This window comes from Lithobates pipiens, unplaced genomic scaffold (genome assembly GCF_037356315.1).
Source record: "Lithobates pipiens isolate NorthernLeopardFrog02 unplaced genomic scaffold, aLitPip1_a1.2 Scaffold_1, whole genome shotgun sequence".
Taxonomy (NCBI): domain Eukaryota; kingdom Metazoa; phylum Chordata; class Amphibia; order Anura; family Ranidae; genus Lithobates; species Lithobates pipiens.
The window spans coordinates 63,775,928-63,848,016 of record NW_027507685.1 but is presented as its reverse complement, the minus strand read 5'-3'; positions in this window follow the sequence as shown (position 1 = coordinate 63,848,016).

Sequence of the window (72,089 nt, the reverse complement as noted above, 5' to 3'; positions counted from 1 at the left end):
TTTTTCACAGGTGAATGGGTAGGGGTACATTGTACCCCATACTCATTCACATAGGGTGGGGGGCCAGTATCCGGGGGCCCCCTTATTAAAGGGGGCTTCTGGATTCCGATAAGCCCCCCGCCCGCAGACCCCGACAACCAACGGCCAGGGTTGTCGGGAATAGGCCCTTGTCCTTATCAACATGGGGACAAGTTGCTTTGGGGTGGGGGGCTGCGCGGCCCCCCCTTCCCCAAGGCACCCCCCCATGTTGAGGGCACGCGACCTGGCACGGCTAAGGAGGGGGGCGCTCGCTCGTTGTTGGTGTCAGCAACAAGAATGATGCCCCATTGTTTGTGTCAGTGGATGGAATAGTGCTTTAAGGGCTGGATGAAAGCAAGCAAAGGGCCACACCTGGCCCCAGAGGTACAGTTTGGAAACCCATGATGTAGAGCTTTGATAGTAGGACAAATTCAGACACTTATGTAAAGAAAAAAAAGACTGATTAACCACTTGTTGACCGGCTCAAGTATTTATAGTGCGGCACGTTGGCAGCGATGTGCGATTTGCCGTACCTGTAAGGCGGCTCTCTCAGGCGCAGTTGGGGATAGGCACGCACTACTGATGGCACGCTCTTGTTCCCGCTGCATGCTGCAGGATCGTGTCCGCGGGTCGGGTGGACTTGATATCTGCCGGCAACCCGCAATCACCTAGTACAGAGGCAGAACGGGGATCTGCCAGTGTAGACAAGCGGATCCCTGTTCTGACAGGGGACATGTTAGAGATCTTCTGTTCTCAGTAATCGGGAACAGTGATCTCTGTCATGTCCCAGTGAGCCCATCCCCCTTACAGTTAGAACTCTAGAATCTAGGTAACACACTTAACCCCTTGATCACTTTCTAGTGTTAGCCCCTTCCCTGCCAGTGTCAATGTAATAATGTTACTGGTCCCCAAAAAGTGTAATTTGGGGTCAGATTTGTCCGCCGCAATTTCGCCGTCCCGCTAAAAATCATAGATCGCCACTATTACTAGTAAAAACAATAAAAAATAAAAAATTCCCTAAATCTATCCCATAGTTTGTAGACACAATAACATTTGCCCAAACCAACCAATATATGCCTATTGTGTTTTTTTTTTGTTTTTTTTACCAAAAATATGTAGAAGAATATATATATCGGTCTAAACTGATGAATAAATGTTTTTTTTATAAATGTTTTTGGATATGTATTATAGTAAAAAGTAAAAAAAAAAGTTTTTTTTTTAAAATTATATATACAAAAATATGCAGCACTACCCCACTTCCTCAAAAATCCAAAATAATAATAAAACAATGACCCTGATGCAAAAAAATGTGAGAATCAACAAACAATAAATTGACTATGAAGAGTGATAAATACAATAAAATTCAAAGTGCATAATGAAAAATTAAAAATGTAAATATAAAATCAGAGTGCAGTGTAATCCATAAAGTCCACACAGATGATTAGTGCGATACAGTGTCCAAACAGCAGCAATAATCATAAAAGTGCAAAATGTGCGAATGGTACAAAGACCATACAAGAAATCAGTGCAATAAAAATTCCAAAAAGCTGTGATTATATAATCAATCCATGCGGTGAAAAGAAAAGCTGTTCCAAACAAACTGCTCAAACAGAACATGACAGTCCACCAATCCTTCAGTGCTTAAGCTCGTGCACCATCTATTTCCCCCAGCCTCTCACCTCCAATGGAGACCATTAATGGTCAAATCCAGCGTAATGTATGTGTCCCACTGGCTGCTTTATCCTCTCCTCGTAGTATCAGCCCATCAATGTATATGTCCACCAGACATAAACCGGGTAATAGAGAACACAAGTAGGGGGGCTCCCATGTGTAGAACGTTTTTAAAACACTTCATTAAAAATTATATCCACCCTTACAGTTAAGTTGAACAGCTAACAAAATGGTAAACACAGGAACTTCCGGTCTCAGCCGCGGATGGAAGTGACGATCGGGACACCTGACACCTGGCTCATCCCTGACGCGTTGCGTCACGGACACGTGACTTTTTCAAAGGGTCTTTTTTTTTTTAAATTGTCGCTCTTTGTTTATAGCGCAAAAAATAAAAACTGCAGAGGTGATCAAATACCACCAAAAGAAAGCTCTATTTGAGGGAAATAAAGGATGTCAATTTTGTTTGGGTACAGCGTCGCATGACTGCACAATTGTCAGTTAAAGTGATGCAGTGCTGTATCGCAGAAAATTGCAAATCCTTTTGGTCCTTAAGAGATAAATGTACAGTATATAAGTAAAATAAAGGATAGTTTTATAGTTACATGTTCACTGTGTATATCAAAATGATAGGGGTTAAATCTTTTACTGCATGTTTTGGAAAGAAAATGCAAGTGGGGGTAAGTTTGGTAAAATACATGCAAGTAAAAAAAAAATGCTAATTGATTAGTATTTAAAAAGAATGTGACTTGGCAGAACCCCTAATGGCAAACCTCCATCCCTGTTATGTGATATAGAGAAGGAAGGGAAAATGGGATTTTAAATGAAGCTTGTCATTACAAATGATGATACAAGAGATTATAATTGCTATAAGAAATTGTAATTTATTATCACGCTCTTTTGGAGAATACCAAAATCTTAAAAAACATTTATATCAATTTAATCAATCATGATGGATTGTAGTCAATAAGACTTACACATAACATATAATGCTTATACAATCATGTAGGAATAATCCCTGAGCATGATTGGTAGTAGAATGCAGAACACATATAATTGTTTAGTGTTCTTTTCTAACGCTGTAACAATTCATTGTTTTGTTATCTGTAATATGTCTGCCAAATGTGTTTTAGTCCATAAATGTATCTTTGTTTTGAGGAAGTAAGCAATAGTTGAAGAAATTGTGGAAAGGAAACAATGTGTTTCAAAAACTATCAGGAGATATGATCTTTTCATTGTGGTCTATGTACATAAATGTGACATTTTCTTCTAATATTAAAACGTTTTTCTGTATAATAGATCCCCCCACATTGTTGTGAGCTGGAAATTCTGTTTCTCTGCCTTCTAAGTAAATTCTTTTTGAGGACCCATTAAGGCAGGGATCCCCAATTTTTCAGTATGAGGGCCAGGTCACATATCTTAAAAATATTCATGGGCAAAAAAAAATCCCCATCATAGTCCCCCCTAACACCAGGGTCTACATCGGAGTTCTCTTTATATCATGGCCCCCATCAGAGTCCCCCTAAGAATCCCTCCTTACATCGGGTCCCCATTAGAGCCCCTTTACATCAGAGTCTGCATCAAAGTCCCCCGTACATCAAAGTTCCCATCAGAGTCCCCGGTTAAATCATGGTCCCCATCAGCATTCCCCTTAGAGCTCCTTTCCATGAAGGTTCCAATCAAAGTCCCCCTTAGAGCTACAGAATTACAATGTACAGTATACCTCCAGTATGAGCTTGAAGCAGGCGCAAAAAACATGTATTGCACTTGGGTGTAGACACTAGGGGATAATCTGACCCAGAGTATCCGAGCCACTGTTGTCGCTATAGTAGGGCCCCAGTAAGCACGTGTTCACATCTCTTGCCTGGTGCCCCAGGTGTCCAGGTTGCTGCTGCATCCATCATTTGCAGCGTTCCCTGGGTTATCTTCTATTTGTTACTGATACCAGTTCCTGATTGACCCGGCTTGTTCCTGATTCCTCCTGCTATCTGCCTGAACCCAACCCTGGCTTGTCTTTGACTTTGCACCTGCCTGCTCCTTCTATTACCTTGCTGAAAGCCCACTACCGACTTAACTTGCACCTGGACTCCGCTCTAGCCTCCGGATCAGTTCCTGATCTGCCCACCAGTATATGACCCTGCCTGCCTGTACCTGTCTGTGTTCCAGTCCTCATGGAGCATCTATTCCTCCAGCTGATATATCTGCTTCTCAGTCCGTGGCATCAAAGTACCAGCTTGTTCCAGCCTCCAGCCTGCCTGCTGTTCTTGGTCCTACTGCTGTGTCTGTGTTCCTCCACTACTCTACCAGAAGTTTTGGTCCAGCACTGCTGCTAGCAACTCTACCAGCCACTCATGCGACTCCGTACTCCTGTACCTCCTGTCTGCTCTATCAGGGGCCTTGAGTTAGAGGTGTAAGAGAGGCTGTCATCTGAATATCAGGCTCTACCACCAGGTACATGACAGGTGAGCTATGGACAGAGTGGGGGGAGTGCAAAGGTGAGCTGTAAAAGTGGGGAGAGCCTGTTGATGTGGGTGCAGACATGAGCTGGAGAGGGAGTGATGAGTGCACAAATTTTGGTAGTTCTGAAACCATAGAAATGCCTTATGGGCATAATAGATCCTAAACTCCATTCTCCTTTTTTTTGAAGATTCATCATTGGTCAGTCTTGGATTAGAGGTTATTGCAGTTTCAGTTTGATATGAGCAAACCTTACCTGCTTCATCTTTATGACTATACAGAATGTAAACATTGAAACTTAAGCATAGTACTACACACGGGCCGAATGTCAGGCGGCATCGACCTGTTCAATAGAAAATGCCAGATGCCAGCCAGCATTCGGCCCATGTGTATGACAGCCAGCTTGAAAGAAAAGTCGCCAATTCAGCTGGCTTCTGTTGAAAGGTCATGACTGATAAAGGTCTGCCAACAGGCTCCCTTTCAGCTTTTTCAGCCACTGGCTTCGAGCACTGACCGGAGTGTTCTGGTGGTGTGGGGCAGTCAGAACATAATAGCACAGCAGGGGAGATCGTTGTATTAACATCGGATTGTTAGTACAGTGGCTCCGACCTGAGCTGTCAGCTAGTAGTGTGTACAAGGCTTTAGGTGAACTAAGAAACTAAGGTGAACAGTATAAAAAAACAAGACATTCCACCTGCCATAGCCTCTTCTATTGTTTTGAATGCTCCAGTTGATGGAGATAAAGATGCCAATTGTCAGTCCCCTATTCACAAAAAAACCCCACCTTCATAACATATGCTGTGGTTTTAAAGTAGAACTATAGGCAAAACGTTTTTTTTTTCCATTTTGGATAGCGCAAGGAAGGGCTATAACCCCTGTCACATTTTTTTTCACCATCTGTGTCCTGTTGCTGAGGTTTTCCTTCACTGCCTGTCCCATAGCCAAACAGGAAGTGATTGGAAATCCCTGCAAATTAAGGGAATTCCTTGGGGTCACTAGAACTAGTGTCCCCATTGGAATATGTCTCCTCTATTACTTTTCTGGGGACAACGCAAAGTTTTGGATTTTCTTTTACTTTCACTTTCAATGAAAATCGTAAACAGGACAAATAAAGAGGCTTAATCTCTTAAACAGGGATACAGATGGCAAGAAAGAGTGACAAACACTCTAATCCCTCTCCGCTCTATCCAAAACTAAAAGAAAAGGTTTTGCCTTTACTTATACTTTAAGCTGGCCATACATGGTTCAATTTTCTTTTCTTCAGTCAGCGGGTTCAACGGAAAAAAAAAAAAACTGAACCAATTCAGATATCTGCATATCTTTTAAAATGGGTTGTTAAGGGTTGGTGGTTGTCCAAATATGACTAGCTTTGGAGAGCAAGAACAGAATCCTCTTTTGGCAGCCTTCATGTTGCCACCTCAGACCTTCCTCTACATTTTACTTTTCTCCCCGCCTACCTGTTATGCAGGGTTTTCTTTAGAAAACATGCTCACCTAACCAGCAAATCCAGCATTTTCTTGCTGCAATCTATAGCTCCACTGCCACAGGCTTGGTCCAGCACTTCCGTCTTCCTTCCCAAGTCATTCTTGGGTCTGCCCCTCCAAAAGGTGTGCCGGAGTAAAAGATGTAAATAAATGGAAGAAAATATGTTTTTATAATTGGGAGGGGGTATGCATAGTGGAAAGTCTATTTTAGGAGTCAAGGTTTGCTTTAATTGTTTACTGTTATGCTGCCACTCTGTGGGCGCTGTTTTTTACTGTTCTAGTTTTAATGTGTATCCACCACTTTGTATCATGCAATTTCCTCCTTCCCCATCATAACATCCTGCTTTGTTTTCTACAAGACACACATTGAGGTTAGGAAAGAAATGTGACCACTTGATATCAACATCTTTCATATATTGTTTGGCTGAACACTTCTCCATCTAAAAAAATATATTCATGGATGCAAAGTATTTGGTGACTTTAGGTATCTGATGAAAATTGTGACAGTGGTTGTATTCCATTCAAGCCAGGCATAGAGGTCTCAGGAAGGAAGAATTCGCCATTACAATATTTGGAGTCAGAAGAATACTGGTAACCAGTACCATAAGAATATCAACATTCTCTGAGGGTACAGAATTCCACTGAAAGGGTGAATGAAAATCTTTGTGGGGAATAACTCCAAAAGGTAAGTTCCCATTGGAAAAGGAACAAGGGGTTCCCAGGTGTGAGCAATCCAGGGAGACATGTTTAGATACATAGCTATATGCAGTAGCCCTGGAGATAAAATGAAAGGTTATGGGCTAAAAGTGGTAGCCTGATTATCAAAATGCTCAATACCTGGAAACCCATCAAGATGTACAGACAGCCCCCCACTTGAAAAAGTGCAGGCACAACTTTATACAGAAGGTTTAACAGAGATATGAAATGTCATCTGACTTCAAGCCAAATGGGCTGAGTGGGATTTAGATTTGGAAGACTAGCAAAATATAGACTTTTTTTCAGCAGAGCTGCAGCAATGGACACTCACACAAAAACGAGTGCAATCTGGGTAGAGAAGGGATTATACAGGGCTGTCTTACAACATTTCACGTTTATAAGGAATTCTTGGGTCAACTGAGTTTTTACATTTTTGAAAGGTACATCAAACAGTACTATAAACACTGCATAAATAACTTAAAATTAGTTTTTAAATGTAAAAGCCTTGAGATTGGCTACTAGAAATGGAGTAAATCAGATGTACTAAAGCCATACTGTCTATTTTCTTAAGAGTTGCTGCAAATAAGACATCAGCCAAAGGTTTTCAAAATGAAATCCAGGAACACCCCATTTACCATGGCCAGTTTTGCCTTGCCCACAAGATCACACCCACAGTTGTAGCCACAGCTACAACATCACAACTAGGGATGAGACGAACACCCCCAGGTTCGGTTTGCACCAGAACCTGAAAACGGACCGAAAATTTGTGCGAACTTTAGAACCCCGTTAAAGTCTAAGGGACTTGAACATTCAAAATCAAAAGTACTCATTTTAAAGGCTATTATGCAAGTTATTGTCCTAAAGAGGGTTTGGGGACCCGGGTCCTGCCCTAGGGAACATGTATCAATGCAAAAAAAAGTTTTAAAAACAGCCGTTTTTTCGGGAGCAGTGATTTCAATGATGCTTAAATTGAAAAAAAAGTGAAAATATTCCTTTAAATGTCATACCTGGGGGGTATCAACAGTATGCCCGTAAAGTGACGCGTGTTTCCTGTGCTTAGAACAGTCCCTGCACTAAAATTACATTTTTAAAGGAATAAAAGTCATTCAAAACTGTTTGCGGCTTTAATGTAATGTCTGGTCCCGGCAATATGGATGAAAATAAGTGAGACAAACAGCATGGGTACCCCCCCAGTCCATTACCAGGCCCTTTTTGTCTTGTATGGCATATTAAGGGGAACCCCATATCCAAATTAAAAAAAGGAAAGGCGTGGGGCCCCCAGGCCCTATATACTCAGAACAGCAGTATACAGCCGGTGCAAACAAGACAGGGACTGTAGGTTTGTTGTTAAGTAGAATCTGTTTGTAATTTTGAACTGGAACATTTTTAAAGTGTAGCTCCAGTCAAAAAATCTATTTTTAAGCTTTTTGGAAAACATAGGGAAGGGTTATCACCCCTGTGACATTTTTTTTGGTGTCTGTGCACCTCTTCAGAAGATTTCACCTCATTTTCTGCACAAATGACAAATGTTTTTTGAAAATGTGGGGTTTTTAGTGAAACAAGGATTGGTGATAAAGCATCAGTGGAGAGGGGACCCATTTTTCCCATATCAACTCTTACAGGAGAGAATTTCCCTTCCTAGGGGTAGATTTCATCTCACAGTTACTCTTGGTGGGTTCTGGAATGCCCTGCTGGGAACTATTATATAAAGAATTGTAATTATATGCCATTGTTGAACATTGGTAGAAAAATTGGGCCTTTGGTGGTGGTGCTGGTGCCACAACACTGTAAGTCCTCACAGTTACTCTTGTGCCGCGTACACAGGATCAGACTGTCCAGCGGACTTAGCCTGGCAGACAAACCGCCGGACTTTGAAACGGAGGTCCACCGGACTTTCCGAACGAGCGGACCTGCCCACACACAACTGGACTTTTCCGGCGGACTAGGTCCGCTGGACTATGACGGGAGTCCGCCGTACTTTTGAAATGAACGGACTTGCCCACACACGGAGGAAAATCCGTTCATTTTGAACGTGGCTCCAGGTAGCCGGGACTAGCAAAGGAAGTCAATGTCGCCACCTTCCCCATGACGTATGGGTGACCCCGCCCCCCTCTGATGTAACAGAAACCTGCATTACATCAGAGGGGGGCGGGGTCACCCATACGTCATGGGGGAAGCCCTGGATTCCATCACTAGCGTCAGAGGGGGCGGGGTCAGGTGACGGGTGGCCCCGCCCTCCTAATATAAGAAACGTCAGTGCTGGGATCCCACAGTGTCTCCGACAGTGGAGACAGAAGATGGATGCATAAATGGACTGCTCTAGACTGAAAATCACCCATTGCCGGATCAGATCAGCCATCGCTGGACCCCGGAGAGATGATCATCTGTCGCTGGATAGCAAGAGTGGATTATCACCGCTGGAATCTTTTTTTTATTTTTTTTTATTTTTAATAAAGGAATTTTTCAAAAGTGTGTTTGTCTTATTTAACAATTTTTTACACTTTCTTTGTGACATGGTAGGGGTACTTTTGTACCCCCTTACCATTTCAAACAGGGGGGGGCAGGATCTGGGGGTCCTCTTGTTAAAGGGGGCTTTCAGATTCTGATAAGCCCCCCACCCGCAGACCCCCACAACCACCGGCCAGGGTTGTGGGGATGAGGCTCTTGTCCCCATCAACATGGGGACATGGTGCTTTGAGGGGTCGCAGATCCCCAAAGCATCCTCCCAATGTTGAGGGCCTGTGGCCTGGTATGGTTCAGGGGGGGGGCTCTCTCACCCCCCCCCCTCTTTTCCTGCGGCTTGCCAGGTTGCGTGCTCAAATAAAGGGTCTGGTATGGATTTTTAGGGGGTCCCCACGTCAATTTTTTTTTTAATTTGACGCGGGGTTCCCCTTAATATCCATACCAGACCTGAAGGGCCTGGTAATTGAATTTGGGGGAACCCCATGCTTTTTTTTTTATGAATGACTTTCAATGAGTGTTCTCTGTATTACGGGAGCCGACAATTCATTAGCCGCGAGTGATTTTAAAAGACTTTTTTTCCTGCATAAATGACACTTTGTGCAGGGACAGTTCTAAGCATGGGAAACATGCACCCCTTCATCATTAAAATCACTGCTCCTGAAAAAACAGCCGTTTTTTTGCATTGATCCATGTCCCCTGGGGCAGGACCCAGGTCCCCAAACACTTTTTAGGACAATAACTTGCATATTAGCCTTTAAAATGAGCACTTTAGATTTCTCCCATAGACTTGTACAGGGTGTTCCCGGCTTTTCGAATTCGCCGCGAACACCCCAAATTGTTCACTGTTCGCTGAACAGGCGAACAGACAATGTTCGAGTCGAACATGAGTTCGACTCGAACTCGAAGCTCATCCCTATTCAGGAGTCTGGTTATTTCTGCAAACATAGGGGGAAAATTGGCTTGATAAAGAGAAGAATACAAGGGGGTGAGATGAATGCCTAGGTATTTTAGGGTAAACGAGCATGATCAATATATAAAACTGCCTTGAAAGGAGCTGAGCAAGTCTGGGGTGATGTTGATAGGTAGCGCTTCCGTTTTGGACTGGTTCATTTTAAAACCTGACAGAGAGCCAAAGGTGGATAAAGTGTTGTGTAGAAAAGGCAAAGAGATGTCTGGGTGGGTGAGAGTCAGTAAGATGTCATCAGCAAAAAGTGACAGTTTATAGTCCTTTTGTCGCAGCGGGACCCCCGGATATCGGCGTGAGCTCTAATGGCCAATGCAAGAGGTTCGAGACTCAATATAAACAACAGGTGTGACAAAAGACACCCCTGTCTGGTGCCATTACTAAGGGTGAACTGCTGCAACATATAGGAGGACATCTCAACCTGACAGGTGGAGGGGGAAAACAGGGCTTGAAGGGCTTGTAAGAAGGGGCCAGAGAATGCATATCTAGCAAGGACAGCGAACATAAATGGCCAGCTTAAACGGCCGAAAGCTTTTTGTGCATCTAAGCACTTGTTTAGTTTCGTTTTAGTCAATGAGTCTATCAGGTCTATGGATCTTCTCGTGTTGTCCCCTGCATGTCTTGTTGGGACAAAATCCACTTGGTCTTTATGGATCAAAGTTGTCAGAAGGGTTGAGAGTCTATTAGCTAGTATTTTAGTAAAGATCTTATAGTTCGAATTTAATAAAGCAATGGGGCAGTAATTGTCTGGTAGTGCGGGACCTTTACCCAGATTAGGGATGACTGTTATATGTGCATGTAAAAATGTGTGTGGGATAGAACCCTTAAGGAGAGAGGAATATAGGAACTGTATGTAAGGGGTTAGAGTCGGGAGAAGCTTTTGTAATAGATGTAAGGGAGACCATCTGGACCTGGGGATTTGTGAGCCAGCAAATTTTTGATTACCTTAGGTATCTCCTCCGTGGTGATTGGAGCGTTAAGCGTAAAAATTTATTCAGTGGACAATTTGGGTAGTATTAGAGAGGACATGAAATCATCAAACTTCGACTGTGAGAATTCGGAATTTGAGTCAAAGCTTAAGCAATTATATAGCTGTTTATAGAAGTCACCAAATACCTTAGACATATCTTTAGGACAATATGTAGGGATACCATCTATCTGCATCAAGTGGTCAGGACAGGAAGGGACGCGATTTTAGAATAATGACTAGCATCCTATGTAGGTTATTTGCAAATTCGTAACATTTTTGTCTGGCCTACAACATAGATTTGGAAATTTCATTCATATCAGATGATTTAATATGATTATGGATTGAGGTAACATTTCTGCAGTCTGCAATTGAGAAAAAAGGTACATTTTTAATTTGGCAGAATGTTGTTTCAGGCGAGAGCCTGCAGATATGCACTTGTCTCTGAAAAAAGCCTTATGGGCTTTCCGCAACTGACCCATCATTTAACTGAAAGAATTTGGTCAACTTCTGTTGCAAGTGAGCTTGGGATACCGGATTTTTGATCAGAGACTCGTTAAGATGCCAGTGGCACATCTTGGGGTTTGGAGCCATCAAAATATTGTTGAGTTCAATGGGTGCATGGTCCGACCAAGTGATGGGATTTATCTCCTAGGAGACTACATAAGGGAGAAGAGGGGCTGTAACTAAAAAATTACCTAATTTAGAATATAGCTTATGGGGGGGGGGGGAGTAAAATATATAACTCTTCTGAGTGGGATGTCTCACTCTTCAGGTGTCAAAAAGGGCATGTGATCTGGTTAATTTACCAAAAGAGGCAGATAGTTTCTGGGTAGCAATCCATGGGGTATCTTGGAACAAGCCTCGTCTGTCCTTAGTCAGGGACATGCACACATTGATGTCGCCTCCCAAAAAAAGAGTGCAACTTCTCAAAAACAGTTGTAAGGAAACTGATTTGTCCTACATTTGGAGCATATATGTTAGCCAAAGTGAAATTGGTGTTCAGGTGACTACAATTCGGGAGTATGAACCGACCATGGGGGTCTTGGTATAATGAAAGAACCCGAAAAACTCGGGCAGGATCGTTTGATGAGGATTGCCACATCTGCCTTTCCAGATGGGTCTGAGGCCATATAGGCTATAGGGAAGTGTTTGGAAGCAAACCTGAATGATCCACTGGGTTTGAAGTGAGTCTCCTGAATAATAATCACCTCTGCGTTGGAGAACCTAAACTCCTTCAGAGCTTGCCATTGCTTCCCGATGGAATTCAGGCCTTTTACATTACATGAGTATATTTTAAGAACCATATCTAAGTAGGTGTAAGTGTTGCTAGCATACTATAAACTTTAAATAAGTGTATGAACATCCATGAGGTAAAACACATAGAGGCACATAAACATAGAAGTTGAAATGGTGTCATAAAGTTAGCATTGATAACCATATAACTGTCAAAAAAGAGACCTGTAAAATGAAACATCAAAAAATAATAAAAAAAATGTTAAAAAAATTTGAAAAAAATATATATATTTTTTGAAAAACCTGAAGGTGAAAAAAACTTCAGGATACCCAGGCAGGAGCCAGGGGTTGTGGTGAGGAGCATAGTAGCCTATAGGAATCGAGGGAGGGCTCCCTTCTAAAGTAACAGTCTAAAGTTATCAGTGTTAAGACGCTATTTGAACAAAAGGGGAAAAAGTCAGCTTCTAGAAAAATATGGGTGATGAGTTTCATCAAAGCAAGGAATGTGTCTCTATTAAGGATGAGCCGAACACCCCCCGGAAACTGTAACGGAAATCTGCATTACATCAGAGGGGTCATTGGGAAAGCCAGGCTTCCCCACTTGCGTCAGAGGGGGGCGGGGGTCTGGTGACGCGTGGCCCTGCCCTCCTCATATAAGAAATGTCAGGCTGCCGGGATCCCCGCAGTGTCTCCGCCGTGGAGACAGAGGATAGATGGACTGCGCTGCTCTGGATCGCCCGTCGCTAGATCAGATCAGCCGTAGCTGGACCCCGGAGAGATGATCATCCGTCGCTGGATAGCAAGAGTGGATTACCACCGCTGGAATCTTTTTTTTATTTTTATTTTTTTTAATAAAGAACTTTTTCAACGGTGTGTGTGTCTTTTTTTAACATTCTTTTACACTTTCTTTGTGAAATCGAATCGAGATTGCAGATTCTGATAAGCCCTCCGCCCGCAGACCCCCAAAACCACCGGCCAGGGTTGTGGGGATGAGGCCCTTGTCCTCATCAACATGGGGACATGGTGCTTTGAAGGGTCACAGACCCCCAAAGCATCCTCCCAATGTTGAGGACATGTGGCCTGGTACGGTTCAGGGGGGGCACTCTCTCGCCCCCCCCCTCTTTTCTTGCGGCCTGCCAGGTTTGCGGGTTTTGTGCAAATAAAGGCACATTGAGGAAAATTTCTGCCAGATCCATGCATCAGATCAAGAGAGCAGATGCTAAAACACCATTACATAGCAGCAAATAGATATTTGAAGCTGCTGGTGCCTCTGGAGTCCCACGGACATCAAGGTGTAGAGTCCTCCAGAGTCTTGCAACTGTGCATAAACCTTCCATTCAGCCACCACTAACCAATGCTCACAAGCAGAAACGCCTGCATTGGGCAGAAAAATACACGAAGACTAATTTTCAAACAGTCCTGTTCGCTGATGAGTGCCGTGCAACCCTGGTTGGTCCAGATGGATGGAGTAGTGGATGGTTGATGGACGGCCACCATGTTCCAACAAGGCTGCGATGTCAGCAAGGTGGTGGTGGAGTCATGTTTTGGGTCGGAATCATGGGAAGAGAGCTAGTTGGCCCCTTTAGGGTTCCCAAAAGTGTAAAGATGACCTCTGCAAAGTATGTGGAGTTCCTGACTGACCACTTCCTTCCCTGGTACAGAAGGAAGAACTATGCTTTCCGTAATAAAATCAACTTCATGCATGACAATGCACCATCTCATGCTGCAAAGACTACTTCTGCATCAATAGAAAGTCATGGTGTGGCCTCCATCCTCCCGTGACCTCAATTCTATTGAGAACCTTTGGAGCATCCTCAAGCAAAAGATCTATGAGGGTGGGAGGCAGTTTACATCCAAACAGCAGCTCTGGGAGGCTATTCTGACATCTTGCAAACAAATTCAAGCAGAAACTGTCCAAAAATTCACAAGTTTAATGTTGCTAAGTTGCTATCAAATAAGAGGTCCTATGTTAAAATGTAACGTGATCTGTTAAAATGTTTAAAAAGTTAAAATATTGTTAATAAGTTTGATTGAAATAGCTTTTGATTTCAGTAAATATGCTGCAAACACAACAAATTACAATTCTCAGTTATTTACAACCTATAAAGTGTTTTGAAACTTACTGTCCGTAATAATTTGGAACAGTGCATTTTAAGTTTTTTTTATTTAGAAAAAAAAACCTGTAATCATTAGGAAGTTTGTTCAATAAAATTCGAATTGTATTCTTAATAGTTGATAATATGAAAATTATGCTGACTGTTGTTTACATCAATTATTTAGGTAAATGAGAAAAATATAATTGGCATAATAATTTGGAACAGGGTGTAAAGAAAGATTGAGGGAGGGTCTCTTCAGGTGGGGAGTCTGTGGGGAGTCTGTGAGGGTTAGCCCACTGTGGGGTGGAAAAGGCCTTCTGTGATGTTCATTGAACCGGGGTCCAGATCTTGGCCGGGGTCGTGAGCAGCTTGGGATTTGGAACCTGCAGCTGGAGTTCTTCCTCAGGGAGACCTAAGTTTCAGACAAAGGCTTCGCTTTCATAGAGATCTCTTAGCGAGTATTTGACTCCATGTTTGGAAGTGGATAAGTGGAAGGGGAACCCCCAGTGGTAAGGCACTTATTGGTTTTGTAGATGTGTGGTAACAGGGCGGAAGCTGCGTCTTTTTGCTAAAGTAATTGGGGATAGATCACTGAAGATCTGGATCTTGGTTTGTTTAAAGTCAATGCGTGATTTGTTGCAGGTTGCAACTGTGAGGGCTTCTTTGCTCTCATAATAGTGGAAACGGACGATAACGTCTTGAGGGTTAGCGCTAGGGGGGGGTTTTGGAGCCAGAGATCTGTGGGCCCGGTCAAGGTGCCAGTCTATGCCTGGGATGGTAAGGACGTAGGTAAGGACGTAGTTCTTTGTCACTGACCATTTCAGGGATCCCTCGGATTCTTAGATTCTGGCGTCTTTCCTGATTCCCCAATTTTTCCTGCTGGAGCTGTAGCCGGAAGACTGTATGTTTCATGGTGCCATTGTCTTCCACGAGAGCATGTACATACTGAGTTAGTTCATCAAATTTATTCTCCAATGTGTCAATGTACTCTCCCAATTGATTTATCTCCCCCTGCAGCTCGTGTGCTATTTTACCCACCTTTTTTGCAAAATTGTGGGTCAGGTCCTGGAGTAGTGATTGTAGCTTGAGATCCAGTACAGCCACAGTCACTACATCTGTGGCATCTGATGGTTGGGAATGCTGGGACCTGTGTTTCACCAAAGTTCATTTTTGGTTGTTTGACGGTGTTTGGCAGTGTTTTTCAGATCCTCAGAGAGCTCTTTGCCATGAGGTGCCATGTTGAACTTCCAGTGAACAGTATGAGAGAGTGAGAGCGATAACCCCAAATTTAACACACATGCTCCCCATTCACACCTGAGACCTTGTAACACTAATGAGTCACATGACACTGGGAGGGAAAATGGCTAATTGGGTCCAATTTGGACATTTTCACTTAGGGGTGTGCTCACTTTTGTTGCCAGCGGTTTAAACATTAATGGCTGTGTGTTGAGTTATTTTGAGGGGCAGCAAATTAACACTGTGATACAAGCTGTACACTCACTACTTTACATTGTAGCAAAGTGTCTTTTCTTCAATGTCGTCACATGAAAAGTTATAATAAAAAATTTACAAAAATGGGAGGGGTGTACTCACCTTTGTGAGATACTATATATACACAAGAGAAAAAAAGGCGTGTTTATGTCTATGCCACAGTAAAACTCAATAAATGTATAATGGCAATACCATTAAAAGATGATGAATGGATGGTACACACAAATTAAGGGAAAACAGTGAAAATGAATCAAAAACATGTGACTTCAGGTGCTGAATACCACAAAACAAAGATTATATATAGATGAAAAAGAAATAAGAAGAAAAAAGTTAAAGTGTTACTAAACCCAGTAATATGAAAATAGTTCATCCCGCCCCCCCCCCCCCCCCAAGTGCCGCAGCTTATAAATCTTCTTTTTACATTAAATTACTGCCACTATATACCTTTTTGGCAGATCTGTATACCACGGTCACATGATAAACTACAGGGTCTGCTTGAGTATTGAGTGTTCAGGTAGGAGGAGATTTCCAATATAGCCTGTGTCCTCAGCAACGCTACCCTCACTGTGTCTTATCTGGCCTTGCCAAGAGAGTGCCTGTGGGGGGGGGGGGGGGGGGGGATTTGGTGGGAATCTGTCTATACAGGATCAAAGACCTTTTTTTACACGATGCAGGGGATAACCCCTTAAGCTTCACAGTGAGTATAACGAGCGTGCTATGCTGCACATACAGACAGATTTTACTGTTGTGGGTTTAGTAGCACTTTAAATAGTACAAAAACAGAGCAAAAAACTAAAAATCTATTCCATATAGACAACTTTTAAGACTCCAGCAGAATTGCTAGAAGAATAGTGATTTTTTTTTTCTTCACGCTGGGCTGATCTGTTGTGTCAGCATTTGCTGGCAAGAAGCTATGGCCACAAATGCTTCAAGTGGGCTTTCCGCAAAGCTAAGGCATTCTCCAGAAATGAGCTGCTATATGGAGTGAAATCAAAGAATACCAAACAAAAACTAGGATCTTTCAGATATATTTGACACACAAAAGTGAGGAACATATTCCTCCTCATTTGGCACCTCCTCAATACTGACCCTGCGGTGGGGAGACTCATTCCAGATAAACCATTTATCACATATTGTCTAGCCTCTTTTAATAAAAATAAATTGGTGCAGAGCTATTACCAGGGGCCTAATAGAAAGGATCCATGCAAAACTGTTTGCACTTTCCATTGTGGTCACTGCAATTATTGTGAATTTGTGAAGACAGAAATGATAGTTTATGCAATGGTGATGAATATGATCGACTACACGTTGTCAATTGTTGCACAGAGGGCTTCGTTTATTTGTTATTTTGTAATTGTGGAAATTTTTATGTGGGAAAAACTAAGAGGCAGTGGTGGAAAAGGATCACGTCTATGCCATGAAAAATGGAAATTTATATCTCCCACTGGGCGGGCATGCAGCCCCGATCCACTGCTACCACTTCGCACATATTTTCCTGATTACTCTAGACCAGGGGTGTCCAACCTGCAGCCCAAGACAGCTGTGAATGGAGCCCAACACAAAATGGTATACTTACTAAAAAAAATTTAATTTTTGTGTGATTTTTTGGGAAAATGCATTGACATTTAGGGAAAATATGCAGCCCAAGACAAATTTGATAGAGTCTCTTTACTGGACTTTTAGTTTTATCTTCCCAAAGAAAAAATTCCCCACTTTTCACACTCATGCCTTATTCATGTCATCAGCAGCACCTCCACCTATATTTGTGAACACATAAAGGGCAAAATTAGAACTAAAATATCTGCTGAAAACCTTGAGAATTCATTAATTGCTACTACATCCATCAAACCAGATGTTATTACTTTATCAAAAATAGCATCAAATAGTGCACCAGTTTTATGTTGCTCTCTTTTAATTTTATCATACAAAATATTACAAAAAATTAAGTTATATTACTCAGATAGGTACAATATATATATTAGTGATCATTAACTTATCAGATCTCCCTAAGAAAGGCCCATTACCCTGTGTCTACACGTGTAGGGGAGGGGCTAGAACGGTGCATGCACTTGGGCTCTAAAGAGTTTTTAGCAGCTGATCGGGGATATTGTATGTGTGGCTTTATGTTACACAGTTACAGCCTTATGTTTGATACAGTGTGGTGCGCTTGAAGTACCCATATCATGTGAGTACCCTGCACGCTTTAATAAGCTATCTTCAAGTTTTAAACAATTCAAGCACTATTGGAGTCTTTTTCGCTGCATATACTCTGTTGCTGCTTTACTGAGGAGGATGCTACAGGAGAAGTATGGGAGCCAGCTGATTTGGATTATCTCATTGAGTCCTGGGGTGGATCACATGCGTTTTTGACCCAAATTAGCCGGGGGGATCGCACTCCTAGAGGTGAGCCTATACCCATCGGGGGGGGGGGGGGGGCATGAGTGAGGTGACTTGGTGGTGGTTGGACATGTTGGACGTGCTCATTCCATATGTGTGATCAAGATGTTCATCAATTAGTTGTGGGAGATTTTGTTTGCACATTTACATGGACTTTGTTGCACTTTTATTGATGTATGCACGTCTTATGTGTTATTGGTTTTCAATGATTATGTTTTATTAGATGCATTTTTATATATGACACAGCACTACCCTTTATAAGATAACACTATATTTGTATACGGGGATGTGATCAGTGTTAGCAGCTGGTCTGGTTGATTTATGTATTATACACAATCTTACACAGATTTCATTTGGTGAATGTTAGGTAGCTCACAGGATATTTCTTTTATTATTAACTTGTGATCTACCCGATTTTTTCTGCTCATCAGCTATTCTTATTGTTAGTGTATTTTATTTGTGGCCCAAGACAATGCCTCTTCTTCCAGTGTGGCCCAGGAAGGTCAAAAGGTTTGACACGGCTGCTTTAGACCATATTCATCCTGATCCCCATGGGGGAGACTGGGGCAAGGCACTACAGCAAAGGGATTTTCCCTGGATTCAAAAAAGTAAAGCTAATGAAGCCCTTGGATTAAATGAGGCTGTGAGTAATTTCATTTTTTTTTCAGTTTTTTTTTCTTCTATTTTATACATTTTTGTTTTGTGGTATTTCAGTGGCCTAAGGATCTCTGTGTGTGCAAGTGGTTTCTCATAATTCTTGGAGGCTGTTTTTCCAAAATTTGTGTGTACCATCCATTAATCAAATTTGTAAGCGGTATTGCCATTATAATTGTATTGAGTATTGGTGTGGCACTGATATAAACACGTTAATTTTGTATATATACTATATATTTCATTAAACCCTTTATTTTTAATATGAAGGTCCAACGTATTTTCCCTGATGAAGAGCAAGTATTAAAACACGTTGGGCACATGGGCACTATATGTATTATGCATGGGATGAATATGATGCCACCCGGTCGATCCATGGTTTCGACAGTTAGGGATCCCCTTTGAGAGAGTGGGCAAATAGCTTGATTGCCTACTAAAAGAAATGATCTCCAAAATGCCCTCTTTCATTCAGGACACCAGGGAAGTACTAATTAAGATCAAGGATTTGGTCATTCCTGATTGCGCCCTACTCATGGGGATTGATGTGGAGTCACTTTATACCTCCATACCAAGTAGGGCCTAAAAGATCTTGCCTTTTTTCTACTAATGCGTTATCTGAATTTGGATGCTCAGAATGAGTTACTGATAGAACTACTTCTGATGAAAAACTATTTCCAGTTCTCAAGGTTTTATTATCAGCAAATTAGGGGCACCAGCATATGTGTGTCTGCACTTGGGACTCTGAGAAGAAGAGTTGGTTGTCTCTTGCCCATGCGTTGGCATGGGTAAGATACATTGATGATGTGTTAATGTTGTGGAAAGGCTCCATTGAACAATTAAACAAATGAATGACTGAATTGGGCAGTAACGATGGGAATATCAGACTCACCTATAATTACCATCATAGTGAGACTCTGTTCCTGGACCAGTATATTTCAATGGAGGGGGCCACCTAAGTACATGGAATTTTAGAAAGGACCCAGAAACAGGGAATCTGTGTGTGGGTAAGTTCCTCCTATTAGGAGGAACTGCTCCCAGGTTGATCAATTTAAAAGGGAAGCGACTTTGATGTATGAGAGATTTAGGTAACATGGCTATTCTCACAGGGTGTTAAAGAAGGCATGCAAAAAAGCTATAGATGCCGAACATGATAGTCTTCTACAGGTTCGAACAGATAGCCAGAAAGCTGAGTAGGGAAAACAGGAACCCATCAGGTTTATTACCAAGTATGGGTGTCAATGGCGAGAGGTTAGATGCATTTTGGATAAACATTGGCATGTCCTTACTTCTAATCCCCAGATTGCTAGAATAGTGGGAACTAGACCACAATTGGTGGTATGCAATGCTAATAATTTAGATGATACAGTTCACTCTGAATACACAAGAAGTGCACCAGTTGTCTGGCTACCAAAGACTATGGGTATATACCCATGCAGGCATTTCTTCTTCTTTTGTCCATTGTACAAAGGAGAAACAGGGAGAAAATATTAACCCTGTGGTTACCCATTTTGAGAGAGATGCACTAAGGACAATGGGGTCTCTGTATGAAGTGTTTTTATGCCCTGAGTTTGTCACAGCATAGAGGGGACTTTCAGCAAAATGACAAAAGATGGATTTTCAACTTGAGCACCAAGCTGTTCCCAACAGGCCCAAATACTACGCTGAATTTGTGAGTTTTTCTTGAAGATTTAGTATACCTTCCCTTTTCTACTAATGAATCTCCTGTGGCTGTGAGTGACTCTGTGTAGTTCTCTAATTTTGTATACCAATTATATGACTATAACTGCATTTTGTCAATGTTATAATTTGGTTTAAATTGGAGGGCGCCACCTATTATTAAAAAGGTCCCATTATGGGACAAATCTATAAATTAATGTGAGGGAGAGCACCCCCTGCTGGTCCTGAGGAAGCCTGCAGTCAAACCAAGCAGGCAAAATTCATTGGCGGTAGCTTCCATGCTACAGAGCTCTGACCTTACAGACTAACAGCTTGTCAGTCGTTTTAATGCAATGGCAGGCAGATTCAGGATGTGAGTGGGGATGCCATCATGAGATGATGGCTGAAGCATTGGCTGAAGCAAACTAACATCAGCGGCTCACTCTGAAGTGCAAGTGAACAACAGTTTAATAGGGTGCAAGTGTTAAGTATCTTGGCTTTTCAGCTATAACTTGCATGCATGCTACAATGCTGTGAAGGTGGGCACTACAATCTGAATACATAAGCCAACATTGGACTATGATGTATGTTTGGATCAGCTGTATTCAATATATCTGATTGCACTGTGCTTTTTCCCATGGCGCTGTTGTGTCGCTATCCTAAACCTAGTTTGGATGGATAGATGGCAGAGTGATAGCCAGATACAAACTGCTTCTCCTCTGCTTGTGGATACCTCCTAATCCCTTTAATTATCCTGGTAATAGGAGTTGGTGATATGTGTCACTGTATTTGGTATCCCTACTTTGAGAAGCTGGATGACTCTTCCTGTACCATCTATGGGTTAAGAGAAAATGTCAAGCTTCATTGAGATTGAATTGCTAAAACCCGAGTGTGAGTGAGTCGGATTTTCCACATAGACTCACAAGCTGTACAGCTTTAGTGTTAATTCTGAACTATTAACTATCCAAGGTAATTTGACAAAGTTATGCCTCAATGCATGCCTGCTGCTTTTTGTATAAATGAATAGACTGCCATGTATGTGCTTGCATACAAGTTACAATATTGCCTTCTAACCAGATTGGTGGACAGTACTAGTTCTGGTTTGAAATTGAGGTTGGAATTATACGTCCACATGTATTGTGGCATGGGCAACTATCATTGTTTTCTCCTCTCCTCTCCAATTTTTGTACAATGACTTTGCTTCCTTTGCTATCCCTAATTATACTTAGAGAGACCCAAATGTAAGAAATCAAGCTGAGTTCTGATTTGTCTGTGTTATTACATCCAGACTCAGTTTTTTTAATTAATTATAACATTGTCACTTTTTTTAATATTGTGGTGGGTGGAGGTACTAATTACCAATCTTTTTTGTACTGCCAGATGTCCATTAACCACTTGCTTACTGAGCACCTAAACCCCCCTCCTGCCCAGGCCAATTTTCAGCTGTCACTCTTTAAACGACAATTGCGTGGTCATACAACACTGTACTCAAATTTATTTTTATCATTTTCCCCTCACAAATAGAGCTTTCTTTTGGTTGTATTTGATCACCTCTGGGCTTTTTATTTTTTGTTAATAAAATTTAAAAACTCTGAATTTTTAAAAAGAAAATACAAAAAGTTTTATATTTTGTTAGTAAATTTTGCAGACAGGTAATTTTTCTCCTTCATTGATGTATGCTGATCACTGATAGGCTGCACTGATGGGCACTGATAAGGTGGCACTGATGGACATGAATAGGTGGCACTGGTGGACAGTGATGAGGTAGCACTGGTGGGCACTGATAGGTGGCATTGGTGGGCACTGATGGGTGGCACTGATGGGTGGCATTAAGGGGTGGGACTGAAGGGCATTGATATTTGGCACTGAAAGGCACTAATAGGTGACACTGATAGCTGGCACTGATAGCTGGCAGTGATGGGCACTGATGGGTGACACTGATAGGCAGCACTGCTAGGTGGCACTGATAAGGCACTGATTGGCACCACTAGTGGGCACTGATAGGTGACACTGATTACTGTGGGCACTGATTGGGGGCACTGTGGTCACTGATTTGTGGCACTGGCAGGTGGCACTGGCAGGCGGTACTTGTGGGCACATATGAGGCAGCTTCGCCTCTTCCTCATCGGGACCGATGTTCCTTCAAACAGTGTGAAAAAAAAAGAGTACTGATCCTCTGTTTACATCACGTGATCAGCTGTCATTGGCTGACAGCTGATCACGTGGTAAGGGGCCGGGATCAGCCCTGTGATCTGTGATCATCCAAGTCTCATTGTCTCGGGTGACCACAGAGCGCGCTCTGCATCCCTTTCGGGGGGGGGGGGGGGGGGTGGCCAGCTATGAAAGGGAAGGACGTCAATAGACGTACTCCCGGAAAAACAGATCCGCGCTGTAGCCATCATTCGGCTATAGTGCGGATCTTAACAAGTTAAAGTTAAGGTTTAGCATTTTTACTTATTAGTATTCATACTAATAGCATTAAAGAAAATAATAAAAAAGGACTTTTGTGGACCTAATAGTAATAGCTAGTGATTAAACTGACTGTCCCTGCTCCACACAGCGTCCTGTCCCTACACTGACAAAAGACAGAATGTAAAATGGCCGAAAGATCAGGCAGGCCTATTTATAAGGTAGGGGGTATGTTCAATTGTCCATGTGCTGAAATGTCTCAATTGGCTGTCCTTTACACCATGATTGATGTGTCATGGGTCAAAGTTCTTCACAATGTAAACAAATATGGCCGCCGCAAACCGCAACAGAATCGCAAACAAGCAAAATTTGCCGCAAACCAACCGCCGGGTGAACCGCAAGGCCATCTCTAGTCAGCACGCGGCTAAGCCCAAACCCTTGTGAGGGGGTCCCTGGCAGAATACTGGCTGGCCCTTAGATTCCACTCCCTGGGGAATCCAGTGTCACCAGCTCACCTGTGAGCTCACAGAAGTAGTACTGTGACAGTTTGCTCCTCAGAGAGTCGGCCACTGAGGGAGGATCAAATGCAACATCTAGTTCAGAGGATTAACTCCCAGCAAGCAAATCAAGGGCAAATAATGCTGGTTCTACAGGATCTTGGATCTCGTCTGGATCGTCTGCAACTCTCTGCAACTTCAGCTCCTCCTGTTCCTGCTTCTGCTTCAGCTGCTCCCATGTTACCTGCTACACCTGGCAATCCCTGCTTGCATCTGCCACCACCACCTCATTTTTCTGGTGACCCTAAGGCTTGTCGGGCTTAATTAATCAGTGTTCTATCCACTTTGAAATTTCCAGCCACCATTTTCCAACTGATCACACCAAAGTCGCATATATCATCTCTCTCCTTTCTGGTGATGCGCTAACTTGGGCCTCCACACTCTGGGAATCACACGATTCTATCACCTCTGATCTCCAGGCCTTTTTGGACGCATTCCTGAAAACTTTTGATGAGCCTGGCAGAGTGTCTTCTGCTGCGGGGGCCCTCCTTTGTCTTCGTCAGCAAGGAATGACGGTCGGCCAATACGCAGTTCAATTCCGTACACTGCCCACTGAACTCAAACGGAATAATGAGGCTCTTACTGCTACCTTCTGGCAAGGCCTATCTGAGCATGTAAAGGATGAACTCGCTGGACGCACCATTCCTACCACATTGGATGATTTAATCGCATTGAGCATTCAAATAGACATTCACTTCCAGGAGCGGGTTCTGGAGAGATCCAGATCCAGTCACCCCCCTGCTAGCCGTCCAGCACAGGTAGTCCAAAGATCTGTGGAATCCTCTCTGTCTTCAACCTCTCACACATTGGAAGAAACTATGCAGCTTGGGCGAACTCACCTCACTCCAAAGGAACGTGCCCTGCTAATAGAATTGAGCTTGTGCCTTTATTGTGGCGATAAAGGACATATTTTAAACTCCTGTCCAGTCTGTCCGGGAAACTCCAGGGTCTAGGTCACTAGGAGGGAGGTGATCTAGACCAATCATTTAATTTTGTTCGCTTCTCTCGTTTCACCCTTCCTGTGGCTATCCACTGGGCTCAAAATGCCTATCAACTCTCTGCATACGTGGACTCTGGAGCTGCCAGGAATTTCATTGAACAATCTTTGGCTTCTGAGTTGAGCATTTCCTTTGTTGCCTTGGCTATACCCCTCTCTGTGACTGCTGTAGATGGCTCCTTCTTGCCAATGAGCCCCATCTGGTTTAAACCCCCTCCTATTATGTTACGCATTGGGGTTTTGCATGGTGAGGAAATCTCTTTCCTAATTCTGCCTAAATCCTCCAGTCCCATCATCCTGGGCCTTTCGTGGTTGCAGAAACACTCCCTGCATCTTGATTGGAACTCTGGACAAGTATTCTCTTGGGTTCCTCAGTGTCAGCAACAATGTATTGTAAGGAACGATAGCAAGATAGACTCCATTTTGTATTAGATTTTATGTGTTACATGACAACTCTTGAATTCAGATATGAAACTCACACATGTTTCTAAGTGTTATCTATGGAAATGTTCTCGAGGTCGTTCTGATATATATATTAAGACTGTGGAGTTTGATTTAGCTCAGGCTTACGTTTGTTTTAGATAAGATAACGACCTCTGTTCAAGAATACATATATTTTGTAGTAAAGATGATGTAAAAATTTGGCTCATGGCATCAGCTAATAAGTAAAATATTGACTGAAGCTATTTCTTCTATATACGTGTAACACTTCAGAAACTCCTCCCTTGTTATCCCTAGACAACATATAAGCCGGCATCTGGTATTGAATAAACAGGTATTACAAGTGAACATAGCAAACCAGTTTCCTGTTTCACTTATTGATATCTCCGGGCCTGGGGGTCTACGGAAGTCTTTCTGCATTACCTGAACCTAGCTGGGTGGTCCTAGAAGCTGAATTTCCCTACAACTGGGGGCTTGTTGTCCGGGATTAGAAAACATTAAGCAAACATCAGCTTAAGGGTAAGTTTTTAATTTGTCTTTATTGACAAAATATTCCTTACCCCAGCTCTGATTTAATGTTTTTCTAGACCCGTAAATTAGTAGGGGATAGGATCACACCAGAGGTTAATATTGGAGGGTTTTTGGGAAATCCACAAAGATAAGCAGTACTGCATACACATATATAGATACATTTCTTTTGGGAAGAAATATGAGAAGGTTAATGAGGAAATAGACTCCGGTGACCCCAAAATCTTTTGCTTATTCTTTCTATTGCTTAAAAACTATAAGATTATCTGTTGTGTGGGTCAGAAGGCTGCGTGGTAAAACAGTCGGCTCCCACTGTCAATATGGGTCAGAAACAAGGTAAAGAAGATCCTCCCCCTCTTCCCAACCCAGGAGAAACATGTAAAGATTTTGTAGCCAGAGTTTGTGGTACTAATTATGAATTTATAGTCCCATGGGTTTCAAATTTAGCGGGATGGACCGAAACCATGCACAGTGTAGACCCCTTTTCCCGGAATGGTAACAATGATAATTTTCATATGGATATGATTAAAGGATTGTGTTTAGGAGATAAGAGAACTTTCCCTTGGTACCCTGGGGATCCCCAATGGGATATGGATTATATGGAAAAGGGAGGGGAGAACTGGTTAAAATACGCCCCATATTGGTTTGAGAGGGAAAATAAGAAACAGAAAAAGCCCACCAAATGTCTAAGTAAGGAAGATTATGACCAGAAACATAGAGAAGAAGCCGATAAAAAGAGAGTTTTCCCTGACCCAACAGCCCCATCTCTGCCAACAGTCAGTCATCCTCCACCCGCATATGTACATGTCTATCCAAGTTTAGCAAAGGAAGATATTGATCTTCTGGCTGGACATTATGCAACCAGACAACGGCAAGTCCCTCCCGCTCCACAACCACAACAGCAGATCGTTCCTGCTCCACAACAAGATAGACAGCACCCACAGAGGAGAGAAGCGGGAGCCCAAGTCCAGGTAACTGAACCAGAAGATCAGGGAGCTATAGGAGAGGTAGTTTCACCACCTGGCCAAGAGCAGGAGGAAGAACAGGAAAACGCTGATAGGGATAAAATATTCAGTCCCCCTAAAACAAAGAGTGGAGCTGTATATTGTAACCCTAATCTCCAAGCGCCTTTCATGACCATTGGAAATGAAATATTGAAAAAGGCAATAGACATTGAGGACATTGACAGGATAGTAAAACATTGCCCCAAACCCACCGCCTCTGCAGGAGGTACTTTAACTTACTTAAAAAAGGCCTGTAAGGGTAGAAATTATACACAGGAAGATATGCGTCTTATCATTGATGGCATCATAGGACACACCAGTTCCTGGAACTGGGCAAATGTTGCAACTATAAACACTATTGACACTAGAAATGCGGGAACATATGGGTTAAACACAGTACCAGGTAGGAACACCATGTGGACGGAATTAGAGACTGAAATGATGAGAGTATTTAAAAATAAAAGTTCCCTCCCTACTGCCATAGCATGCAAACAAAAGTCAGGAGAGACTGTAGTTGAGTTCTGGAAAAGGTTTCATGAAAATTGGACAACAGAAGCTGGATTAGCTACAACTACTGATGTGGGCGCTTTGTTTATTCAAACTTATATGAATAATCTAAAACCCCAGTTCGCCTTGGTGGTCAAACAGATGATATCGGAATGGACCACACAGACGATTGACCAATTTCAGGAAACTTTAATACAGAAAGAAGCAGCAGGGTGTTTCGATGTAATAAAAGAGAAAGCAGTGAGTACCCATTATCAGGGTGGAGTGCAAGCCCAGCCTCCCCAAGTTAATGGTGGACAATGGGACAGTGGAAATAGAGGTAGAGGCAGAGGAAGAGGAAAAATAAGAGGGAAAGGGCATGGTTTTTCCAAACCCCCCCAGCAGTCACGCACATGTTGTTTTAACTGTGGGCAGGAGGGGCACTGGAGAAATCAATGTCCTTATGAATGGAATGACCCGAATACTCAAGATCAAGATCAGATGCATACACAGAGACCCCAATCTAGCCAACAGAATCATGTTGCCCCAAAACAACAGGGTCCCCGATTCCCTATACAGTGGAATCAACAACAACTGAAATGAAGCTGCCCAGAAGGTAGTATCCCAGCATTTCCCTTGATCTCACACTCTTACAATGAGCAACCAATTGTGACCTTATATGTTAAATATAGGCCTGTTCCGTTTTTAACCGATTCAGGAGCGACTCGGAGCACCCTCAGTGAGGACTACTACAGAGGTGAGACCAAAATTGCTGAACCTTCTATGGGAATTAATGGGATACTTACCAAAACATACAAAACACCGCCTTTACCAGTAAGTGATGTTGAAAGGGAAGGTGCAACTGTCTTGCATCATTGTTTCAGGATTATACCAAAATGTCCCGTGAACCTCTTGGGAAGAGATTTGATGGGAAGATTGGGTATAACACTGAAAATGACCACTGAAGGAGGGGTCTTCGTACACTCCAAGGTAATACCAATATATTACACTGAGGATAGTGATCTCCCTCCACCAGATGATCCGGTATGGTCTAAAAGCTCCTTGGATGTAGGTCTTATTTCTTGTACCCCATACAAGGCAACTTTAAAATCGTGGGCACAGCCGGTTTATCACAAACAATACCCCATTTCAAAAGAAAAAGAGGAAGGAGTTGCTCCAATGGTAGAAAGGTTCCTGCAGCAAGGAATTCTTAAAGAGATACTCTCACCCTACAACACCCCCATTAACCCAGTAAAGAAGCCGGATGGCTCTTACAGGTTTGTACAAGACCTCAGAGCTATAAACAACCTAGTGGTACCCATTGCTCCCATAGTGCCTGACGTGCCATCACTCCTAACCTCCATACCATCCGATGCAGAGTATTTTTCGGTCATTGACCTTTGTAATGCATTTTTTTCAGTTTCTGTTGACGAAGAGACACAACCTATTTTCTCGTTCAGTTTCAGAAAAAGGCAAATGACGTGGTGTCGAATGCCCATGGGATATGTAGACTCCCCTGTAGTATATACAGTGGCCCTCCAAGCAACCCTGCGGTCCTGGGCACCCCGCCATGGTTCCGTCCTACTTCAATATGTTGATGATTTGTTGTTGTGTAGTCCAAGCCAGAAAGCATGTAAAAATGATGGTTTAGATCTGTTAAATTGGTTAGCAGACAATGGTCACAAGGTTTCTAAGAAAAAGCTACAATGGTGTCAGGAAACTGTTGAATACCTTGGTTTTGTACTCTCCAAAGGAGAAAGGAAAATCAGTCACAAGAGAGCTGAGGCTCTCGTGGGTCTGCCCCGCCCACTTACTAAGAAGGACATGCTATCCTTTCTTGGTATGATTGGTTACTGCCGCCAATGGATATCTGATTGCTCCTACTATGATAATCTCCTGAGGCAAGCCACAGGTACTGACATGCCAGATTGTGTGAAATGGAATGATGAAATGTACAATGCTTTTGTGTATCTTAAAACTGCAATGGTCACAGCTCCTGGACTTGGACTACCTGAATATGGGAAAATGTTTCACTTGTTTGCAAGGGACAATTGTAAAACTATGGCGGGGGTCCTGGCCCAGGAGCATGGGGGCAAACTCCGCCCTATTGCGTTTTTTTCAAAGGTTGTGCCTATGCCGGTACAGGGCATGCCCGCATGTCTCAGAGCTCTTGCGTCGTGTGCGATGGTCGTGGAATTGGCTACATCATTCACTCTAGGACATGCCACCACACTGCATACCACTCACAATGTATCCATCCTACTAAAAAACATCCATACCCAGCACATGTCAGCCCAGAGGCTGAGCGGTTATGAAGTCATTTTACTTTCTAACCCAAAACTTGAGATAAAATATGCCTCTCCCACTTCTGGCCCAGTTCCAATCCTAAATGCCTTGCTAGGCTTGAAAGGTGAAGAAGATGAGGTAGTGCCTCAACATGAATGCATGGACCTCATCCACCAAGACACATCCCCGAGACCAGACATGTCTTCCACTGCTCTCCTTGGAGCACAGAATGTCTTCGTGGATGGGTCTTGTTCAAGACCAAATGATAATACATACCATGCAGGGTATGCTGTTGTTCAGCTGCCTGATAAAATACTGGAAGCAAACCCTGTCCCATTCCAATCAGCACAAGCTGCAGAACTTATAGCTCTTACTAGAGCTTGTCAGCTTTTTGAAGGGCAGGATGTCAACATTTACACAGACTCCAAGTACGCTTACGGCGTTGCACACGATTTTGGAGTTATATGGAAAAGGCGGGGCTACATAGCAGCAGATGGTAAATCCATCTCACACTCCACGCTTGTCACAAGTTTGCTAGAAGCTATACAATTGCCAAGGTCCATAGCTATATTACACTGTAGGGCACATACAGGGCAACAGGATGACATAGCCAAAGGCAACGCCTTAGCTGACAAAGCAGCAAGAGAAGCAGCATTCACACAGCCTGCAAACACACAAATGCCATTACTCTCACCAGAAATTCCTCTTTTGGATCAAACATTGCGTGACCTCCAAGCATATGCCACAGACCAAGACATCCAGCAATGGAACTCAGCAGGTGTGCAGACAAGCCCAGAAACTGACCTTGTCTGCCAAGAGGGGAGACCATGTATCCCTGTAGCCAGCGCACCCATTTTTATTTCACAATACCATGGGATAGGTCACAGAGGGTGGAAAGTCACATGTGAACTTTTGGATAAGGATTTTTACATTCCAGGTCTTCCCTCTCTTGTAAAGGCATATGTTTCCAGATGCATCACATGCATTCGGAATAACCCTAGGAACCCTCACAAAGTAAAACATGAACATCTGATATATCCATCTACACCATTCACTCACCTGCAGATAGATTTTACACACATGCCCAAACTAGGTAAAAGACAAGAATTCTTGCTCGTAATTTTGGACGTATTTTCGAGATGGTTGGAGATATTTGTAACTACAAAGGAAGATGCACAAACAGTAGTGAGGATTCTGATACAAGAAATTATTCCAAGGTGGGGTTGCCCACTACAGATCAATTCTGACAATGGTCCTGCATTTGTGGCCAAAGTTTGTCAAGACCTGGTAAAAACACTGAAAATAGAATGGAAATTTCATATTCCTTATCACCCCCAGAGTTCAGGTATAGTGGAAAGGATGAACAGAACCATTAAGGATAAGATCAGGAAGGCCACTGGAGGTACGTATGCAAATTGGAAGAAGGTCCTCCCAGCTGTACTAGCCGAGATAAGAATGACACCCTCTAAAAAGACAGGATACTCTCCTTTTGAAGTCTTAATGGGTAGGCCATTCCCCACCCCATGGGCCAGACAGCCACTTATGATAGAAAGAGGGGACCTAGATCTTATTCAGGAAGAATATGTAAAAAAACTTATTGAAACTTTGGATCAAGTTGAAAGGAACGTTGCTCGCACCTCTCCTTCTTCTTCACAGGAACCTACACACCCTTTTTCAGGTGGGTGACACCGTGGTGGTCCAGCAATTGAAACGCACCAAGAAACAGGAGTATCCCTTTGGACCCCCAACCACAGTGATCGCAGTTACCCGCACAGCTATTCTGGTAGAGGGACAACAGGCCTGGATTCATGCAAGTCGTGTAAAGAAGGTCAACCAGGAACCTAAGAAGCAAGGCAAAGACAAAGATAAAGCACAGAGAAGTGAAGCAGATAGTCAAGACTCTGAACAAGATGACTTTGCTTATTTCACCACGGACTTCTGGGAAGGCCTTGTGCCTCTTATGCTGGGCTGCCCTGATTGTGTTCCTGCCAACTTTGCTGATAACTAACTGTATTTATCATCCTGAAGATTTGGGACCCATAAAGAGTATTTGTGGAGCCTCTAACACTCTACAACAGAATAATATGAATAACACACATGACAGACACAAGAGAAATGAATACTCAGAAAGTTTTACCGATAAAATGTTATTATTGAAGTTTAAATATAGCTACGCCCAGAAGTCTGGATTTGAAAAATGTTGGATATGTAGTAAACTCCATCCTAGCACGGCTAGGATCCCCTTAATGGCCGTACCTCTAAACTTCACCCCTCTCCTTAATGGCACTCCTCCTGTCGTTCTTACAACTGTCACAAGAATGCTTTCAAATAATACCCTTACTTTCCAGATTATTGGTAGAAGTCATTTCCCAGACTGGTGTTTTAGGTTGGGAAACTCCACAAACGGAGCTGAAGTTTGCCAACAAGCTAACATTAACTTTTCAATGACATCAATTGAAAGTCCTTTCTTTCACACTTCAGAATCTGACCTAAACACCACTCTGATAAACTTTCTTAGCTCCAGTTCCGGTTCCACAGTAGGACAATTATTGTCGAGTTTAACCTTTTCCAGTCTTTCTGATGAAATGATGACGATATTCAACAAACGATCTTTAGCTCTAGGAAACAGTATTTATATTTGTTGTGGAAAAATCTGTCACCCTTGGATCCCCACTGAACCCCAAGGATGGTGTTATCTCGCAGCCCTAGTCCCCATCATGGGTGTAGTAGGAGATAGCAAGGGAAGACACCTCCTTGAAGCTAGTATGCATCCCAGGTACCCCCTCAAACACCGCAATAAAAGGGAGTTATTTCTTGAAAAAGATATGGCATGGGCTTGGTTCCCCTCATGGACTGGGTGGGGAATAGACTTCATGAAAAGGTTGAATAGATACACTGGAATCATTGATGAAGTAATGGAAAAGAATTCTGAGGATATTACTAATTTAAATATAGAAACTAGGGCAATTAGAAAACAATTAGAACTACACGAGTTAGCCATAGAAAGCATGAGTGCTGCTTTAACAGGGATATGTGAAAACACAGAAGATTATGAGTGTTGTACCTGGTTTCATAACACAAGTATTGAGGTACCGGATTACTACGATATAATTGCACAACACCGGAAAGAAGTAAGCAAATTACAAGATGAAGCTAGAAACATTGCTAAGACATGGGATCCTTTTGCAAACCTAAGTTCTGGAATAGGAATACTTACATGGTTAAAAAGTGCTGCCATAACTATAACTATGATTATTCTTTTTGTTTTGTTCCTATATGCCTGTTATAAGCTTATAATGTGCATAATTGTTAAGGCATCCCGAACCCCTGATCCTGCTGCTGCAAATAGAGTTTATCTTAGTATGTATTATGATAGAAGAAAGATTACATAACTGTGAAAGGTAGTGAGTCATATAAATGTCTCAAAGAGGGGAACTGTAAGGAACGATAGCAAGATAGACTCCATTTTGTATTAGATTTTATGTGTTACATGACAACTCTTGAATTCAGATATGAAACTCACACATGTTTCTAAGTGTTATCTATGGAAATGTTCTCGAGGTCGTTCTGATATATATATTAAGACTGTGGAGTTTGATTTAGCTCAGGCTTACGTTTGTTTTAGATAAGATAACGACATCTGTTCAAGAATACATATATTTTGTAGTAAAGATGATGTAAAAATTTGGCTCATGGCATCAGCTAATAAGTAAAATATTGACTGAAGCTATTTCTTCTATATACGTGTAACACTTCAGAAACTCCTCCCTTGTTATCCCTAGACAACATATAAGCCGGCATCTGGTATTGAATAAACAGGTATTACAAGTGAACATAGCAAACCAGTTTCCTGTTTCACTTATTGATATCTCCGGGCCTGGGGGTCTACGGAAGTCTTCCGGCATTACCTGAACCTAGCTGGGTGGTCCTAGAAGCTGAATTTCCCTACATGTATTTCCAAGGTACTACCACCTCCTTTCATTCCTCTGGCCGAAACCTCCACTACGCCCATGTTGCCTTCCCAGATGTTTTCTACAAAAAGCCCACTGATCGCCTTCTTCCTCACAGAGACTATGACTGCTCCATTCATCTGTCTCCAGGGACATCTCCTCCTCGAGGCCGAGTTTACCCTCTATCTATCCCAGAGACACAAGCCATGTCTGAATACATTCAGGAAAACCTGCAAAAGGGTTTCATTAGGAATCCAACTCACCTGCCGAAGCCGGGTTTTTTCTTTGTAGGGAAAAAAAATGGTTCACTCTCTATTTATGCATCGACTACAGAGGCCTTAACGCCATCACCATAAAGAACTGATAACCCCTTCCTTTAATTTCCAAACTATTTGACAGACTGCAGGGTTCCTAGTGTTTTTACCAAATTGGATCTTAGAGGGGCCTACAATTTAATAAGAATGAAGGAATGAAGAATCAAGAAGGAAATGAGTGGAAGACCGGCTTTATGTCAGGGCTGGCTTCTCTGGGCTGGCTGCTCAGCTGTCGGCTAATTGCCAGCTCTCATCTCTTTCCACAGTTACCAGCTGTTCCTGATATTGCTCGTCTGACCTGCCTACTTAAAGCTGTCCAGCTCACTTCCCCTCTGCCTTCGCCTTGGTCACATCACAAGAAACCATCTCCTGCGGTTCAGATTAAAGACTGGATTGCTGACATCCCTTCTGGCTCCTTACCCTGCTTGCTGTTGCTCTACTTGAATCCCTGACTTCTGGCCTGGCTGACTATTCGATCCGGTTACTGGACTCTGGCTATGCTTTGACTATGTTTTTTCTATTTACTTTTTTATTTTTATTTAATAAACAAGTGTGATTTAATTGTACTTCTGTCTCTGTCTGATTCATGGTTTCTGACACTTTAACACCAGGGATGGACATTATGAATATCTTGTGATGCCCTTTGGCTTTTGCCCTAGCTGTCTTCCAAAACTTGGTTAATGAGATCGTCCGCGACCTTCTGTATGTCTGTGTTATTGTATATCTGGATAATATTCTTATTTTCTCACCAGACTTACTCACTCATCGTCTTCGTGTCTATGGGACAATTGTCTATTTGCTAATTGGAGAAGTGTCTATTTGAACAAACACAAGTTCCATTCCTGGGCTACATAATCTTGTATCCGGTTGTCATGAAAAGGTTGGTGGCGCTGTTGGTCTCTTGGATTGCAGTACCAGTGTCCACCAGCGGGTGTCTTCTAACACCCAGAGCCTGTAATAAGAGGACCTACCTCCTGGTGGGACTGTTGGATCTTTGGGCTGTAGTACCAGTGCCCACCAGCGGGTGTACTCCGGCAGTGTGGAGCAGACAGCACCTTCTGCGCTCAGCTGTTACGTGAGGTTAATCATTGGTAGTCTTATAAATACCTGGCAAGCCCTCGCATGCTTGCCTTGGTATCGCTCTCTCCATGTGCCCTGACCTTGTTGCCTGCCTTCCAGTTCAGCGTGCCAGGCTTCCAGTCCTGCTGCCTGCCTTTCAGTCCAATGTGCCAGCCTTCCAGTCTGATGTCCTGCTGCCTGCCTTCCAGTCCAACGTGCCAGCCCTCCAGTCTGATGTCCTGCTGCCTGCCTTCCCGTCCAACGTGCCAGCCCTCCAGTCTGATGTCCTGCTGCCTGCCTTCCAGTCCAACGTGCCAGCCCTCCAGTCTGATATCCTGCTGCCTGCCTTCCAGTCTGATGTTTTGCCTTCCCAGTCTGCTGTACCAGCTTCCCAGCCTGATGTGCCAGATTTCCAGATTGATGTCTCTGCTTCCCAGTTTGATGTTCCGGCTTCCCAGTCTGATGTTCTGGCTTCCCAGTCTGATGTTCCGGCTTTCCAGCCTGATGTGCCGGCTTCCCAGCCTGATGTGTCGGCTTCCCAGTCTGATGTGCCAGCCTTCCAGTTCGATGTCTCTGCCTCCCAGCTTGATGTGCCGTATTTCCAGGCTGATGTGCCAGCTTCCCAGCCTGATGTTTGGATATTGGTGTTCCAGTCTGAAGTGCCCGTGTCTCAGCCTGAAGTTTCGGTGCACGTTACCCAGTCTGTGGAGTCGGTGCCCGTTACCCAGTCTGAGGAGTCGTGCCCGTTACCCAGTCTGCGGAGTCGGTGCCTGCTACCCAGTCTTCTGAACCAGTGTCTTGGCCTGTTTAGCTTGCGTCCATTATTCGGCTTGCCGGACCAGTGCCTGGTGTCCAGCTCGCTGAGCCAGGGCCCGTCACCCAGCCCGCTGGGCCGGGGCCCGTTACTCAGCTTGCTGAGCCAGTGCCTGTGATCCAGCTTGCCCTTACAGTACTTGCTGTTCGGCCTAAGGACCTGGAGATTGCTGCCCAGCTCGACGACCTGGAGCCCGCTGTCTGCCCTGATGTGCCCGCTGTCTGCCCTGATGTGCCCGCTGTCCGGTTTGAAGTATCCGCTGCCCAGCTTGACATGCCCTCATCCGTTGTGCGGTTTGAGGCCATTAACTTTGGACAATTACACCTAGTTGGAGCGTCCAGAGGCCGCTCCTTTGAGGGGGGGTCCACCCGTTGGTGGTGCTGTTGGTCTCTTGGATTGCAATACCAGTGTCCACCAGTGGGTGTCTTCTAACACCCAGGGCCTGTAATAAGAGGACCTACCTTCTGGTTGCACTGTTGGATCCTTGGGCTGTAGTACCGGCCAGCGGGTGTACTCCTGCAGTGTGGAGCAGACAGCACCTTCTGCACTCAGCTGTTACTTGAGATTAATCATTGGTAGTCTTATAAATACCCGGAAAGCCCTCACATGCTTGCCTTGGTATCGCTCTCTCCATGTGCCCTGACCTTGTTGCCTGAACTTGGACCTTGAGCCTGTATCTACCTGACCTGATCCCTCCTGATCCTGAGCCCATCCTAAACCTGTCCCTCTTGTCTCCTGTTACCTAGATCCCTGCTCTGCAGCCCATCTGTCATGGATGTCCCGGTAATTCAGCAGTATATGGAAGACCTGCTCGCAGAATCCCTATACTAAGAACTAACCGGTATACAAGGGTACGCGATGATACGAACAGGCACACGCGGGTGCGCGATGACACAAATGGGCGCACGGACACACGCGGGTGCGCGCAGACGCGCCGTGCAACTGTTTTTGGCTATTTAAGGGAATCTGTCACTGTGCCTCCTTGCTGTCCAGTCTACAGCGTTTCCTGTGATCCTGCTACCTGTTACCAGTTAACTTGATTCCTGTCTACCCGGCCTGTTCCTGACGACGTCTGTTTACCGCTTGCCTCCGACCCGCCAGACTACGATTCTGCCTCTTCCTTTGGATTGATTGCTGCCCGTCTGTTATCGACCCGGCCTGTACCCCGACTACGCTTCTGCCTCTGTGTGGTACCTGCTCTGCCCGCTAGTATTGATCCGGCCTGTCTGACCCTGCCTGTGTTCCTGCCTGACTTCCGAGTACCTTCCTGCTACCTGCTGTTCCAGCCTTCTGCCGTACTACAGAACACCTCCTCGCTGTCAGCTGTTCCAGTGTTCCTGCCAAGTTTCTGTGCACCACTTGCTGCCTGCTGATCCTGCACTCCTGCTGCACTACTGCTACTCCAGAGGTCTGGACCAGTCCTACACCTGCCATCTATCTGGCACTTGTGCCCTCTGAACTCTTGAGCCCCTGTCTCCTCTACCAGGGGTTCTCGAGCCAGAGGCTTACGAGAGGCTGCTCCCTGCATTCTGGGCTCCTATACCAGGTACGTGACACCATCCATCCGTCCTCATCCATCCGTCCTCTCCCTCTCCTGCTGGTTCCCCTTCCTTACCCATCTACAGCATTCCCTGTGTAACCTGCAATTAGCTACCTGACTTCTGTTCCTGTTGTGACCCGGCTTGCTTCCTGACGTTCCTGTTTGCTGCCTGCATCCGACCCGGCTTGTCCCCCGCTCCACACCTGCCTGCTCCTTCTGCCACTCCGCTGTCAGGCTGTTGACGACCCGGCCTGTAATCTGATTCTGCTTCTGCTTCAGCCCCTGTTCCTGACGTGCCTGTTGTGTATGACCCAGCCTGCCTGTACTTGCCTTCTCTTCAGCCTTGAGGGTGCCACCATCCCTTCTGCTGCATCTGCACTCCTGCCTGTGGGGACCAGTTGTCTACTTGTTCCAGCTACCTGCCTACCACTGCTCTGGGATTTCTACAGACACCTCTACAGCCCGGCCGAGTGCTCCGAGCCAGCTCCAGGTTCAGCGATCCCGCCAGGCACTCGTGCGACTCTGCATCTCGGTGCTTCCTGTCAGCTCTATCAGGGGCTCCAAGTCAGAGTTGTAAGAGAGGCCGTCCTCTGCATATCAGGCTCCATCACCAGATAAGTGACACCGGGCCTCCTCATGGACCCAGCCAAACTTCGAGCCATCTCTGAGTGGCCCCAGCCCTCTGGTCTTAAAGCCACTCAATGTTTTTTGGGCTTCATCAATTACTATCGCTAATTCATTCATAATTACTCCACCTTGGTAGCTCCTATTACATCTCTCACCCGCAAGGGTGTCAATGCTGGATCTGGTCCCCTGAACCCATTAATGCTTTCAACAAACTCAAGGCAGCCTTCCTCTCTGCCCCAATTCTCCTATGTCCGGACATTACGAAACCCTTTTCTCTGGAGGCTGATGCCTCTTCAGTAGGAGTAGGTGCCGTCCTACTGCAAGCTCAGAAGGGCAAGTCTATGCCTTGCAGGTTCTTTTTCAAGAAGTTGTCGGATGCAGAGAGGAACTATATCATTGGAGATCATGAGCTACTGGCTATTAAAGTAGCTCTTCAAGAATGGTGACATCTACTAGAGGGTTCTCCCCATTGTATTACCATTTATACTGATCATAAAAAATTTCAGTATTTACAATCCGTAAAACGCTTGAACCCACGCCAAGCTTGCTGTTCCCTCTTCTTCGCCTGCTTCAATTTCAACTATCATCCTGGTGCCAAAAACCTTCATGCCGTTGCCTTGTCCAAGTCGTTTGATGTCAACGATTCTGAGAATCACTTTGATCCTGGTCATATCATCCCTCCGCATTATATTCCAGCCACTACTCAGCTCCAGTCTCCGGACCCTCCTCCAGATAAAACTTTTGCAGTTCCCGCACTTTGTCCCAAACTCCTTGCTTGGGCATGTGACTCAAAGTTCTCTGGACACCCTAGCATACCTCATACTTGTGACCTTCTTCAGCGTCATTACTGGTGGCCTTCTCTTCGTAAGGATGTCAAGGAGTACATTCAAGCTTGTACAGTTTGTGTACTATTCAAATCTTCCACGTCCACCCCAGATAGGTTGCTTCTGCCCTTACCAGTTCCCGATATACCTTGGCCTTAAAATAACCCCAGCATTGGTGGTATTGACAGTTTTTTTTTTCCAGCAAGCCTCTTGAAACCTAAGATCAAAGGGTCACTTTAAATGTTGTAATGGAAACTCAAAAAACGGAGGCATCTGCTAATGGCAGGCACGGGGATCCCACCAACCAGAACTAGCCTGCAGATATTGGGGCATTCACAGACCCCTAAGATTGCTACACACTTCCTCTAACAAGCCCCTTTGTCTCCAACAGTAAACAGTCATCTAAGAAGTGGCAATGGATAATCAGACAAGGAGGAAAGGGGATGATCAATTACAGTCGGGGGAGAAGGGTGTAGACTGCTAATAATAGGGCATCTAGAAACACCCCATAGCACTCTACATCTCATCTCCAAAGGCCAGTATAGCACAGCATTAGGCACATCTGCCATGCTGCGGGAAAAACACACTTTGCTGTAGATAAATATAATAGCCAAACTGTAACACTGAACAATGAAAGAAGGATCGGCTAGGCAGCCCATAAATATCCAGAGCATCTCCTAAAAGTTATTTTTGGAGCTGCACACCACTAATCTGTCCGTAGATGAAGTTATCAAATGTCTGGCCGGCAGGGATACATTTGGGACAATAGTAAACGGCCAGTGCAGAACAGGTCTGGTGATGACCAGAGCCACCAGGAGAGCCCAGGGCACCATCCCCAGCTTAGTCCCAGTTTCCTTAGCCTCTTACCTTAAATTGTCTCTCACATCCCATTCATGAGGGATGCAAGAAGATTCTCTCAAACTGTCTTGGGGCTTTTTATTGCCATGGAGTGGGAGAGGCCAGTAAGGAGGAGAAGTGCCCAACTATGAAAAAGTCAAAACAGTGGCAGTGGTTGGTACAGGTTGTACAGAAACTGTTGGATGAAGATCACCAGCTTCTTTCTGTTTTTAAACGCATTGGCACACCACTCTGCATGACACTGCCACTGCATCCCATTGGCATGGGGGATACTGCTGGGGACAGGTTTTTTTTAGACCTTTCAGAACAAGGATTGTCCCTGGGAAAGAAGCTGAATGGCAACCATATATCAGCCATACAAATTGCCTCCAACTGGCCATTCATATGCTTGTCTGCTTTCCTTATTGACAATTCATATGTCTTTAAAATGTAGTCCTGCTTGGGCCACACCTTACAAACTAAATGTACAAAATTACCTAGAGCTTCTCAGTTCCCAGAATAACCTCAGACTTTTCACTTGTTTACCATCAACGTGCAAGGATCCTTACAGGAAAAGACTGCTGGCTTCTAAATAGGGTTTTACATACTGGTAAATTAAATTAACTTTTTGGTTTTATAGTTGCTAATTATAGTATTAATACATAAAAAAACATCCTGCTTTGGGATGAAATGTACATGAGAAAGAGTACGTCATTACTTCTGTTTTTTGATTCTTTAATCCATTTACAATAAAAATGTTCAGTGTTTGTGATGTCTGTGCCAGGAAATAGATGTTAAATGGAAAAGAAGTAATGGAGGAAGAATGAGATTCCTTTGAGTAAAGTCTTCCTGGATAGTTGACTTCAAAAAATTTATTTTCTTTATACCTACTATTACAGAGTTACTAAAAATATGCACTTAATGGGATGACTGTATTATAAACATTCTAGTGAAGAAAGCTACAGTGTCCGAATGGCTTTAGTAGCAGTTATAGCGGCACTAAACTAAAATAAATGTATTCAAGCACAGTGTGTATTCATTTAAAGAGTATTAAACAAAAAAACTAAAATTGTATATATTGTAGCTTGCCAATCATTAAGTCTGGCTGCTGCATTCGTTTTTCTTTTTTATGCCTTTTCCCTCTGCCTTTACCTCTTCTCTCTACCTGGTGATCTGGGCAGTAATACCCTCCTGTATTAGCCCTTGTACACACGGTTGGACATTCGGACAACAAAGATCATTTGTAACGTGATGATGTTATTTCGTTATGGCGGGATTACGTTCAGGCTAGTAGCCAATAGCTTTGGTCTAGGAATTTGATCTGAGCATGAGTGGCACTTTGTCCAATCGGAATTGTCTACAAACGATCGGACAAAGTCCAATCGGATCATGTTGTCGGAAAATTTTATAGCCCAGCTCTAAAACTTTGTTGGTCGGATATTCCGACGGAAACAGTCCGATGGAGCCCACACACGGTGCGATTATCCGACAACACGGTCCGATTGGACATTCTCCGTCGAAATGTCCGACCGTGTGTACAAGGGCTAAGAGTGACTCCGTTCTGGATGAAGGAGAAACACATGCACCTTTGTCCAGCAAGATTGGTAATCCAGGGGGAGGGGAGTGTTATGTGGGGTACACACTATAAGAAAATTGGGCAAATTATTGCATGATTTTCATGGTTGTTTTTAAAGCAAATTGGAACAAAAGAATGAAAATTCATACGAAAATTCTCGTACGACAAAGGCTTTTTTTTGTTGTTGTTTATTGTTTTTGATCATGCGTAGTTTTTCTTTTCAGTTCGGTACACATTACATGAAAATTGCTTGTTCTGTTCCCATACAAAAACATTTTTGGAGTTCGTCCCTTCAGGAATTTTCCTACGAAAATTCAGAATCGGCTGTCGAAAGTTGTGTACACCCTATATGAAAATTTTATGAAAATTCTTTGAATGTTGAATGTTTGATCAATTTTCTTATAGTATAGTATAGTCTTTAAATATACTAGCAGATTTATGCTGGCCATACGCTATATGAAAAATTATCCGAAATGCGGTCATTTGGCAAGTTTTTTGTTTTGCCAGTTAATGGGCACAAAATCAAAAAATGCTGGGAAGTTTTTGAGCCAAAAAAACTAAGCACAAGTTTGGAATTTTTCTGCCGAATGAAAGATAAATTGAAAAGTTAATGTGCTTCCCATCTGAACTGTTTTCACCAGGTATATATATAAAAAAAACTAACAAAAAATTGATTAATTTATGTCCACTGAACAATTTATTGGCCATTACATGATGGCACTATCGTTTTCTCTCACGGCCGAATGTTCGTTTTTTCGAAAATGGGTTTGGCCAATTTTTTATATAGTGTATGGCCAGCATTTGGCAGGACTTGCCTAAAGGGTGGATGTGGTAAAATTGCACAATGGGAAGGTTTTAAAGGGGCATCGTTAAATAAAACCAGGAGTGCATAACAGTCAAGCACATGGTTCAGGGTTCTCCAAGTTTGGGAGACATAATACACAGAGTTCAGGGTTTAGGAAAGCATTAATGCACAGAGTGCAGGGTTCAAGGGCACCTAATACACAGATTGCATGGTTCAGGAGTGCATAATGTAAAGGAGGATAATATGCACAGAATTCATGATTCAAGAGAGGTTTAGGCACAGAGTGCAGTCAGGAGTGCACTGCATTTAGAGTGCAGGGTTTATAGGTTTGCCATGCAGAGAGGGTACTTCTGCCCCACATTCAAAGCTCACCTCCACACCCTATCTCTGCAATTACCTCCTAACCCTTCCTCCACAGCAGCTTAGCTCTGCATGCAGTTGCTTCATCTTGACCCCTGCTCCCCCACTGCCCTCACCTTTGCACAAACACCCCCCTCCCCATCTGCTTTCCTCTCAAAAGTCTCCGGTTTCATGTCCCACACAGTCCATTTGCAGCTCTGCCTCTCCATCTCCATGGACAGTAACAACAGCGACAGTGGGTTCATCCAGCAGGGGGCGTCGGCATCCTTGCACCAGGCTGTTTCTCTGAAGCCCATAAACATACTGTTCTCAGTAGCTGTTTCTTTGTGTCCTCACTGAGTGCCTTTCAGCAAGATTCAGAGGGAGCTGCCAGGAGAAGCGCACTGTCACTTGTAGCACAGAAGCTTCATAATGGCTGTGATTCCTATAGTGATGCTGTGTTTGGCTCACAGCTATCACATGGTACCTGGGCCAATCATAGCACCTATAGCATGTGATAGCTGTAGGCCAGTCACATCACACAATAATAAATCACAGCTGTTATGAACGTAACCCGCAGCACCAAAGTATAAAAAAGAAAAACCCTGATCAACCCCCAGAGTAGTACATGATAGTGAACTACTCTAATGAAAAGTATGAAAATAAATAGTAAACAAAAAAAAAGTTAAAAGAAATATTATTATTATTTTTGAATAATTTGCCACTATATTTGTCATATGATGATGCTGTACCACACTTGTGACATTATTATAAAAAAAAAAAATTGAAAAAAAACAAACATTTTATTTAATTTCTTAATTTTCTGAAAAAAGTGTGACAAAAAATTACAACTTCAAAAAACTCGCCATGTTTCTTACTAAATTCCTCAGTCTTTTCCAGCCAGAAGGGTAAGAGTTAATGTCTTTTCTGGTTCTTTAGTCTTTTGGTGGGTTCTTCTTTGGGTCTGGCCTACTAATCCTGTGATATATAAATATGGGACAGTGGTCTGGCACATGAGCAAGGCCCCCCGAAAGATATCCAGTGAAGAGGCTACAAGAAATCCTCAATAGAAAGTCTAGAGGTCCAGGGCCCTCATCAGATCCAATGCCCATAAGGGAATGAGATTGAGAACAATACCTGTGAGGAGCAGAAGGAAGCCGCTCATTACTGACTGGATGTAAAGTCATGAGAACCTAGGATTCACCGCGAAGAGACCAGCTCTGCAAGAAAGCCTCTGTTGGACTCTGGGTTACACGATCACTCCCTTTGCAGGTATGCCAGGGCAGTGCACATTTTGTAATTATAAGTTAGGGAAGAATTATGCCTTTGAATGTTGGACTCAGTAATTGCCTTTGCACTTTTATAGGTAGGGTGCTTGAGACATTGTCCCTGCCTGGTCTGAAGTTACTCAAGGGGTGTAACGCAAGTAACCAGCACACATAGTTTACCGAGTGGGTTGTAAACACATCAGGGTATGAGGACATCAGAGTGAAGTGGAGTAGTGTGAAGACACAAGTGGTTACCTAGGGTAACAGAAGTTTTACAGCAGCCTGTCACTAGCATGTACCTGTTATAGGTGTAATGGCCTCTAGCAGCAGTCTGTCTCCCAGAGCAACAGGAGCAGATTCTTGCTGTAGAGGTTCCCATCCTGCACAGAGGTATGGAAGTTTAAGAGTTAAGTGCATGTGTGGAGCCTGCAAAGTGTGCACGGCCGGGCCCAGTCTGGGGAATGAATGGTAGCGGAAAACTCTGGACAGGTGGATGTGGACAAGGCTCAGCATGTCCCTCCCAGTTGCAGATTGCAGAGAAGGTGTACATTGTCACAGGGACCTGAGAGTTAATTGGAGAACAGTTGCAGTGCAAGTGTTCATAGTGTATGTTCATCTCTAAGCCCCTGTACACGCGGTCGGAAATTCTGACGGAAAAGGGCCGATTGGACCATGTTGTCAGATAATCCGACCGTGTGTGGGCTACATCAGACTTTTTCAGTCGGAATGTCCGACCAACAAAGTTTGAGAGCTGGATATAAAATTTTCCGACAACATGATCCGTTCGGACTGTGTCCGATCGTTTGTAGAGAATTCCGATCGGACGAAGTGCCACACATGCTCAGTTCAAATTATGAGACCAAAGCTATTGGTTACTAGCCTGAAAATAGCCCCGTTGTACCAAAGAACGTCATCACGATCGGATTTTCCAACAACTTTGTCCGACTGTGTGTATGCAACACCAGTTTCGGACAAAATCCGTCTGAAAAAATCAGAGGGATTTTGTTGTCGGAATGTCCGACCGTGTGTACAAGGGCTAAGAGTAGAGGTCCGCCTTAAAGTCAATTATTCCCCCCGAGAAGCCTCAGCCTTGTCCCAGGGCATTGGTGAAAATGACATAAAGCAAAAGTACCCTATGTGTAGTAAAGTGACCCTGTACAAGGTGGCTAGTATAGTCCAGAAAAACCCACCTCGAGGTAGGCCTCTCCTGTGACCCTTGGTTGGTGCTCAATGAGGAGGAAAACATGGAGGAAGTGACAAACAATTACCACCCACATACCCAACCTTCAGTACATTAAATTGATACATTTTCAAATATATATCCCATAGTTTGTAGACTCTATAACTTTTGAACAATCCAATTAATATACTATGCACTTATTGGTATTTGTTTTTTACCAAAGACATGTAGCAGAATTTATTTTGGCCTACATTCACGAAGAATTATTATTTCTTTTTTTTTGGATATGTCTTATAACAGAACATAGAGAATATTTGTGCAGGGATGATGCCGACAAAAAAAAGCACCTCTCTTATGTACAAATGGCTTATCCAGCCGGTGTCGGACTTCCGAGACAGGCATAAACTGATGTGGGAAAATGACCTACAAATACAAATTTCTGAACCCCTTTGGGAGAAAGCAAACATCTTTACTCACAAATGTTCCTTGAGCACCCGCATGCAAGAAACCTCCTATAAATTACAAGCTCAATGGTACATAACTCCGATTAAAAAGAAACAATGGTTCTCTGGGGAGTCCGACGCATGCTGGAGATGTGGGGAGGAGGTGGGATCGTTCCTTCATATATGGTGGAACTGCTCTAAAATACAGCCTTTTTGGACGCAGGTCATACACTGGACAAAACGCATCACAGGATATGAAGGAGACCTCAATGCTGCTTGGTGTCTCCTCCATGTAACACACCTATCATATAAAGCTTACAAGAAATCTCTCATCAGACATTTGCTGAACACAGCGAAGAGTTTGATCCCAACACATTGGAACTCTCAGGGTATCCCTTCCATCCAAGATTGGCTTGCTAAGATAAGCTACATTCAAAGTATGGAAGAGATCGTGGCTATAAAAATCGAAAACACTGACAAGTTCCATCAGATATGGGAACCTTGGTGTTCCTTTACCTCATCCAACACATACACGACCTTGGTCAAATAAACCTCCGAGATTTAAAACTTGGCTAAACTATACAGATTAATAGATCCCTGTCCTTCCAATTCTATGCCCCATTCCCTATGACTCGGGTATCTGGTGGTCTATATCTCAGGTATTAAGTTGTCCCCATGTTATTTCTTATTAGTATTAATATATCTATTTCAAGATTATTATAATTGCATTAAAACCTGACCTGCATTTATATTGTTGCACATTGTAATATTGCCTAATGTCAAAACTCATATCCATATTCAGTTCGCTTTATGTTCATATTACCTACCTGTCATCTTTGTTATTACTTATTTTCATCAATAAAACTATTGTGAAAAAAAAAAAAAAGAGAATATTGTGGGGGGGGTTCAAAATGTTTGTTCTTTTTCTGTTTAGATAGCAAAAAAAAAAACTGTGTTGATCAAATACCACCCAAAAATAGCTCTATTTGTGAGAAAAAATAATATATAAATTACATTTGTATACAATGTTGCATGGCCGCATTAGTGCAAGGTAAAGTAGCACAGTGTTGAATAGCAAAAAAATTATTTCCTGGTCATGAAGAGGTAAAACATTCCAGAGGTTAAACACACCTGTTTACATTTTTATCAACAAAAAAGTAACTGCTGTGGATATTTCTTTAATAAAGACGGAGATGGGTCTTTAATAAAATCAACCTAAAATTACAGTTCAGGCTTAATAAATCCTGTAATCTTGGCTTATGTAAAGCATGCTGATCATACGATATGATGTTTAAAGCTGATATTGTTCATAAAGGGACATGAGCCATATCTTCACCATCGTCATGATTCTGTAATCCTTGCTGTTGGTCTTACTTTGTCCTAGAATTAAATTCTTGCTCACATGGCAGAGACTTGCACAATAATTTCTCGCTTGACACAAAAACAACTGGACTTTTAATAGAAAGCAATCGCCAAAGGAAGGTTTCAGTGGAAATAACCTTATGAACTTAAAAATGATAAATACAATTTTCGAAGATATCCAATTTTGTTTGATAAATCTGAAAAAGGTACATATTTACACTGACATAGATTTCTGGTTCAGCAGAGTCAGATCAGAGGGGAGTGGGAAAGAAGTGATGCCAGTGCCACTTACCTTTATTATAGCTGTTGATTAAGGGCAAAAAAATACCTGTTCATCCTGCCAAAAATCCAGTGTGCTACTAATTTCTAGTGAGCTGACAGTGCTGCACTGAAATCTTATAGTCTAGATTACCCCAACAGTTCATATTCCTGAAATGTGCCTGGTGTACCATGTACTTTTAAAGAAAAATTATCCTGTTCTCTTTTGCATAGTTTTCTTTTTTATGAAAAACCTGATGATCCTGCCAGTCCACCTGCTTTCCTATTTCAGGCTGACCCCACAATGCACGGAAACACATCCATTTAAGTGTGGTCGTTTTCCTTCTTAGCTTACTACTTGAGAGCAAATCCTGCCTGCACTCCAATTGTCAGACCTCTGTTGACACCCTGTGCACAGCTCTTCACTGGGAAGTTCAGTGTACTGCTGTTTCTCCTGCTGATACTTCCCCCTGCAGTCTCCACCCCCAGCTCTTTGAGCCCCTATGCAGCTGATAACAGAGGTCATGTGATCATTTTAAAAAAGTACACTGTGCGTGTGTGTATATATATATATATATATATATATATATATATATAGTATACACACACACACACACACATGTGATACACACAGCGTAATATATTTTAAGGAGGGGGCATGGCTTGGAGCTGAATGGACGCCTGACTCCCGAGGTCCCGTCCACAGGAGAGAACATATTAATCTCCACAGAGCTGTACACAACAAAATATGGGGAAAAACTCCAGAAATCAATCCCCAGCGAGGTCCCGCTCCCCGAGGGGAACCGGGTCGCAAATCAGCTGCAATATCTCAGAAATCTTCTGGACGCAGTCACGCGAGGCCCCTGGCTTCAATTCTGGCATACTCAAGTGCCGCACGCTCCTCCCGGCCTAAGCCTCTCAGGCAAGAGTCACGCACAGCCCCAACACACAATACCTGCATCACCTACCCCACAGCCACTGAATATGCAGGATCTCCGTTCTGTGGTAGAAGACATTAAAGCCACACTCTCCTCAGCCATCACAGACCTCAGAAGAGATGTCCAGGATAGCAGTATGGATGGATGATCTGGAAGAAATGGTAACCCAGCAATTACAGGTATCCTCCCACTCCTAAACTACTCAGCTCAGAGACATTCAAAGACAAATGGAAGATCTAGACAACTATGGAGATCGCCATAATATCTGGGTAAGAGGCATCCCTGAAAGTATTGAAAATTCCAAAATTACAAGGGCCACCATCGCCATCTTTAACAATCTCCTAGGCAGACCCCCTGAAACCCCCATTGACTTTCAGTGCCTGCACAGAGCCCTAAAACCCAGAGGCAGAGACACTGATCTCTCCAGAGATGTTATTTGCTCTCTTGTCAATTTTAAACTAAAGGAGCAAATTCTCCACAGGGCAAGAGACCATCGCTCCCTACTTTATCAAGGAGCTGACATAAAGTTGTTCCAAGACCTTTCGCCTATTACCCTCCAAAATAGAAGGGACTTATGCCCACTCCTTGACCTCCTACGTACCAAAGGGTTTCAATACAGATGTCACATACCTGACAGTAGAGCCTGATATTCAGTGGACGGCCTCTCTTAGACTTCTGACACGAGGCCCCCTGGTAGAGCAGACAGGAGGCGCAGGAGTGCAGAGTCAGACAAGTGCCTGATGGGTCACAGACCGTGGAATCAGAAGCAGCTGCAGGAGGAATGGCAGTCCAGCAGGATTCTCTAGGTAGTAGAGAGGGAAAGTGCAGGCAGGCCGGGTCATACACTGGCGGACACGCCAGGAGCAGGTGCGGTAGGCAGAAGACTAGTTAGGATACAAGCCGGGCTGGTGATGGGCTGGCAGCGAGGTAGCAGAAGGAGCAGGCAGATGCAGTGTTAAAACAAGAGGTATCAGGTGCGGCCAGATAGCAGGAATCGTCAGAGGCAAGCCAGGTTGGGTAACAGGAACAGGTATCAGATACAGGCAACAGTAACACATGGGAATGCTGTAGAGCAGACAGCACAGAGTCTGTGCACTAGCAGAGTTTAAATAGCCTGTTGGGCGCCAAAAGCTGTCACAGGGTGCGTATGCGCACTGGCAGCAATCTGGCGGCAATCTGACTGAGGAAACAGGCTGTCTTAGCTTCTTATCTTGCGTACTGGCACAGGCACAGGCGCACGCAGATGCACCAGAAGTCTTCTGACAGGAGCTGATGTCACAGGTCGTCCTCTTCTGCCGCCATCTTGGGTACTGGCTAGCCCTTCCTGACAACAGATGGAAATTCCCCTTCTGCCTCTCTGCCTCCTATCAAGGACGCACAGCTAACTTGCACCTACCGGAAGATCTACCCACTTTCTGTGAAGCACTGAATCTTCCCCGTGTTGACATCCCGGACTGGTACAGCACTCTCCCTCCACCACGCATGAGAAGATCAACCTCCACTGACGCCATTCCAGTCCGCAATGACTTCCATATAAGATGCTGGAGAACCACTCCACCAAGTGAATCCAACACATCAGACCCCCGAAACACCTTACTCAACAGCCCAACGACCTCCCCGGCTCACAGGAGAGCTCACCATGGGGGTTCCGACTGAACGATATTGCTCCTCACCTCTCAAGCATCCCAATGCTAACTGTACCACACCAGGATGAGAACATTCCAATGACACACACCTACAACATGCAAGCCTACTGGGATTTCTCGATAATATGTACATTAAAGATAACCTTTTCCGTTATTTCAGTGACTGCTTCCCCCAGATGTCCCTGACTGATGTAAGCTTCACTCCTTAGGAGCTCGATCCATAAAAAGTGGAGTCAACCCCTTCTGAACTGTCAGTTGATTGTGCCCTGACTGATTCCCCCAGATATATCTGCAGTCTCCAGTGTAAAAGACACTCTTTTAGGGGTGTCCACATGCCCTCCTTTAAAGCCGCATAAATCTGAACTGGAAGAGCAAGTGTTCCTTACAGATCAGTTTGTCCCTTCTCATTTTCACATCATTGTGGCATTTGTCCATTACTTTTGTGGGTTATTTAAAAATTGAATTTACTTTATGTCAAAACCTCTATTCTGTTCTTCCTATATCCGTTCCTTACCTTTCCCTCCTTCTTCCTTCTTCCCAATACCCCTCCCACCCCCTGCCCTAATTTGGTTTGTTTCGTTCTAGGCCCCCTCTATATTGCTGGCTCAGAGCCCTTCTCTTTCCATCATCTCCAGATATTTATCCAAGGTTTTGAAATTTTTCCATACCCCCCAGGTACTATTGCATTCTCCTAATTGTCCTTTATCCCTGCTACATAGGAGATCCATTTTGTTGTAGTAATCTATTTGTTCAAACCACTCTCTTATATCTGTTTTTTTTGCTATTTAACCATTTTTTTGGAATCAGTCCCTTTGCAGCGTTCAAAAGTTTTGGATTTACTGTTTTCCTATATTGTTTCTTTGGAATTTTGGAGTCGTGGAATAAACATGTCTGCATGTTATTATCTATTTTCTCTCTAGCTTATCTCCTTTATATGGCCAACTATTTCCTGCCAGTATTCCTTTATTTTTGGGCACTCTGACCATATGTGTGTCATCATAGCCTTTTGTTTACAGTTTCTCCAGCACCATGGTGATCCATCTGGTTGATATATATGGGCTCTCTCTTGGGTCAGGTACCATCTTGCCAAAAATGTATATTTCATTTCAATAGTGTTTATGTCCCAGGCATGATTATATCCTGCTCTTATCGTCCTCTCAACTTGTTGGTTTTCTAATTTTATATCCAGTTCTTTTTCCCATTGTTCTATATAGGAAGGTCTTCCTTGTCCTTCTAGGTCTGTCAATATTCTGTAGATTTTCAATGTTCCGTTTTTCAATGGCGTTTGTGTTACACAGAGTTTTTCCAAGAGATTTAATTCCTCTCCATCTCTAATTGGGTGTGTTTACTAAGTGTTTTAACTAAAAAATTCCCATTCCCTCATCTTCCACCCATTGATTTCCTCTAATTCTTGTAATGTTTTCATCTCCCTTTATAGTGATATCTTTGATTTGTGAATTTCTTGTTTCAAATCCCAAAAATATCTCTTTTCCTGGTAATAAAAAAAATTGTTCATGTGAGGGCCATTAAAGGTGAGTTATATACACAATATTTTTTCCGGTGTACTGCATCCCATATTTTAAATACATTTTTGGTCTGATCATGTGATTTCCGAATCAAGTGCTCTAAACTTACTTGGTAGCCATATATTTGTGCAATTTGGCTCTACTTATTGTGTTTTCTATGTGTATCATCCACTCACTATCACCCACTTTTTTTTCACTATTTTCATTTGTCCACTATACCATACGTGCTATAATTACCACTTTATAGTACCTATTTATATCCGGTATTGCTAAACTTCCGTGTTGTCTTTTCCTAGTAATTAGTGCAAATTTTATTCTCGGCTTTTTATTTTGCCATATTTATATATATATATATATATGGTAAACATTGTTTTTATTATCTTGAAAAAACTCTGCGGAATCCTGATGGGTAACATCTGGAATTTATACATTATTTTTGGTAGTATCACTAGTCTTCCGATCCATGATATTGGTTGTGTGATCGTCTTCTTTATTTCTGCCTTAGTCTCATTTATTAATGGAATATAATTTGCCAGATATATTTTCTCAACCGCTGGTGTCAATTTGATTCCCAAATATGTTAATTCTCCTTTTACCCACGTGAATGGGAATTGAAGAGCAAGAACTTTTTCCCAATCCGATATTTAATATTTCTGTTTTTATAGGGTTTATTTTAAAATTTGAGAGTTCCCCATAGTCTTTTACTTCTTTAATTATATTTGGCAAAGTCACCCTTGGGTTAGTCACGTACATTAAGATTGTCGTCTGCGTTTGCCGCAACTAAGGGTGAGCCGAAAACCCCCCGGTTTGGTTCGCACCAGAACCTGCGACAGACCTAAACTTCGTGTGAACTTTAGAACCCTATTAAAGTCTATGGGACTTGAACGTTCAAAATCTAAAGTGCTAATTTTAAAGGCTAATATGCAAGTTATTGTCATGTATCAATGTATCAATGCAAATTTTTTTTTTAAAAACAGCCATTTTTTCGGGAGCAGTGATTTTAATCATGCTTAAAGTGAAACAATAAAAGTGTAATATTCCTTTATATTTTGTACCTGGGGGGTGTCTATAGCATGCCTGTAAAGGGGTGCATGTTTCCCGTGCTTAGAACTGTCCCTGCACAAAGTGTAATTTCTGTAGGAAAAAAAGTCATTTAAAATCACTTGCGGCTATAAGCCCTTGTACACACGGTCTGAGATTCCGATGGAATGTGTCCTATCGGACCGTTTTGTTGGATATTCCGACTGTGTGTGGTCTCCGACGGACCAAGTTTTCCAACTTGCCAGTAAAATTTTCAGACAAAATGCTCCGAATGGACATACTCCAATCATGTGTACTACTCGGACAAGGTGCCACGCATGCTCCCAATCAAATTCGGACACGGAAGCGCTCGCTCAGGTAAAACTACTGCTCGTAATCGATATAGCACATTCGTCGCGCTGCAATGTTAAAAATTCTTTCATGAAGCGCATTCTCTTGTTCTTTACAATGCTGCAAGAATGAACTTCTTTTGATGCTCATAGTCACACACACTTCTCCCGAACGTATTTCTTGAGTGTTTTTTACTCATTACAGCAATACAATATTTTAAATCGTCACATCTACACAATTTTATTTTTATTTTTTTGGGAATTTTGTGGTTGGTTTTTTTCATCAACATCTCCTTTTTTGTCAGTTTGCTCATCTTTGCATTTTTTGGGGTGTGTTTTGTGTGTCAACTTACTGCAACACCATTATTATCTTTTTTGTATTTTGTTTTTCTTTTTTAATCTACAGGAGGTTGTTTAGTGTTGGTGCCCCTTGCTATTCATTTCACTTTGTATTTTTGAAATGTACCTGCCTACTCACAAATAAACTGTCGTTTTTGAAGTCAAACACATACGCAAGTATTTCTTCAAACAAAAAAAACCTTTAATTAGGTGTCAGTAACAAATAAAGAGGGAGGCAGCGCTGGAGAAACTGGGGAGATTAGCGAAGCCTTTTGGCCCCCAGGGCACACATCAACTATTTAAACGCAAAAATTGGTGGCCTGAGGAGTACATGTCTGAGGGAGAGAAGTCTGGTCCTGTAGTCCAAGAAACCCGGAACAGCAGCAGATGACATCTATGTTCCCAGGCTGTGGTACTACAAGAGGCTGCATCTTCTGTCAGACCAGACTGAACCCAGGTTCTCACACTCTGGTCTTCCTTCCTTTCCAGGCTGTGGCTGTGGTGCTGGAGGTGTGGCAGAAGGAGGAGGAGGAGGAGGAGGGGCATGGGCCAAATCACACAAGTGTGTTGCTTGTGTGATTTAGTCCAACAGACCCTTGTTGAGGGTGTGGAGAATTAGCTCCTCGCACAAGATCTTTTGCCCCTCCTCCATTTGCTCGAGTTTACACGCAGCCAAGATGGCAAAGGCCTCTTGATAGGTGGGGGTGGCTTTGAGGGCAGCAGAAGCCTCCCCGATGAGCCTCAGAGCCGACCCCTCCACATTCCCCCCCCTTTCTCGCCCTTTTGTGTGGAAGGCGGAGGGGAGGGATCTGGAATTCTGTCAGGCTTCTCCACCCACCCACCGCCTGGCTGCCGCTTACCCCTGCCTCTTCCTGGTTGCCACTTTCCACAGCCACCTCCTGGCTTCTGCATTCCACACCCTCCTCCTGGCTGATGTCTTCCTGTGTATGAAAAAGGGACATAGTTTTAGTTTTTGGTTCATCAAACACACAATTTTCACATCAAGACTGATGCAAATTGTTAACCAATAGAAAAGACTATGATTCTGAGCCCAACATTTTTCATTCTTGTCCCAAAGTTTTTTGGCCACTACTGTCTATTGATATGTGAAACACTTTCCAAAATCAGCAATTGGTGAGCAAAAATCAAGTTAACATCATTCATTTTTACTCCCAAAATATGTACAACAATACTATACCTGGCTCAAGCTGGGCTCCTCCGGTTCTTCCTGAGTGGAAGGCCCAGGTTGGGCGTCGGAAGACTCAGCGGGTGTGGAATGTAGCACAGAAGGACGCGTGGAAGGAAGGGTAGAGAGTGATTCCCTCACATCAGCCTGGTCTGACAGAAAACGCATCCTGTCATAATACCACAGCCTGGGGACATAAACATCATCTGCTGCAGCTCCAGATTGCATGGACTGCAGCACCTTCTTCCTCTCCTTCAGATATGTACTCCTGAGGCCACCAATTTTCACTTTTAAATAGTGGATGTCTGCCCTGGGGACCACCGGCTTCACAAACTCAACCAGTTTCTCCAGCACTGCCTGTCTCTTTAGTTTGTTTTTGTAATGAGGGTGCATCGATTGCCACAGGCAGGGCAGCTCCCTGTATTGATCGATGAACAGAGGGAGGAAACTATGGTCATTGAAACCGTCCATAATCTCTGCAAGACACAACACAAGACAAACCCTAATGTCAGGCTAAACTCCACTAATTTAGGCCTCAATCTAGAAGCAGTATAGGCTAGTGATGTAGCAAGTTCAAAATTTTACCTTAGTTTGCATGATCTTCGCGTCAGCTTCTCCCTCTGTTCACAGATCGTACGTACGACACACGCGTGTTGCGTTTTATATACAGTGAGCATGCGTGAAACTTCGCCTGCCCCTGATGTTCTTTCTAGGCTATTCCCCGCCCCTTCTCTTTCGGCGCAGTGGGGAGAGCACATGGCGGAGAGAACGCAGGTGTGCAATCAGAGTTTCACTAATGAGGAGGAGGGTGAGGAAAGCCCGGAGCCTGAAACATCCCGATCCAGGAAGAGAAGATTTAAGGCCTCAAATATGTCTTTTGGAGAGATGTTGGAGATGGTGGACGTATTGAAGGGGACCGACTATGATGGGAAGTATGGACCTTACCCAAACCCAAATATCAGAAAGGCCAAGATCATGACTAAAGTAGTGAAGAGTCTTCAGAAGAATTTGGGGATACAACAATCCAAGGATCAACTGAGAAAACGCTGGTCAGACCTGAAACTGAGGGAGCAAGATCAGTACAGAAGGATCAAGCGTGTTCTTCAAAAAAGTAAGTAGTTGTCGTGTGTTCATATGATTATTCTTGCTTGCATACTGCTCCATGTGCTTTGATTTCATGTTGTACAGTTTAAAATGGCCACTTTCAAGTTCATGGGTTCAATCGTTCGTAAGAAACATCGTTCTGCAGGTATTCCAGCTTAACAAAGTGTCTACAATAATGTTCTCACCTTTGAACTCGGCCAAAAAACACAATTGTACCACACTTCCAAGCAATGTTTCATATTCCTATTTCTGCCCTCTGTGTGCTAAGTATTCCTTTTTTACATTCTCATAGGGTAGAGAAGACTCGGGAAGTCTGAGGACACCAGGGACCCCACACCTCCCAAAGAAGGTGAAATTCCAACACCAGAAGCAGAGGAGCAGGAGGAGCAGGAAGGAGAGATTGTTGAAGTTGGACAAATTGCCACAACAGGTGAGTGACGGAGACCACAACTTCCGGTAAGCTAATCAATGTATGTCGGCATATTTATAATACACGGTGTGTTTTTTTGTTTTTTTGTAGGTGATGTGGAAGAAGAATCACATTTTACCAGTAAAAGTGCCCAGATCCTGATTGGGGAGATAATGGGGTGCAATCAGGATTTAGAAAATATATAAAAAAACATCAATGATGTTCAAAATAAAATGAAGAACATCATTGATGTTTTGGGGAGAGTCTGAAACACCCCAAACTAGCTAGGGTTTTAGTTTTGTGTTTTTACTAAACGACTTTTGTATTTTACAAAAAGCCAAATTTGGAAGATGCACACAGTGTGTCAACATGCCCTATCTCCCATCATGGGGATCAATGTATGTGTTTTGTGGAAAGTGGCTGATGGGAGATAGCACATGTTGACACACTGTGTGCATTTTCCAAATTTGGCTTTTCCAGGGGTGACACCCCATGTGATGAAGGCAATATCAGCCCAGTTTGTACATACTCATGTCTGATAATGTCTTCACTTTTCCAAGTTGAACTTTGTAAGTTCCTGTGTTCTGTATGTTACGCTTTGATACATGCCAGTTTACACAAAAACACCAAGTTACCTTAAATAATGTTTTTGATACACCCAATATGTTGGTTTGTTGTAAAACCCTTTTCTAAACGCACATGTGAATGTGCTTTGATTAAAAAGTTCAATTATCACAAATGTGTGGCTTCCTTTTTCAATGCGCAAAAGCAGTATTTGGAGTAAAATTGTTGTTTTCAGTGACAATGGGTGTTATTCACTAAAGGCAACTCCACTTTGCACTCCAAGTGCAGTTTCAGGTGTACTTTTGCAGTGCACTTGTAGTGCATAGGGTATGTGCCTTTAGTAAATAACATAATACAATAAAACAATAATTTTCACAATAATGCCATTTTCCTGACCCCACATATTTCTGCCATGGTGCTGAAAATGAGCAAGATTTTTGTCAGTAATGCACTACATAAATTAGTTAACAAAAACAAGGTGTGTGTGTAGCAGACCCACAACATAATAAGATTATCTGAAGAAGAGACTGTCCCCTCATCTCGCTCAGAACTTGGGTTTGCACTGTTGTAGAAAAAGGCACAACAACAAAAATCAAAAATGTACCTAGGAGACATCTAAAACCAAGCCAAGCAGTAAATGAAAACAAAGATTATTGTAGTTTCAAAGAAAAGTGTATTACAAAAATGCCTCTCAGACATTGTCTGGTATATCAATGGCCCCCCTACCCACAAAGTACTCCATGTATTGGGTTCGGACCTCGCGGGCCGCTTTGGGGGGGCAAGCCAGGACCAGCAGCTTCAAGGGCCGTGAGGTTATCATTTTCAGGCAATTCTGCATCTTGGCCAACTGAGACCTCATAGTTTGCTGAATGTCTTTTCAAGAAATTGTGCGGAACACAGCAGGCAAGCACTATGTGATTGATTTTATCTTCCGCCATGTGGATAGGCGTTAAAAAAAGGCGGAACCGGCTGGCCAGTATTCCAAAAGTGTTCTCCACCACTCTTCTGGCTCTGGCCAGCCGGAAATTAAAGATCCTCTGGTCCAGGGTGAGGGTCCTCATCGGGAAAGGCCGCATCAGATGGTTTGCCTGGGCAAACGCCTCATCCACGACGAAAACGAACGGGAGTCCTTCCTGATTCTCCTCTGGGGGACTGCTACTCTGGAGACGCCAGTAGAATTCCATCCGTGAGAATACTCCACCATCTGACATCCGGCCATTTTGCCACACGTCCACATACAGGAAGTCATAAGTCGCTGACACCACCGCCAACATCACAATACTATTAAATCACGTGTAATTATAATAGTACGACCCAGAGTTGGGGGGTGGGACGATGCGGACGTGTTTCTCCACAATTGGGAAAGTCCCAACGACTGGCAAAGTGGGAGGCCACAGTCTGCCATTCCTATGGCGTTGAAGGAAACTGTGGAGTGAAACAAGACAAAAAATTTGTAATATTGCTAATCAACATTGCAAGCAGATTAGACACCAACATTTTTGGCCAAAATCAGTCTAACATTTTGGGAAATGAGTATTTAAAGCCTAAAGTATAAGGTCCCCTTATCAGAATCATCACCCCCCCATCCCCCCATATGATGGGCCCTTGCAAAAAATGAGGGGGGGGGGATGTTTTGGACAGGTAACCCTCTCCATGTGATTGAGAGCTGAATGCCTAAATAATTGTGATACTTTGGGAAGCCCCTCCTTACTTACACTATTGGAAGCCCACTGGACAGGGAAGAAGTGTCATAATACCAAAAATAAAACAAAATGGAAGCACATTTTGACATTCTGCTATTACCTATTAAGATAATAATAGGGTAAAAAAATTAAAAATATAGCATTTGAAAGTATTGAGGCAGGCCCTTGCCCTACATGCTTTGGTGAATTCGTCCATAAATGTGACCATAAAAAGGTAGGTAGAGTGTGTATTGGGTTTGGTAAAGTCAGCAAATAGAGGATTGCTATCAGCTGACCTAGCAGTTGGGGGGAGGGGGGTTCCTAAGGAGTTTGGTCCAACCAAAAAAAATAATAAATGTCACTCTGCATGAATTGAAGCACACACATAACATTTGTAGACATTTTAGGGGGTGTTTAGGGGAGAGCAATACTATGGAGCTGACAAAAGACATTGCTAAGTGACTAGACTATAGTTTTATGGGCCCAGAAGAGCATGGCGGGGAAGTTAGTGAAGGCAAATATGCAAAAGGACAAAAAGGAACTTAAAAAGCTTCCAGCATGCATGAGGACAAAGGGGCACATCATATCAATTAGAGCATATTGCAATCATGGTAATTAGGGAAGGAGGAAAGAAATCCAATACATTAGCAATCATTAAATACATAGAATGTGATGTTAAAGGAGAAAACTTACCTTCATATAGTCCTTCTGCAGGACCTGAATGATGGCAGAATAGGTCTCTGGAATAATCATCCCCAGAGCCTGGGGGGAGATGCCTGTAGAGAACTTGAGGTCCTGAAGGCTTCTCCCTGTCGCCAAGTAGCGCAACGTGGCGATGAGCCTCTGCTCCGGAGAGGTACCCTGCCTGATGATATAAGGGGACAGCAAAGCCAGCAGACGGTACAAAAACAGGGTCCGTCATCCGGAGATAATTCCTGAAATCATCAGGATTATTCTCCCGGATCTCACGGAGCAAAGGCATGTGCGAGAACTGGTCACGCTGGCGCAACCAATTCTTGGTCCATAAACGCATCCTCGCCCTGTTCATGGATCGGGCTTGTGTGAAAGCTAAAAGCCCAACACCAGGCCTCTGCACAGCACAAACTCTACGACGAGTACGTACACGAAACATGGTTTGAAAATGGTCGGCTGGTCAGAACGGACAACAGAAAGCACCGATAAACAGCAATGCTTGAAAAAACGACCTGAAAAGCAGAAGCAAGCAGACAATAAGCAATGCAAATCAAAGCGTACTATACCAAGATATAGTCCACAATGAGAAACAAATGCTTACTGACTACACGCACTGATAATCAGATACGCAAAGACAAGCAGAAACTGAAGAGCAGTACAGAACTGAAGCACAAATCTGAAAAGCGCGAATCGTCTCTCACCAAACTTCTACGAACGCAATAAACATGAGATCAGCAGAAGGAGCCCAAAGAGTGCTGGACGTGGTGCTAAACTTCCTCTTTCTAGTGCCGCCGTACACGGCTTACGTCACCGCGTTCTTGGCAACCGGAAATTCCGACAACTTAGTCCGATCGTGTGTATGCAACATGACTTCTGGACCTCTTCCGGAATTAATCCGTTGGAATTCATCCAACGGATTTGGTTGTCCGAATCTCCGACCGTGTGTACAAGGGCTAATGAATTGTCGGCTCCCCGTAATACAGAGAACAGTCATTGAAAGTCATTGATAAAAAAAAAAAAGTGTGTGGTTCTCCCAAATTCAATTACCAGGCCCTTCGGGTCTGGTATGGATATTAAGGGGAACCCCGCGTCAAATTAAAAAAAAAAAATTACATGGGGTTCCCCCTAAATATCCATACCAGACCTTTAAAGGGGACTCCACCCCAAATTACAAAAAAAATGCCGTGGAGTTCCCCCTAAAAATCCATACCAGACCCTTTATCCGAGCACGCAACCTGGCAGGCCGCAGGAAAAGAGGGGGGGTAAGAGAGCGCCCCCCCTCCTGTACCATACCAGGCCACATGCCCTCAACATTGGGAGGATGCTTTGGGGGTCTGTGACCCCTCAAAGCACATTGTCCCCATGTTGATGAGGACAAGGGCCTCATCCCCACAACCCTGGTCGGTGGTTGTGGGGGTCTGTGGGCAGAGGCGAGGGGGCTTATCAGAATCTGGAAGCCCCCTTTAAGAAGGGGACCCCCAGATCCCGCCCCCCTGTTTGATATAGTAAGGGGCTACAAAAGTACCCCTGAAATGATAAAAATAGCAAAAGGCCTCTCAGCCAAACTATCAAACCATCCAATGGCTGGTGTCATAACGAATCACATGTACAGCAGCATAGCAGTTGAAAATTAAACAGAGGCAAAGATGGCAGCTTCCTTGGCTGAAAACGATAGGGGAGTTTACTTCCACTTTAAAAACAGGAACTTTCAATTTATTAATAATAACAATTGGACTCTCACATTGAAAAAAACGGTAACAGCTCAAAAGAAAAATGACTGCCTGGCGTCTTCCGCCAGTCTTAGGTCACTTCCGGTATTGCGTTCAGATCACGGCCACTCCCTACGCGTTACGTCAATCATGTGGCTTCATCGGGGGATCGTGATTGGCTAATCTAGTACTCCTTAAATACAATACGACCGGAAGTACCAGCGTGGTCATCTTTGTTGTGGTTCATTAGATAAATGCAATGAAAACTGGAAGTATAAGTTCGGCCATCTTGGTTGTGGTAATCTATGTCTAATTCCACAATGATCTGTTTCCAGTAAGCAGATGGGCATTAAGTTCATACCAATATTTAATATGGTAGCTCCAAATGCAAACAACTAGGATCAAACTCAATTGTAAAACAAAAAGACACAGCTTTTTAGACACAGCTTTTTGTTTTACAATTTAGTTTGAGGGACGCATTATGCGGCGACATATGTAGGGACAAGGGGCGGGGTCACTGAGTGATGTCACATTGTGACCCGCTCCTTATTATGTCACAGTCCTGGAGGATGCTGGGACTGTGACATCATAAGGGGCGGGGTCACCATGTGACACAACGCGTCCCTGTCATTGCGGTCAGAGAGAGCGTTGAGTCAACATCTCAAGGAAGAATAAGAAGAGAAGAAGAGAAGGAGGCGGCGGCGACAGAAGTCCGGGCCAACACTAGTAAAAGAGCTGGAAGAAGAAAGCGGAGGCCCGGCAAGAAGAACCGAAGAGGGGGACAAGACCCCGAAGTCGGAAGAAGAGAAGAAGGCGACAGAAGACCGGGCCGCCACTAGTAAAAGAGCTATAAGAAGATAGCGGAGGCCCGGCAAGAAGAACCGAAGAGGGGGACAAGACCCCCGAAGAGGGGGACAAGACCCCCTAAGTCAGAAGAAGACAGCAGCAACGATGAAGAAGAAAGCCGGGCTCCTCCGCTAGTAAAAAAGCTAGCGAAAGAGCAGAAGATAGCGGAGGAGTCTGGCGAGAAGACCCCCAAGACAGAAGACCACCGGAGCTGTCCAATAAATTATTTTAAAAACATGTGTTGTGTTTTTTTCTTTACACTTTTTTCACAGGAGAATGGATAGGGGTACATGGTACCCCAATACTCATTCACATAGGGTGGGGGGCCGGTATCTTATTAAAGGGAGCTCCCGGATTCCGATAAGCCCCCCGCCCGCATACCCCGACAACCAACAGCCAGGGTTGTCGGGAAGAGGCCCTTGTCCTCATCAACATGGGGACAAGGTGCTTTGGGGTAGGGGGCCACTGGGCCCCCCCTTCCCCAAAGCACCCCCCCCATATTGCGGGCACGCGTCCTGGTACAGCTCAGGTGCTCGCTCGTCCCCCACCCTTTCCTGAGCGGCCGGGCTGCGTGCTCGGATAAGGGTATGATATGGACTTTGGGGGGGACCCCATGCCATTTTTTCGGTGTAGGGCTTCCCCTTTAAGTCCATTCCAGGTGACAGGGCCAGCGAGGTGTCAATCTCGCCAATGGAGGCGGTGACATTGACTTCCTGTGCTAGTCCCGTCTACCTGGAACCGCGTTCAAAATGAACGGACTTTTCTCCGCGTGTGGGCAAGTTCGTACCATTTCAAAAGTCCGGCGGACTCCTGCCATAGTCCGGCGGTTTGTCCGCTGGACCTAGTCGCCGGAAAAGTCCGGTCGTGTGTGGGCAGGTCCGCGCGTTTAGGAAGTCCGGCGGTTTGTCCGCCGGATAGTCCGATCTTGTGTACGGGGCATTATAGGAACTGTATATATGTTTGTGATTTCAATTTAGCCCTATCCCCAATCCTGGACACCTCCACCAGTAGTGTATTTAGGATTTATGTTGCCCTAGGCCTGACTAAACTCATGCCACCCCTAATTTAAATATGACCCACCCCTTCCTGTCAAGACTACACCCCTTGCTGTTTAAGATCCACCCTCAAATTTTCGAGTGGGGACCCTAGTTCTGAGGGCCTGGGGTAGCAATGGATTCCCTTAATTTGCAAAGATTTCCTCTCACTTCCTGTTTGGCTATGGGGCAGGAAGTGAAGGGAAATCTCTGCAATGGGACAGGCATGGTAAAAAATAAACTGACAGGGGTTATAAACCTCCCTGTTTCCTATAGTTCTACATTAAGCACAAATTTCTGATAATTTTACGGAGAGGACTAAGAAGATATAACCATGCCAATGGTGCAGCAGAAAACATATATCACAGTGAGGAAGGTTTGTGGTCCAGGATGAGAGGACAGTCAAAATTAGAAGACCCCCCACAGTTGTGGAATGCCATAAGCTGCGAGGCCGCTTTATGGGGAAGCTAGACTAATTTGCCCCTCAGCCCAGTCTGCCCCATAAGGCTGGTGCTACATTAACCACTTACAGACCAGACCATTTTGCTGGTCAAAGACCAGACCACTTTTTGCGATTCGGCACTGCGTCGCTTTAACTGACAATTGCGCGGTCGTGCGACGTGGCTCCAAAACAAAATTGACGTCCTTTTTTTCCCACAAATAGAGCTTTCTTTTGGTGGTATTTGATCACCCCTGCGGTTTTTATTTTTTGTGCTATAAACAAAAATAGAGCGACAATTTTGAAAAAAACGCATTATTTTTAACTTTTTGTTATAATAAATATCCCCCAAAAATATATATAAAAAAATGTTTTCCCTCAGTTTAGGCCGATACGTATTCTTCTACATATTTTTGGTAAAAAAAACACAATAAGCGATTATTGATTGGTTTGCGCAAAAGTTATAGCGTTTACAAAATAGGGATTGTTTTATAGCATTTTTATTAATAATTTTTTATTATTTATTTTTTACTAGTAATGGCGGCGATCAGCGATTTTTATTGTGACTGCAACATTGTGGGAGACCCATCGGACATTTTTGACACATTTTTGGGACCATTGTCATTTATACAGTAGTCACTGCTATATAAATGCAGTGATTCCTGTGTAAATGACACTGGCAGTGAAGGGGTTAACCAGTGGGTGGCAGTGTAGGGGTTAAGTGTTCCTAGGGGTGTGTTACTAACTGTGGGGGGGTTGGGCTTTCATTTAGTGAACACCGATCTCTGCTCCAATCACATGGAGCAGAGATCAGCGTCCCTAGTTGCTAGACAGAATGGAGAAATGCTGTTTACACGGCATTTCCTCCATTCAGCCGTCCCGTGAGACGATCGTGGGTATGCCCGCGGCGATTGAGTCCGGCGGTCCCGCGACCGGACTCACAGGGGTCCCGACCAGTGCGAGAGCGTGCTGCCAGCGGTGCGCTCCCGATAGCAGGGCGGCATTGAAGATTGGACGTACCTGTACGCCAATATGCCTGCCCGTGCCATTCTGTCGACGTACATCGTTGTGCGCTGGTCGGGAACCGGTTAACAGTGTAGTGCAAGCGTACATGGACTCTTTCTGTCCTGACCCTCGGCAAAGTGCTGCCCTGGGTCTTGTCGACCTAGGCCAGGATACAGCTTTGATCTCCACAGGTACAACTTCCCTACCATACAAAGCCATTCGACAAATCAAAATACAGATCCAAGATCTCCTTTTACATGACACATGGCGTATCCTCCACCCTGATGACAAAGATTTAACCTTTTTCTCTGCCCCACATAATAAATATTCTAGAATTGACTATTTTTGCTATCCCAGAAAGATATCCAGGGTCATCTTTAATATTGATTGGACCCTGGGCAAAAAATTTCTTAGGGCCCCCCTCCCCCCATGCAATTTTGCTCTCCACCTTCTCTAAGACATACAATAAATAGCAGCTAGACTTAAAATCAGTTTACTTTATCAGATCAGGCAGCGATTGTGTTTGGTTGCCAGAGGTTACAGCATATCATTACTGCTCACTGATTAGTTGCTAGAGGTTACAGCACATTTGTGCTTGTTGATTGGCTGCTAGAGATTGCTATACAGTAATACTGCCCACTGGTTGCTATAGGTTACAGCACATCTTCTCCTCACTGCAGGGGGGCATGATATACCTATGAATGCTGCCTTTATTTACATATCAATGCAGTTGGCCTCAGCTATTTACATATGCATGTCACTGCTATTTACATATGAATGCCACTATTTACATGTAAACTCAAGTCTGCAGGTGAGTCATCTGTACACAACAATAGGGCAGAGCTGGGCAGCATTAGTAGCAGCACAGGATTAAAACTTCAAGGGACAAGGGAATGTAAACTGGGATAGTTGGCAAGTATGAGGCAGCTGCTTTGGGACCCACAACAATGGCAGGGCCCAGGGCAGCTGCCCCTTTAGCCCTGCCTTAAAGACGGCCCTGAAGATATCGCCTTTCAATCCGCTGCCACCATTGAACCTATGCTGCTATCAGACCACCACCCAATCACAATGACCCTGATGTTCCCAGACAAACACCTCTCTACAAAAATGTTGAATTTGGACTCAACACTACTTACCAAGGAAGAGGTCAATAAAGACATTTGTAAATGTATATACACATTCTTGCAGGAGAACTATACACCTGACACAACCCCACTCACCCAATGGGAGGCACACAAATGTGTAATTCGAGGAAAACTCATAGCCCTTAAATCACCTCTTCGAAAAGCTCATCAACAAAAAGTTACAGACCTACTAGACAAGATCCAAAACCTAGAATGTACCCACAAACAATCACAAGCGCAACAAATCTATCATGAGCTTACCTAAACCAGGAAAATATTACAGGAAGAATTAAACTGCAAAACACAACGCAAATTCAACACCACAAACTCTTCTATGAATTTGGCAAAAAATGCGGAAAATATCTAGCTAAAGTCCTTCAGACCAGGAAAGCACATACAAACATCCACACCATAAAAGACTCTCAAGGAAAATCCCATATCACCCGACAGGCATAGCAGCCCAATTTGAGACTTACTACTCTAATCTATATACAGTATCTCAGAAAACTAAGTACATTTCTCACATTTTTGTAAACATTTTATTATATCTTTTCATGTGACAACACTAAAGAAATTACACTTTGCTACAATGTAAAGTAGTGAGTGTAATGCTTGTATAACAGTGTAAATTATCTGTCCCCTCAAATTAAATCAGCACACAACCATTAATGTCTAAACCACTGGCAACAAAATTGAGTACACCCCTAAGTGAAAATGTCCAACTTGGGCCCAAGCAGCCATTTTCCCTCCCCGGTGTCATGTGGCTCATTAGTGTTACAAGGTCTAAGGTGTAAATGGGAAGCAGGTGTATTAAATTTGGTGTTATTGCTCTCACTCTCTCATACTGGTTACTGGAAGTTCAACATGACACCTCATGGCAAAGAACTCTCTGAGGATCTGAAAAAAAGAATTGTTGCTCTACATAAAGATGGCCTAGGCTATAAGAAGATTGCCAAGTCCCTGAAACTGAGCTGCAGCACAGTGGCCAAGACCATACAGCTGTTTAACAGGACAGCTTCCAGAACAGGCCTCACCATGGTTGACCAAAGAAGTTGAATGCACATGCTCAGCGTCACATCCAGAGGTTGTCTTTGGGAAAGACGTATGAGTGCTGCCAGCATTGCTGCAGAGGTTGAAAGGGTGGGGGGTCAGCCTGTCAGTGCTCAGACCACACACCGCACACTTCATCAAATTGGTCTGTCATCCCAGAAGGAAGCCTCTTCTAAAGATGGTACACAAGAAAGCCCGCAAAAAGTTTGCTGAAGACAAGCTGACTAAGGACATGGATTACTGGAACCATGTCATGTGGTCTGATGAGACCAAATATACGTATTTGAATCAGATTGTGTCAAGCATTTGTGGCGGCAACCAGGTGAGCAGTACAAAGACAAATTTGTCTTGCCTACAGTCAAGCATGGTGGTGGGACTGTCATGGTCTGGAGCTGCATGAGTGCTGCCGGAACTGGGGAGCTACAGTTCATTGAGGGAACCATGAATGCCAACATGTACTGTGACATACTGAAGAAGAGCATGATCCCCTTACTTCGGAGACTAGACCACAGGGCAGTATTCCAACATGATAATGACCACAAACACACCTCCAAGATGACCACTGCCTTGCTAAAGAAGCTGAGGGTAAAGGTGATGGACTGGCCAAGCATGACTCCAGACCTAGTGCTCGAGTCCTGCGGGAATGCGTGGGAGCGGCGTCCCTGCACTATTTTCACAGAAGGAACGCCGTTCCCTTTGAAGGACTAGAGCCGCCCGAATGAGATGTATGCAGAGTAGAGCAGGAAGCGTTTGGCTCTAATAAGTTCTCCCTCACTTCACACAGTGCTGTTTGCTCCCTGGCGGCCCCTCCTCTCTTCTCGTCTATCCCAGATGATGTCACAAGCCAATGTGGATAGACGAGAAGAGAGGAGGGGCCGCCGGGGAGCGAACAGCACTGTGTAAAGTGAGGGAGAACTTACTACAGCCAAACGCTTCCTGAGCTACTCTGCATACTGGCTAGTAAGATGTGCCCTATAATGTGCCCCTTGATGTGCTATGTGCCCCATGCCCTGATGTCCTATGTGCCCATAATGTGCCCTGATGTGCCCCATGCCCTGATGTGCCATGTGACCTGATGTGCTATGTGCCCTGTGCCCTGATGTGCCATGTGCCCTGATGTGCTATGTGCCCTGATGTGCCATGTGACCTGATGTGCACCGTGCCCTTATGTGCTATGTGCCTTGATGTGCTATGTGCCCCATAATGTGCCATAATGTGCCCTGATGTACCCCGAGCCCTGGTGTACCCCATGCCCTGATGTGCCATAATGTGCCCTGATGTGCTATGTGACCCATAATGTGCCATAATGTGCCCTGATGTGCCCCAAGCCCTGATGTGCCCCATGCCCTGATGTGCCATGTGCCCTGTGCCCTGATGTGCCCCACACCCTTATGTGCTATGTGCCCTGATGTGCTATGTCTCCTATAATGTGCCCTGATGTGCCATAATGTGCCCTGATGTGCCAACGTTTCCCCCATGCCCTGATGTGCCATGTGGCCTGATGTGTCCCATGCCCTGATGTGCCCGTGCCCTTATGTGCTATGTGCCCTAATGTGCTATGTGCCCCATAATGTGCCCTGATGTGCTATGTGCCCCAATGTGCCACATAATGTGCCCTGATGTGCCCTATAATGTGCCATAATGTGCCCTGATGTGCCCTGATGTTCCCCATGCCCTGATATGCTATGTGCCCCATGCCCCGATGCCCTGATGTGCTATGTGCCCTGATGTGCCATGTGACCTGATGTGCCCCATGCCCTGATGTGCCCCGTGCCCTGATGTGCTATGTGCCCCATAATGTGTCCTGATGTGCTATGTGCCCCATAATGTGCCATAATGTGCCCTGATGTGCCCCATGCCCTGATGTGCCATGTGCCCTGATGTGCTATGTGCTCTGAGTCCTGATATGCCATGTGTCCTGATGTGCCCCGCACCCTTATGTGCTATGTGCCCTGATGTGCTATGTGCCCCATAATGTGCCCTGATGTGCCATAATGTGCCAACGTTTCTCCCATGCCCTGATGTGCCATGTGGCCTGATGTGTCCCATGCCCTGATGTGCCCCGTGCCCTTATGTGCTATGTGCCCTGATGTGCTATGTGCCCCATAATGTGCCCTGATGTGCCCCATAATGTGCCATAATGTGCCCTGATGTGCCTCATGCCCTGATGTGCTATGTGCCCCGTTCCCTGATGTGCTATGTGCCCTGTGCCCTGACGTGCCATGTGGCCTGATGTGCCCCATGCCCTGATGTGCCCCGTGCCCTGATGTGCCCCGTGCCCTGATGTGCTATGTGCCCCATAATGTGCCCTGATGTGCCCCATAATGTGCCAACGTTTCCCCCATGCCCTGATGTGCCATGTGGCCTGATGTGTCCCATGCCCTGATGTGCCCGTGCCCTTATGTGCTATGTGCCCTAATGTGCTATGTGCCCCATAATGTGCCCTGATGTGCTATGTGCCCCAATGTGCCACATAATGTGCCCTGATGTGCCCTATAATGTGCCATAATGTGCCCTGAAGTGCCCTGATGTGCCCCATGCCCTGATGTGCTATGTGCCCCATGCCCTGATGCCCTGATGTGCTATGTGCCCTGATGTACCATGTGACCTGATGTGCCCCATGCCCTGATGTGCCCCGTGCCCTGATGTGCTATGTGCCCCATAATGTGTCCTGATGTGCTATGTGCCCCATAATGTGCCATAATGTGTCATAATGTGCCCTGATGTGCCCCATGCCCTGATGTGCCATGTGCCCTGATGTGCTATGTGCCCTGAGTCCTGATATGCCATGTGTCCTGATGTGCCCCGCACCCTTATGTGCTATGTGCCCTGATGTGCTATGTGCCCCATAATGTGCCCCGATGTGCCATAATGTGCCAACGTTTCTCCCATGCCCTGATGTGCCATGTGGCCTGATGTGTCCCATGCCCTGATGTGCCCCGTGCCCTTATGTGCTATGTTCCCTGATGTGCTATGTGCCCCATAATGTGCCCTGATGTGCCCCATAATGTGTCATAATGTGCCCTGATGTGCCTCATGCCCTGATGTGCTATGTGCCCCGTGCCCTGATGTGCTATGTGCCCTGTGCCCTGATGTGCCATGTGGCCTGATGTGCCCCATGCCCTGATGTGCCCCGTGCCCTGATGTGCTATGTGCCCCATAATGTGCCCTGATGTGCCCCATAATGTGCCCTGATCTGCCATAATGTGCCCCGATGTGCCATGTGCCCCGTGTCCTGATGTGCCATGTGGCCTGATGTGCCCCATGCCCTGATATGCCCCATGCCTTGATGTGCCCCGATGTCCTATTTTTTTATTTATTTTTAGGTGGGGGAGTGGATCTTGGGTGGGAGTTCCCACATTTTTTCCCCCAGGACTTGACCCCTGTCCAGACCTAAACCCTATTGAGCATCTGAGGGGCATCCTCAAATGGAAGGTGGAGGAGCGCAAGGTCTCTAACATTTACCAGCTCCGTGATCTCATCATGGAGGAGTGTAATGCCGCGTACACACTGTGGTAGTGTGGCACCCCACCAGTGTATGGACCCAGCATTTTCAACCAGGCGGGTTGAGGGGCTCCAGGGAGCTTGCAATATTAGGAGGAAACTGACTTTTCAGTTTCCTCGTTATTTACTAAAATCTATTTTGGGATCTGGAGCCCGGGGATTTCGTAGTGATCCGGGTGGGATGAAATCCCCAGTCCTGGGTCCAGATTTTTGGATTCACCAGCACACTGACTGGTCAGGTGTGTGTTGGTCTATTTCTAGACACCTGACCATGGTTCTGGGCTCCACCCTCCCGAGGAGTCCAGGCAAGCAAGGGAGAAGCATGCATGTCTGCATGGTGTAGTCAGAGGGCCCAAAGCTGTGGGATGAGCAGTGAGGAAGAGTAAAAGAGGTACAGTCTGTGATCTCTGTTATATGGCCAAGAGGGCTGAAGGGTAAATCCCAAACGGCAGGACTGCTGACTAGGGATGAGCTTCGTGTTCGAGTCGAATGTACGTTGGACTCGAACATTGGCTGTTCGTCCATTCGGCGAAGTCCGAACATTTTGGTCCGTTTGCGTCAAATTCGTGTGGCGCTCACGGCCCACAATGCACTGCGATGGCGCAGTGCATTGCTGGCTCATGATTGGCCAAGCATGCACTGTGACCCCGCATGCTTGGCCAATCGCAGCGCCAGCAGCGAGGAGAGCCATGATTGGCCACAGGCAGGATGCCTGTGGCCAATCATAGCTCAGGCTGTGTAGTGCACGCCCCACACTATATAAGGCCGCCAGCGCGGCGGCCTCGTGTAGTGTGTTTGCGTCTGAAGCAGTGGGTGTTCTGTGTACCTTCAACACAGTACACACCGATCGTTTTCGGCCGATTTTCGATCTTGCTGTTGTGTAGTGGTTATTGTCTGCGTGCCCTGACCGCAGTATACACCGCTATATTCACCTCACCTATATAGCTAGTGATCTATCTTTTATAATAGAGCTTGCAGTCAGTAGTGTTAGGAGATAGTGCGTGCTGTCTGCGTGCTCTGTACCCAGTACATACCGCTATATCCACCTACATAGCTGTTCTCTATTTGAGCCCACTTGCCATCTGCAGGAGTTATTGGAAGTTGTGTGTGCCTCCAGCACAGCACAGTATACATCTGTATATACCCCTTTATCTCTGGTGTTCTATAATAAAGGCATCTGCAGGAGTTAGTGGGTGTTGTGTGCCTCTAGCACATAATACACTACCCAACTGCTTTTTTACCCAACTCCCTTCAGGCCATTACCATGTCTGGAAGGCCAGCAAGGAGAGGCAGACAGGCGCGAGCCGATAAAAGAGGGCAAGCAGGCTCTGTGTCTAGAGACAACAGTGCTGGTCGTGGACGCGGTTCATTGTCATCAGCACGTGGCCATGGGACACACTTGTCCTTCTTTTCGGCAGCTGGACATGTTGAACCGCAACATGCCAACGACTTGGTAGAGTGGATGACCAAGCCCTCTTCATCCTCCTCATCCTCTCTCACCCAGTCTCAGGGTACTAGCAAAGCAGCTGCCAACGCATCGTCTTCCCTCCTCTCAATGTCATCATCAGTGACTCCTTCCCTAGACCCACCACGTCCTCCTGAGGAGTCTCCTGAACTCTTTGAGCACAGTGTTGGGTACATGCTCCAGGAGGATGCCCAGTGTTTTGTGGGCTCTGATGATGACACTCAGCTAGAGGAAGGCAGTAGCGTGAGCGCAGAGAGAGGGGATGCTCAAGAAGGACAGCAATCTGGCAGTCATGTTCCACAAGCTGCAGCATACTGCCAGGTTTGCTACAGCGGTGAAGAGGGAGGGGATGATGAGGGCACTGACTCCACGTGGGTGCCTGGAAGGAGGGAGGAGGAGGAGGAGGAGGAGGCACATGTCCAACGAGGCAGGATGTCCAACGAGGCAGGATGCCCTCCGGGGGCCAGCTTAGGGGCAGCACACCGACTGAATTACACCGCAGAGCTCCGCCTGTGCAGAGCGCTGCCTCTGCGCGTTATTCTAAAAGTTATTTGGTGTGGGCCTTTTTTGAGACGAGTGCATCAGATCGCACCGCTGCTATTTGCAACATATGTCTCAAGCGTATCTCACGTGGCCAAAACATCAGCCGCTTGGGCACCACATGCTTGACCAGACATATGTTGACCTGCCATGCAGCTCGTTGGCAAGTCTACCTCAAAGACCCACACCAAAGAACAAAGCGGACCTCTCCTTGCTCCTCATCAGCTGGCATCTCCAACCCCACTAGACCTTCAGTCCTCTCTGAAACCTGCTCTGAGAGGAATGAAGGTGTAGAATTAGGTGTGTCACAGCCAAGTGCTTCCGGGAACTCTGCTAGCGGTACACCCACGTCCGATTATAGCAGGCAAATGTCCCTGCCCCAGCTGCTGGACCGGCGGAAGAAGTTCACTCCCAGCCATCCACATGCCCAGCGGTTGAATGCTAGCTTGGCTAAATTGCTAGCACTTCAACTGCTGCCTTTTCAGTTGGTAGACTCGGCCCCTTTCCGTGAGTTTGTACAATGTGCGGTTCCTCAGTGGCAGGTCCCCAAACGCCACTTTTTCTCACAGAAGGCGATTCCGGCTCTCTACCAGCATGTGGAAGGCAATGTCCTTGCCTCGCTGGACAGGGCGGTCAGCGGTAAGGTGCATATTACCGCTGACTCATGGTCCAGCAGGCATGAACAGGGACGTTACCTGTCTTTCACGGCCCATTGGGTCACTCTTCTGGCAGCTGGGAAGGATGCAGGACAAGGTGCAGTAGTGTTGGAGGTTGTTCCGCCACCACGCCTCCAAAATGCTACTATTGGTTGTGACACACCTCTCTCCTCCACCCCTCCTCTTCTTCTTCCTCCATGGCCTCTTCCAGTGCTCTGTCCTCAGAACCAGCGGTGCTCCGTAGGCGTTCCAGGGGCTACGCAAGTACGCAGGCAAAACTATGCCATGCCGTGCTTGCGCTGGTTTGTTTGGGGGACAGGAGCCACACTGGGGCGGATGTTTTGTCAGCTCTGCAGGGGCAGGCTGAGAGGTGGTTGACGCCATGCCAGCTTAAGCCAGGTGGTTAGCGACAATGGCACCAACCTCCTCTCCGCCCTCCGACAGGAACAACTGACCCAAGTGCCCTGTGTAGCTCACGTCCTTAACCTGGTGGTGCAGAGGTCCCCCTGCTTACAGGATGTCCTGAAGCAGGCCAGGAAAGTCTGTGTGCATTTCCGCCGATCATTTAATGCCTGTGCTCGGCTGGCTGAGCTCCAAAAGGAGTTGAACCTGCCCAAGAACCGCCTTATATGTGACATGCCCACCAGATGGAACTCAACATTGGCCATGCTGCAGCGGCTGCACACGCAGCAGAGGGCCATCAATGAGTACCTGTGCGACTACGGCACCAGGACAGGGTCAGGGGAGCTCGGTTTTTTCTCACCACGCCAGTGGGGCATGATCAGGGATGCATGCACTGTCCTGTCACCGTTTGAGAAGGCCACAAGGATAGTGAGCAGTGACAGTGCATGCATCAGTGACACTGTACCTCTTGGCCACCTCTTGGAGCATACGCTGCGTGGAATAATGGACAGGGCACTTGAGGCAGAACAGAGACAGGAAGAGGAGGACTTCCTTGCCTCTCAAGGCCCCCTTTATCCAGACAGTGTTCCTGCTGTGCCACCCATCACACAGGAAGAGGATGAGGAGGAGGAAGAGGAGGAGGAGGATGATTGTGTCAGTATGGAGGTGGAGGCTGGCACTCAGCATCAGCATCATCAGCAGCAGCAGCA